This window comes from Dipodomys ordii, unplaced genomic scaffold (assembly GCF_000151885.1).
Source record: "Dipodomys ordii isolate 6190 unplaced genomic scaffold, Dord_2.0 Scaffold2, whole genome shotgun sequence".
In the NCBI taxonomy this organism is placed as follows: domain Eukaryota; kingdom Metazoa; phylum Chordata; class Mammalia; order Rodentia; family Heteromyidae; genus Dipodomys; species Dipodomys ordii.
In genome coordinates, this window is record NW_012267218.1 from 5,123,821 (window position 1) to 5,195,909 (window position 72,089).

A 72,089-nucleotide genomic window follows, 5' to 3' on the forward strand; every position below is an offset into this window, starting at 1 on the left:
TGAGGACGATGATGTATGTGTGTGGGGGGGGCAGTAAACGCTCATCTGTATTTTAAAATTTTAACTTTGACTGTGTTGTTAAATATTTATCATTAAATATTTATCATATGTATTCATATGTATATATCTTGGAAGTCTGGACAATGAAAGTGTGTGAAGATGAAGATGAGCACACCTGTGTGTGCGTGTGAGCATGCGCATGTGTATACGTGAGCATGTGCATTTATGTGTTTGACTGTGTCCGTGCATAATGAAGGCACACATGTTTTCCTAACTCATTCAGGGAACATAGCATTCACAATGACATGCTTAGTAGTGGGAAAAGGTCATTTTAGATACCAACTATTTATTTTCCTCCTTGGGTAAACTATGGGCTTGCTCTAAGCCCCTCTCTGAGCATAGCCAACTAGAAAAACAGCATCTTCTTCATGGAGTTTTTGGGGTGGCTTCTTCAACACTGAACTCACTTCCTGGTGCTTAGTATCATGTTTTGGAGAAGCCTGTTTTCCAGGAGCTTTAGAGAAAGAATGATCACCTGAAAATACTTGCAGCCCCTCCCATAGCTCCCTCTCAGGCCTCTCTTTTTCTCTCTAGCCTCTCCCTACTTCATCCTCATGTTGGGGCCATATCTGGAAAGTTCTTTAGGCTTTAGCCTTGAGACCCTGTTAATCTCAGAGCATGACTCAACCTCAGGCTCAGGTCCATGGCTGAGCTGTTGTGTTTAATACTGGACCATTGTCTCGTGGCCTTTGTGGTAAGCCTTCCTTCCACCTGTCCCTACATGCTGGGTCAACCAGTTGGCCACATTGGGGCTGTGATTTTAGGCTTGCCACCTACTGTGCATTGGTCTCCAGGTTCTTTGTCTTGATCCACTGAGGAAAGCTAGAGGACATCAGCTTTTCAGAAAGGGAGATAAAAAGCTCTCTCAACTACCCATTGCTTGGGTTGAAAATTTTCCTTTCAATGAAATCCAGTGAAGGAAAACACATTGAGGTAAGGAAGAAAAAAATACTTGTGCGACACAAGGAACAATGTGAATATTGAAGTTACATACTTATATTTAAATTCAGGCTCCATTTGGGTGTTGTGGCTCATGCCTGTGATCTTGCTACTTGGGAGATAGACATAGGGAGGGATTTGAAGTTAGCCCAAGAAAAAAGTTTATGGGATTCCCCCACCACCCACCCCTGCCCCTCGCATCTTAACCAGAAGCTGGGCATAGTGGCATGCTCCTGTCATATCCCCTACATGGGATTCTGCGATCAGGAGGATTTAGGTTCTAGGCTAGTCTAGGCCAAAATGCTCCCAAGATTCCATCTGAACAGGAAGAAGCTAGGTGTGTGATGTGTGCTTTAAATGAGAGGACTATGGTCCAATCACAGGCGCTGGCAATGAGGCAAGACCCTCCCTCTAAATAACTGGTACAAAGAGGGCTGGCAACATAGATTAGTGTTAGAGGGCGTGGAGTCCTGAATTTAAACTTCAGTCTCTCTGTCTGTCTGTCTGTCTCTGTCTCTGTTTCTGTCTCTGTCTGTCTCTGTCTCTCTCTCTCTCTCACACACACACACACATCAGGCTCCATTCTGTACAAGATGGGAGTACCTCTGAGCCGCTCGGGCTTCAGGCTGTCTCCTGCCACACTGGGCCTCAGCCCAGCTCTAAGGGGTCAGAGCCACTGGTGCGAGATGACATGGGAGGGACCCAGCAGATGGCGGCTTGCAGGATGCTCTCCTGACTCCCTTCCCCAGGTCCTCCCTGGTTAGCTTGCCAGACCTATGAAACATGCGTTAGATCCCAGCTAGCCATTTATTGACAATGGGAACCCAGGGCCAAGCAGAGGGACGACCAGCTCTGGGGCTCCACCCTGAGCTCACCTAGGGCCATCCTCACACCCCCATGGGGATGAGCATTCTCCTTCCTTGTACTTTTTAAAAACAAACTTAAGATGCTTTTAATTCTAAGTTGAGAAATAAATTACCAAGAAAGAAAGGAAAAAAATAAAGAAAGAAAGGGGAAGAAAAAAAATCCAGAAAGCAAATTTGACCCAGAGTGATTATTCAGTAAATGTTTGTAGGGTGAATGGAATTCTTCGAAACTAGAAACTGAGATATAAATCCACTTAAAAGTGTGATGCAGAGAAATGCGATTTCAAACATGTGTTGGTAATTACACAGTCCTGCCGCCTGCCCTCATGACTAAAGGTTGGAGTTGGATTATGGCAGTTTTGACAGCCAGGAGAATGAAGTCAAGCCAAGTCAAGCAGGTTGTATGGGAGCTGTGTCCTCTAGGTATCAGTTGATCATAATGAAGGCCAGATCTCCCTCTCTGTCAGCCTGGGACGTAGTCCTCAGTTCTGTCTCGTGCAATCGTTTTATTGTCAATGCAAACTAAAGAAATGATTTTGAAGGATGTGGGTCTTGGATTGAGGCATTTGAAATGGACTGACCAAACCTAGGAGTATGTAGTAAACGGGGGCACCATAATAGAGCTAACCGAGATGAAAATTAATTAAAAATGAAAAATAAATTGCTCTGTTTATTAAAAACAAACAGACCTGAACCTCCAAAACAAGAGCAGAAAAATTGTATGAGGGTGTTGTGGCTTAATAGGTGTAATGAGAAAAAGGCAGAAAGATTATTAGTTGACTGTAAGATTGATCATATTCAATATAGGGATATTTCTGAGAAAACAGAGATGAAATAAAACGTGATTTGAGATTGTTTTAGGAGAAATTTGTATTTAATGAAGGAAGAAACAGAATGATAACTTTCTGTTACTGTAATAAAATATGCTATGTGGGTATCATGAATCCTGAATATGGTATGTTGAGAAAGACATGCTATCTCTGTAACGGTATTTAAAAAAACCCATCATCCCCATTCAAACAGGAGACAAATGCCAGATGAACACAGGCTGGACATTCTCCAGGTTACCTGGCCTACATTCTTCAAGAATGTCAAGACAAGTAAAAATATGAAAACACTGACAAATGCTACTAGATCAGAAGACAGCTGGACACATCACATCTAAATCTAACCCCAGATCTGGGATTGCCAATGACACAAATGGAAATTTGTGAAATTTGGATGGGGTTTGTTTAATGCCTAACCACGAGTCAATGCTGCTTTCTTAGTTTTGACAAATATACTCTGGCTGTTCAAGAGATGAGCAGGAGGGCAAATTGAGTAAAGGGATCATTGTGATGATCATTGTCAACTTTCAATAAAGTTTAATCATTTCAAGATAAGAATTAACTTGAAAATGGCATTGAAGACACACTATCTGGCTCAACCTTAGGGGCATCCCCTGTAATTTATTATTGGAACTTCTTTGCTCTTCTGCAGCCCAGGTTGGGAAGTTCTCGCACTGATGACTGGAGGTGTTATATATCGCCTTTTTATTTTCTACATAGCTACCAACTGGCTACAGCTTTGATGGTACCTCAACCAGATGAGCTCTCAGAGTACCTCCTTCCTGTTTTCTATATTTCCTCCTTCCTTATACATTAAATAACCTATTTTCTCCTTTCACATTCTCCAATTTCACTTGCTAAGAGAAGTGAAGGCAAAGTATGAGAGACAAAGAGCAAGTGTATGTGTGTGAGAGAGGAGCAGACAGAGACAGAGAAAGGAAGAGATAGAGACAGTGAGAATAGAGAGACAGTGAGAATAGAGAGGAGAGAGAGAGAGAGAGAGAGAGAGAGAGAGAATTGAACTTGAATTGTATCAGCTTAATTCCAATCGGAAGTAAGCCTAACAAATCTAAGTGTCTCTCAATTCAATCATGTTGGCAAGGAAGATTAACCATCTCAGCCAGGTCTTTTTCATTAAAAAAATTGTTTGCTTGTAATCCACACAACTTACACTTTGTTCACACTTTCAGACCTTGACTCATTCATCAGCTTTGCATTGAACGGCTCTTTTCTCCCAGACATCGTACTAACAGCGATGAGAGGAGACAGAGGATAAATGGGAGTAAGTAGTGGCTGTCTTGCTTGTATCTGAAATACTTCTTCCTACGAAAGCTCTCAATACATGGCTCCAGTTTATCCAGAATTTCTAACAGCTCCTCTCAGTTTTAACATGTGCCTTCTGTTCTACCAGGAATTGTCTTCCATGTTCATGTTTTTTTTTGTCTCAAAGTTAATGGATACCCTTACGCTTTTCACCCAAGAAATGAACATGTTCATCTCAGAAGAATAAAGTTCCTCTTTTCAGATGTGAAGGACGGAGGACTGACTCCCGCCCTCCGGGGACCCACAAAGGAAGGTGGGCTGGGAGACCAGCAGCCTCCAGGAGGCTGTGGTGACTTTGATGGACCCAGATTCAGATTCTCCCCTTGCCAGCCTGGACTGGGGAAAAGATAGCAGGCAAGTCACGGGTGCATTTGAGGAGGCCCAGGAGTTGGACCATGTACAGAAACATGTCAGTTTTTCAATTCTTCTATCTCGGAACCCTTAGGAGGTCTTGGCTCTGCAAAACAGCATATTACCTCTGAATCTGAAGCTCTGAGTCCTGGCAGGGGGCCACGTCCAGCCGGCACTGTTGCCATATGTGTTTAGAATCCCGTGCACAATAATTAATTTCCATTCTGCAAAAATGAATAATGAATACCGTGTCCCACGTCCGTCGATCCAAACAGAAGTTGACACATATTAGGAGACGCATGCTGCTGAGCAAACTTTTTTAAACGGGAGTGTTTGATTAACAATGCAACTAAAAAAATATCTCCTATCTTCCAAACAATAAGAATTGAACACATTCCAACCAAGAGGGCAGGCTAGGCGGGGGGTACCCGGTTGTGATTTGGGGAAGAGAAGGGAAGGGGAAAATGGTGGCTGTTTGAAGTTCCTGGTGGGGGAGCTGGGTACCCAGGTGAAGGACATTCTGGGGAGAGAGGAGGAGAAAAGAAGATGACAGCCTTAGAGGAATTGAAGAACTAAATATTTTGCTTTGATTTCTAATTATGCAGCCCTGAGAGAAAAATAGGGCCCATAGTGGTAAAATTAGGGACATTAAAAAAAAAAAAGCAAACCAACAAACCTGCTTAACAAACTGCCTGCGACAGATGCTGGCTAGCAGAAATGATAGAGTGCCTTGATCATTGCCTCTGTTTTGTTTGGAAGTTCTCCTCATAAGTCTGCTGTCCAGCACCAAAATCATGAGGTACACAAAGCTGAGCTGCTAATGCATTTGGGTAGTAAGACGCAGAGCTGAAGTTACCGTTCAGTTGGAGACACATGAACTGTACCACAGTCCCATCATTGTTTTACGATGAGTAATGTGTGGTTATTGATAAGAACACCTCCTATGTGTTCGTGGGTTGTAGGTCAGCTGAAAAGGCAGCATCCTGGCTATCCTTCCTTTCTAGATCTGCAAACAGCTGGGTAAGGAGGTGCCATGGTGGGAACTCCCGCACGAATCTGGCTTTGTGGCCCCCAAAGCTGCTCTCCCATTTCCACTATGTGAGATGGTTGGAGGGAAGTTGGATACGGGGTGTAGGAAAGCAACGCTTCCAGTTGAAAAGGGCGAGCTAGCCCACTGAGAATTCCCCTTGGGACCCTGAGGGTCCTAGAGCTTCCAATGATTGGCTTTCTACAAAACCCCAGACTAGCAGAATGGACGCGAGGAAGGATAAAGCAGTTACTGGCTGCAGGAAACCAAGTACGACTCTTGGAAGGAGGAAGTGACCATCTGGGCGCTGGCGGCTTGGGTCAGGCCTCTCCTGAGTCTGTCTTTGGCACTGGTGCCCCATTTTTGGAGGACTCTAAGACCCCCAGAAGGGCAGTAAGATGAAGCTCACTAGGGTGGCGATGGCACTTGAAGCTGCTCCACAGGGACAGCTTACAGAGGGTTTCGGCTGACAGCAGTTGGATTGTGTCTCTATTTCCTGAAGGGACTTTAAACAGACAAAGGAGTCCTGAATGACTCACAGAAGGATCAGGGCTTCATCTCAAGGAGAAAGCCCATCACCAGAGGGATGTCCAAGGCATCCCCAGGAGCCAGGGCCTGGGGGTTGAGATTAGTGGGTAAGGGTGGGTAACAAATACCAAGTCCTAAGACTTGCTGAGGAGGACTCCTACACTTGGAGAGGATTAAGCAGAAAGAAGAAAGAGGGGGTGTGTGTATATGGGGGGGAACAGAAGAGAGAACAGGGGAAGAGAGGGAAGGGAAGAGCAGGGAAGGAAAAGGAAGGGAAAGACAGAAGAGGGGAGAAGAGAAAAAAAGAAAGGAAAGGAGAGGGGAGGAGAGGAAAGGAGGAGAGGGAAGGAGAGGAGAGGACAGGAGAGAAGAGGAGGGGAGAGAAGAGAAGAGGAGAGGAGAGGAGAGGAGAGGAGAATGAGAGATGACTGGTTCTAGCAAGGCACTGGACATGTGATGAAGAAGCTGTATGTCTTGAATGTCTTCTCCAGCTTAGGTCAGCCTTTGGTGACTTCTTCCCAGTGTCCTCTTTCTGCAAACAAGGAGGAGACACAGAACAAGGAAAGACAAAAGCAAATTGCTGTGCTGAGCCACGTCGTTTGCCATCCCAAATAGATGGGTAATTTGCAATAAGTAATGGGGAGAGACAGCACCATTGGGCTACCCTTCCTCCATGTGACCTATGTCTTCTCCAGCAGGAAGCTGGACTTATTTCCTGCAGCTTTCTCTGTGAAGGCCGAAGCCTGTAGTGTTGCTCTGGAGTGCCTTCAGGGCGAACTGTCGCCTGACCCTTCCACCGTGGTCAGGTGTGGGAACGGGCCTCCCCATCTTGGCGTTCCTGGGAGGGAGATGGCTGGGGCATTTTTGTGGTCCATGGATGCTACTTATGGGCTGAGCAGCTTAGATCCTGTCTGCAAAGGAACCTTGAGGTGGGAGAAGGATCTGATGGCTGCCTGTGGGGATCTCACAGTTTTAAACTAGAAATGACTTACAATTGTTCCCATGAAACTCTCAGACTTAAACATATAGAAACTGAGTATCCACGAGAGATCCCAGAGAGATTCTGAGGGCCAGCTACTCCTAAGGCTGCCATGGGAGAGGCTTAGACCCTGCAGTGGGCTGTACCAGTGCTGTACCGGGTGTGGCGGGAAGGGGGCTGGGCACCTCCCTGGTGCTCAGATCCCCGCATACACACCATGGCTTTGGACTCTGGGAACTAGGCACATGTTGCCCCATGCCCCAGCGGTGACGTCAAGACCTGGAAAAGAACCTGGGCCTGCTGATTCCTAACTCAACCTTCCTAATCCAATCGGTGCCACTCAGGGAGCCTCCCACGCAGATCAGCAGAGGGGGAGACCCTTCAGCAGGCATCTTTCAGGATAGGGCCTCTGTGATCACACTGCTGCCCTACTGGCTGCCCCTAAGCGCCTCTGAATGAAGGACCAAGGGTATCTTCTCCTCCAAAAACAGGACCATTCCATTCTACAGTTGAGCTGTGTGGAGTCTGAAAAATCACAACTATTGATTTCTTTTAAAGACAAAGTAAAAACTATAGCATAAAAGCTACACGATGGTGTTAGGGTGTGAAGACACAAACAGGATGCTGATTAAAAATGGAGAGAAAAATGTTACAATTAAAAAAAATGAATGATGCCTGCGAGACAATTACCATGGTTCAGTCAGTGGACGGAGGCTAAAGCCCTGCGTTCTGACCAGTGTGGCTTTGAAGTTGTGATGTTTTTCTAGAAGGCGGAGACAGTGTTCCTTCAGCTGGAGAGGGTTTCTCTCCAGCAGGATGAGGGAGACCTGGTGCCTTCCAGCTGTGAGCAACACTTGAGCAATGTGATACTTCAGACAGATATTGGACGTCTGACTGGCTTGGCCTGGGCCTCACTGGGCCTAATTCACAGGTTCAAGACCTTGTGAGCAGGGGCTGGTGTTGGACAGTGAAGCCATAGAGACAAAGAAAGTAAAGCTCCAGAGATGACCCTGGGAAATCTCACGATCTTTCACTGCTCTGCATATCTGAAGTAGGCAGCCCAAGTTCCTTTCAGTTGTGAGCAAAACTTGAGTCTGTGAGTGCAAAAGCACTGCTTTTGTGCTAGCAAGATGGACACACACACATGTACACATGCAGACATGTGCATGCATGGGCACACACAGGAACATGCATGTACACATATGTAGTACACGCACACACATGTTCACAAAGATATTGATGTACATGGAAACACTCATATGCATGTACGCATGAATGCACGCACACACGTATAGACATACACACACATATACACAGTTGCTAAACCAAATGATCTTTATAACAACTTGAAATGAGACCAGACTCCATCTGGCTGGGGGGAAAAAAAGCCCACCAAGTGATAACAAGCAAGTGTGTGCAATTGTGTTGTACATGTGTCCGCACAAATGCAGGTGGTAGTGGACCATGGCTCACCAAGGCGGGCCCAGGGGGCACATTGTGTACCCCGCTACCTAGGGCTGGGGTAGCTGTGCATTGAGGTAATCCACCAGGAATGAGACCTTTAGCCTTGGCTGCCTTTCAGTTCACTTGATTTTAGCCCAGATCTTCCTTCCCCCTCCCTAAATGACAGAAACCCAAGATCTTTCTAATAAAAGGCGGGGAGGAGTCCGACCCACTGCCCATCTTCCCTTCTTTGAGCGGGTGGGGCCGGGCAATGTGGAAGGCATTTGCCGTGCTGTATTAGTTTTCATCAAAGATTCTCAGCTCACACACAACAGCTTCTTTGCATTAAAATCTGTGACTGTAAACTTTCAGGGGGAAACATTGATCTTGCTTTTGCTCGTTAACCCTTCCCCTCTATGCTCTGAGAAAAATCTGAAGCACCGCATGCACCTCTGTCAGAGAGCTCATCATGGTCTTACACCAATTCACGTGGGCAAATCCAGTAGCCAGGGAGTGCCGCAAGAGTGGAAGGGGACCCGGGGCAGAGCGAGGGCCCTCAGGGGTAAAGCCACCGCCTGACCCCGATGTCCTGTGCACACGGATCTGTCTCTGGGCAGCCACGTCTGCACATGCTGTTTCTGATCACAGCATCATGCAAACACCGAAGCCAGTTCTTGGGACGGGTTCTCCGTAAATTTACTTAGTTTATTCTTCATTGACTTTAGCAAGCATCAATGTTTCCTCTATGTATGATTTTTCAGTACCTCATGTAAGTCCCTCCCTGGTTTTTAATTAGTCTAGTGTCCTTTTACTTAGTCTAATGTCTTCAACCTTTACTTTGGGTGGTGTTCAGGTTTCCTCCTTTTTTCAGGCTGAATAGTATTCCATCGTACAGCTGTAGCACCTTTGGTTTATCTGGTTGGAGCCTACATTTTAGCTGTCGTGACTATTGCTGAGACAAATGTGGGTGCAGAAATATGGACTCGCCCTCCTGCCAGTGTCTATGGTGTAGGCCAAGGGAGCTGCTGCGATCCGTGACCATTCCACCAGGCCCCTCAAGATCTACGGTAATGAGCTGGCTTTGGAGTAGTCGCTTGGTGCTTGCCAATAGCTGGCCCATAGTCGTGAGTTGGCCTCTAGGGGTCAGATGCCATGATGTCATTGACTCAGTGACTCGCTGGCACACACTTCCTCCTTCAGCATTTCATTTCTGTCCTGTCATTCTCTGGAGCTCTAAGTCCTGCGTGAGAGTCCCCACATAGAGATGACAACACAGGTCACTGCGAGGAGACGAGGCTGACAAAGCTACAGAGCCCTTCCCCCGATGTCCGGGCCCATGATCAGGTCCTCCCTTTCCAGGTGTGCCCTTGGGGGGGGGAAGGTAGCCCTGTGGGCCCTCAGGACCCACAGTGTGGAGCCATGACCAGAATGCCATTGTGCAGATGAACAAGGCCAAGTGACACACTTGCACATCTAGGTCCTGAACCAGCCACCACAAGGTTAGGATTTGGATCTGCATCTTCCAATTCCGCTGCAATTTCTGTAGACCCAGACTCGGTCTTCCCATCATGCAAATGAGATCCCAAAGTGTCTCCTCCCAGAGCAGCGGTGAGGAGCAATGGGGTGATCTGGGGCAGGTGCTTGCCAGTTCCTTGGCCCGAATGAGGGCTGCTGGGCTAGGGTCTCGGAGATCATCTCATGGGATTTGTCCCATCACGATCCTTTGAGATGGAGTCACATCCTGGGGTCTTGGGGAGACACCATCATTGGCTACACAGCTGTGGTGGTGCTGAGAACACCCAGATGTCCACAGGGACTCTTCACACTGGACTCTTCCTCTGCTTTGATTCCCAGGGCCCGGCCTCCAGCCCCCGCGGCTGGGGAGGTGGGCAGTGCCCTGGGGGGGAGGCGTGCGAGGCCGCCTGTGCGGTGCCCTCTCTTGGAGCCGACGCCACGACCAGAGCGCCACTGTCTCTGCCCGGTTTCCTGAGTCTGGATGGGTCTGAGGTTGCTGGTGGTTTCCTGTTTCTCTGCATCTCAGGACTGGCCTAATTGGAAAGACATGTCAGACTGGTGTGTCCAGCATGCTGGAGGGGGAGGAGGAAGGGGGAGGGGGGAGGGGGGAGGGGGAGGAATAAAGGGAAGGCTCTTGGAGGAGGGGTAGAAGGCAGAGGGGAAGAGGAGGAGGAAGATGAGGAGGAGAGGAAGACAAATGAAAAAAAAACCAAAGGAGGAAGAGGATGAGGCCGAGAGAAAGGATGAAGAGTAAAAATAAGGGAGGAGGGCAAATGGGAGAAGAAGACAAAGGGATGGAAAAGAATGAGGAGGAGGAAGATGGGGAGGAGGTGGAGGAGGGGGAGGAGGAGAAGGAGGAGGAGGAGGAGAAGGAGGAGGAAGAAGAGGAGGAGAAAGGGGAGGAGGAGGAGGAGGAAGAAAGGAGGAGGAGGAGAAGGAGGAGGAGGAGAAAGAGGAGGAGGAGAAGGGGGAGGAGGAGAAAGGGGAGGAGGAGAAGGGAGAGGAGGGGAGGAGGAGGGGGAGGAGGAAGAAGGTAAGGAGGAGCAGGAGGTCTAGTTTGCTCAGCTCACATGTGTAGGGGGATCTGGCAGGGGCCCAGGGTACACTGAAGACCACAGACCCCATGGGCTGAGGAGCAGGCGGGTGGCTCTCTAGGGTTTCTGAGGACCACGGAATCCAAATGGCTCCACATTGAGCTGTCAGAAGAGGCACTGGCTCTGCTCTTGGCCCTCCTCTGCTGGGCAGGGCAGTTTTCCCCCAGCTCTCTGTTTCCTTCCTCTCCTGAGGTAGGTGGGGGTGTCACTGGAAGGGGACCCAGGAAGGGCCGTGCACTTTGTAGATGCATGCGCCGTCTCTGGCTGTCTCTGAGAACCCGGGGGTGTGAGCATGGAGGTGGACAAACACATCTAACTTTTAGAACCCCCTGTGCATCTTCAAAGGAACAGGACAGCTTGGCGGTTCTTCCCAAGTGATCTGGGCTCAGCAGTACGCATTGGTGAGCCTGTGTCCCACAGAGGAAGATGGGCAGAGGGTGGCCGGTTCTTGCTCTGTTTGCAGATTATGCTTGAGCAGGTGAAGGAGTCTGGCTCCTGCGTTGAGCACTGAGGGTGGACACGAGTACTTTGCTCCATTTGCTTTGCCAAATGTCTAACCAGCTTCAGTGTTCCCTCCGTGACATGGCCAACCGGGCTGGAATGAGACGAGCAGGGAAAGGTGCTGGTTTAGGGTCTAGCACCGTCATAGCTCAGTAATCCGGTTATCTTCCCTCATAAACCCATCGTCCATGCCTCTGGAGTCCATTTCTCTTCACAAATCCCCAGAACTTCTATCCAGGACCTCCATTATCCCCCCTTTCCTGCTCTGTCACAGGGAGCTGGAGTAAAGACACACGTGGAAGCCTCCAGTCCATGCCTTCCACATGCCAGTGAAACCAGGGCCACCACAGCAGCATTCCACCCACGCTCCGCGGCGGCTGGCCCCGGGGACATGCGCTGGCTGCACGTGTGTTGGCACAGGGGTTGGTCTCCACTGGGCTCTGGGAGGAGGAATGTCCACCGCCTGCTGCCCAACAGGCTAGGCTTGTGCCAAACAAATCCTGCAGATGCAAAGTGTTCAGGCCGAGCAGCAGCAGCCTCCACTGCTTCCTGCAGCCGGAAGAGTTCAGCCTCAGCCAGCCTGTCTCCCAAGGTTGCTCACACCAGGGGTGGTAGAGGACTGACCGGGGGTCTCCAGCTGTGTCGAGCAAAATGGTAAAGCCGGCAGACTTTCCCAGCGAGCCGCGACAACCACCAGCTGCGTGGGCTTGGACCCAGCACCCCTCTTCTGCAGACTGAGCTGGTGTTGTTCATCCTTGGTGAAACCAGAGATGCTGTTGTTCTGCCGGTGTGTTTGTCTGTGAGTCTGTACTTGTATTTTTCTGTGTACATTGTGTGTGTGTGTGTCTGTGAGTATATGTGTGTATGTGTGTCTGTACATGTACATCTGTGTGTCTGAATGGGCGATAACAGAGAAGAAGGCAGAGCATCTGGCATGCAGTAGGTCTTACCTAGAGTTAAAACCCCTCTCCCTGCACTATGAGCTGCCTCCTCCTCCTTTCAGTAATCAGACGATCGAGGGCACGGTGTGGATGGTGTCACCCACAGTGACTCCATCACCACAGGGGAGGTGGGGGGGACAGAGTGTGAAAGGAGCCACCCCGTGTTCACTACTCATTACCGTGGGTTTGCCTCCAATGCACTGGGCCAGTAGCAGGCCCCCGATGCACTGGGCTGGGTGGTGCTTGGTCTGACCTCTCAAGGGCTCAGGGTCTAGTGGGGAAGATGGATGGGTGAACACATAGCTCCAGGGCTGTGGATTAAGATCCATTCACAGTATAGACACCACGTCAGAAAGATAGCACTCCATGATGGGTTCTACATCCACCTCCCTTCTGCACAGCATAACCTTGATAGTCACTCAGATCTGGGTTCAGATCTTTAGCTCTACTAATGATGGTCAACATCTTGGATTTCCCATTTGTCCAATATGAGGTGGGCAGATCTAATGAGGGGATTGAGATCTACCTCAGGTGGGGATTTTATCTGTGTTACCCCCTTGGCTCTGGAGACGGGTAGATAAGATCTATTTCACAGAGATTGGTAGAGATTGGTAGAGATTGAGGGGTTGACTTGCCCAGGATAGGCAGTGTGCATGGGGCAGGCCTCAAATCTAGACCTGTGGGACCGCAGCCGCCCTCCCCCACCCCCAGATTTGTGAGTGATGCAGTTCCCGTTGCACATGGCCTGCCTGGCGGGACTCAGTATTGCACAGGGTGCTGGCTGGAATCGACACCAAGGTCAAATGCAATGGATCACCACAGGATGCCCCTTGATGGTCACTCCATCAAGGACGGTCAGTTCAAGGGGATTAGTGTTTCGCCAGATGGCTTTCTGCATCATTTCTCCAAAAGAAGGTTCCAGAGTTGCCAGAGCCCAGGGAGGTTATTTCCTGACCATATTTGGAGGAAACCCATTGCTCTCTATTTATCTAATTGATCCCAGGGCTGGGCAGTGGCAAGCCAACACGAGGTATTTGCTGACTGTGTGCCATTCTATTTTTTGAGTTGAGATTCACAGGAAAGTAAAGCCACATTTTTTTTTCAGACAAAGGGGGAGTAGGGACAGGCATCTGAACAATGGGCTGTCTTTTTGGCCACCAGGCCGGGCACAGTCATATTTGGTTATGTGTGAAGCAGGAAATAATTATTTATCGGTACGTTTATTTTCAGGACTGCGGGCAGCAAGCAACTGACTCCAAATATGGTGTGAAGAAAGTTTGAGTTGCATTCTATACCATCTTCTTCTTCTGGCCCAGACTCTTCTGGCTGGGTCACCGGCCTTTAAATAAAGTGTTTTGCACCAGTTACCCACGTTGAACACAGACACACGTGCAGGCCTGCATGCACTTCTCTTTAATGCACTCCTCTCGGCCAGGATTGCTCCTGAGTGGCTGGGAACTCTAGATCCAGTCAGAGGTGACTTGGGGCACTGGCTCCATTCATTCCTGGATCTGGGGCTTAGGAAGTGACTTGATCTTTGTAAGCTCCAACGTTCACTGGGAATGGGAGGAAAGGATCCTGTCCAAGGAGGAGCAAGAGGGCGTCCTTTGCGGGCAGCGTGATGGGCTCTCTGTGTGTCAACCCTGGAGTCCAGAGTGGCCTCCACAAGCTTTTCTGCCCTTTCTGGAAACTCAAACCCTAATCCTGTTTGGGAGTGGGATTGTGGCAGATGTAATTCATCCGGGGTCCCACGGCAGTGGGGGGAGCCCTTAATCCCACAGGATGGTATCCTGACAGAAAGAGGATGCAGAACCTATAGCAAGGCAAAGGGCAGGTGCAGAAAAGGGGAAAAGATACAGCTGCAAGCCGAGGAGCACAGAGGGAGGCTGAAAGGTCACCATCTGAAACCAGGAGGCAGCAAAGACCTATCTGTCAGTGGCCCACTGATGCCTTGTTTTCCAGAGTCCTTGCCTCCAGAATTGTGCGAGAATCTGTCCGTTGTTGCAAACCACTCAGTGTGTGGCAACTTTGTTCTGGCCAAGCTAGAAAACCAATCTACCGCCCAATGAATATTTTAATGAAGCGCCCTGCTCAGCACCTGGCACAGAGGCCCAGCCAGTATTGTTTGCCCAGGCAGTGTCTGGACAAGCCTGGGCACTAGAGGGTACAACAATGGCTAAGGCAGGCAGTCTGACCTCAGATGGCCCTGCCCAGCAACGTGAGTGATCCTGTCTCCTTCCACTTCTGCAGACAGCTTAAAAAAAATCTCAGTCCTTCTGTGCATTCCATGATGTCCAAATCCAGGGCTCGTGTTCATTTCACCCACAGACCCCACACATAAACTGCTTACCCTCAGAGATCTTCTGTAAAGTCTTATGTCTCTTGCGAAGAGACTCTTTGAAGTTGGTGGAGATGATCGGAGGCGCCATACCCTTCCTGGAAGATGGGTGGCATCCCACAGCAGTGGATGGATGTAATTTATGTGGGTATCCATCATGCTTGTAAAGGCTCATACCATCTCTCCAGGCCCCTGTGAACACTTAGGTCTGACAGTGCCTAAATAAACGGGTTTATTTACTGCACTTGTTACCTGTTTAAGACTAGCTGTTACGTTAAGTAACACAGAGTGCCCGGGCTAATAAATTTACAGTGTGCCTGTTTGTTTTCCAGAAGAATTTACTGCAGTAGTAATATGTGTCAGAGGGTGAGGCTGGCAGGAGACTGGAGCTGTACAGAACACGGATTGTACCAGGGGCTTCCTCACAGCTCTGGGGGGAGCTCTGTAGTCACCTGCTTCAGCAGCAGAGCGGAGATGTTGTGTGTATGAAAAAGGAACCTGGGACCAGCTTCCTGGGGACTAATCACCTCTTCTGTCAGCCCTGGGTGGGTGGATCATTAGAGAGTGGCCTGGTATAAACCAGTGCCACGCAGGGCCTTCTATCCATAGTCCTGATTCATTCTGACCTTTGGTTCTGTCTGAGACCAGCCAGGGTCCTGGGGAACTGATGAAGACAGAGATTGAGCAGCTTCGAAGAATATCTGAAGCACGTTCTTTGGAGAGAAGCTGTAATCCTGGAGTAGGTATTTGGAGTGTATTTATATCCTCGAAGTCATGGTGGTCCCCTCTGGAGCCCTGGCACAGTTGTCTGTTGTCAGGTTGCTGGAAGGACTAGAGGGTATTGTTCAGGAGAACAGATATCTAGTATGCGTTTGATGTATGCCAGCTCTGTGGTTATTCCAGTGGACTATTCTTTATATTCTCAGTTAAAAGGGAAGTCAGGAAGCGGCCGCCTACCTCTGCCCTCCCCTGTGATGCAGACAGGAGAGCTGTCCAGAGAGGACCCGGATATGCTCAAGTTCACATTGAGAGATTCACTGGCAACATCTCTGTAAGAAACCAGGTCCTTCAAGTCCCAATCCTAACTCCGAGCCTGGAAATTCTAGAGGGAAAATTACATAACTAAACCACTCCTAAGTTTGAAATTGCAGTTCTTGTGAACAGTGTGATAAAATCTCCAAATCTCCATTCATCCCCTTCCATCACGTCTGGAGGTGAATGAGCCCTGTGTCCACTGCAGCTGCTCTCTGAACACCAAGTTTCTATCAGTCACTTAGGATACACCCTGGTTATCAGATGGGCTGTCACTGTGTCAAAGTGCTTGGGCCAGGTAGCTCCTGGAGAGTGACCTCTCTATGTCACAAAGCCTGTATCACCCACCTCATTTCACACATCATGGAGAGTGACCTCTCTATGTCACAAAGCCTGTATCACCCACCTCATTTCACACATTATGCCATCTTACACTGTAATAAGCAGGCGGAGTGTACACAAGCAGATGCCGGGAGAAGCCAGGTGTGGTGGCTCATGTCCGTCATCCTAGCTATTCAAGATGCTGAGATCTGGAGGATCATGATTTGAAGCCAGTGCTGGCAGAAAAGCCCTTGAGACTCCATCTCCAAACTATCCAGCAAAACCCAGGGCTGGAAAGAGGTACTCAGGGGGCATAGTGTCAGTGAAGTGAGTCAGCACACAAGATGAGTGAACACAGAGCCTGGAGTTCAAGTCAAATCCCTGTACTACCGAGGGCATCCACTGTGGTGTTGGAAGGGCTCCCAGGGATCACTATATCCAACTCAGGACAAGCCTGGAGCTTGTAGGAAGAGACAATGAGGCTGGAGGGGCTCAGGAGCAGTGCTGTTATGGGTGTGAGTGATGTGAGGTTCCTGAGGGACTCAGAAAGGACTGGATGGAGAGATGTGTAAAACATGGAGAAAGCTACACACTGAGAAGGAAGAGGAGCTCTGTCCAAGATGGCGCTCTGTTACCACTTGTCCCAGTGGCCAAAGGCCGTGGTGGAGCAGATGATTGTTGGTTGGTGGTGGCATGGCTCACAAAGAAAGATGTAAGGGACTATGTGTTTTATTTTGGGTGGAGGGAGTATTGTTTCTTTAGTTCAATGACTCGTGTTTGCTGGGCAAGTGTTCTACCACACTAGAGCCATGCCCCCAGCCCTTTCTTGCTTTGGTTATTTTTCTGGTAGGATTACTAGTTTTTGTCCAGGGCTTTCCTCAGACAGAGATCTTCCAGAAGTACACAATCGCATCAGGATTATTAACTGAGATGAGACCATGTTAATTTTGTAAAAAAAAAAAAAACAACGTATATTTTTAATCCACATCCTCCTGATTCCCACTCACTGAATACCTATTATTGTAGGCATAAGATATTTCCTGTACCCTAAGAGGATTATTTTTCACTGATGAGTGCAAGTACAGCACAAAGTGACCACTTACACACTACTCATGGAATCCAGGCTAACAGATCATGACAAGATAGAGACGCTGGTTTGTTGTCATGATAAACAGCTAAAATAAATTGTGGCCATGCATGCTGGCTCACACTTGTAATCTTAGCTCTTAAGGAGGCTGAGATGAGGAGGATCACTAAGGTCAGAATAGGGGAAAAAGTGATTAAGATCTCCTTTGAACACACTAGCTGGGAGTGGTGGTATCGGCCTAGAATCCCAGCTACACTGGAAGCTTAGACGGGAGGATTGTGGTCTGAGGATGCCCCAGGCAAAAATGTGAAAAATAACGGAAACAAATAGACTGAGGATGTGGCTCAAGTGGTAGAGTACCTACACAGTAGGTACTGAGTACCACCCAAAAATACTGCAAGTCATTGTGAAAAAAATAAGTGAAGAAAAAAATCATTTCAAATTACTCAGAAACTTTGTTGTCAAATTCTGATAGACCTTGTTCTGAGAACCTTTATGTCCATAATAGGAAACAAATTGACATAGTTATAAAAATGCATTTCTAGACAGAGCTATAATTGTAATTTCAAAATAAAAATTATGTGCATTTGTTTTACCTGACTACAACAAAAGCAACAAGAAACCGAAGAACAACTTGATCTTGAATCAAATGTTTCTTTATTTAAAAAACCCACAAAGCTTGAGGGTAGGGACGGGAGGAGGAGGAGGAGAAGAAGAAGAAGAAGAAAGAAAAGAAGAAGAAGAAGAAGAAGGAGAGAATGACGGCAGGAGAGACATTGATTAAGATGCATTGTTCTCATAACCTAACATGGAATCTAAACCTCTGTGTACAACTACACAACTATGTTCATCATACTTTTCATGGTATTTGAGCTCAGAGCTCTGTGCTTGCTCAGCTGGTGCTCCACCACTGGAGCCATGCTGCAGGACTAGCTTTTTGCTGGTTATTTTGGAGTTTCGTGGCGTTTCTTCCCCCTCCCCTAGGTTCTGATCTGTGATCTTCTGAATCTCAACTTCCTGAGAGCCTAGGGTTTCAGGTGTGAGCCTCTGCTGACCTTCTTTACCATAGTCTGAATCATCGCGCCACCGTATTTCTCTATGTGAGTGGAATAGTCCTGTCTCAATACGGCTGCTTAGCTCTGTGGACGGAGGCAGTACTGGTAGATGGATGAGCTGTGGCCACTCTTGCTCCTGGGGCTGCATCTTTGGTCATTTCTGCTGCTTTCAAGGTTGGAGGTCAAGTTGGCTCTGGATGGTCTCTGGGAGATGTACTTTCCCCTAGAGTATGTTTAGTGTCCTTTGCCATGTGACGGGCTCCTTTCAGTCATTCGGTGTCTGATTTCCATTCTGGATACTTTGCCTCCTGTTCTGTCGATGTCCCTCTAATTTTTTTCTTCCCCTTGGATGGCCAGTCACTTTACTCCATCTTATGTTTTTCTTTGGGATATAATGTGTGACCACCTCCACAGGGAATAGTCTTTATTTCAGGATGTTTTCTTCTACTGTGCCATTGGATACCCTCCCCCTTCTGCTGGTTTCTCAATATCATCATTTTTCATGGTCTTTTCATTTTCTGTGATTTCTTTATCTTTGTTCTGTATTTTCTGTGCTCAGTTGTGTTTCTCTGTGTTTCCTGCTTCTGAAATCCCTTTCATCTTGAATACCCTTTCTTTATTTTCTAGATAAGCAGCTCTTTTCATGTCTGATCATCTTTTCATTGACCACTGCATAATGTTCTTGGTATTGTTAAATTTTTCTTTTTTTTAATTGGCAGTCATGGATCTTGAACTCTGGGCCTGGGTGCTGTCCCTCAGCTCTTCAGCTCAAGGCTAGCACTCTACCACTTGATCCATAGCACCACTTCTAGCTTTTTCTGTCTATGTGGTGCTGAGGAATCGAACCCAGGGCCACATGCCTGCTAGGCAAGCATTCTGCTACTAAGCAACCTTCCCAGCCCATTATTAAATTTTTCATGGCTATTTCTTTGGGGTCTACTAGATAAATGGCATATAAAAGGGAACGAGTGAGGTGGGGCAGATATAAGCCTCAGATCTGGACGTGTACAATCTTTCATCTTCTTCTCAAGACCTCCCATTTCTTTTATCCTGTGAGATGTCTTGTCTTGGTTTATGACACTTGAGTTACTGATGGAAGCAAGGACAACCATCTGGACTCTTGTGCTCTCCTTCTTCCCTCTTGGAACCCTACTACTGCTTCCTGGCTGAAGGTTACCTGTGTTCTTGCATGGAATTTCCAGAAGGGCATCATGTGCCTCTCCTGTTTTGATGCAGAATCCCAGAACGCTCATCACAGAACCATTGTTTGTGCCATTCACGCAGTGGACATTTCCAGAACAATAATCCAAGGCGTCGACATCTCTGCTTTGTTTCCTTCTTAAAACTCGGTGCCATAGTTTGTGTTTGAAGAGGTCATATTTCTATCAGACCATCTTCTCACTTGACTTCATCTTGTTTGTATTTTGGTAGGGCTTAAGAGTTGTACAAAAGAAAAGGCATAGGACAAAAACACATTTCGTTATTTATTTATTATTGTGAAAATTCCATACAGAGGGGTTACAATTACATGAGCAAGGTAATGAGTAATTTCTTATCAAGCATTGTTGCTTCCTCCTTTGTTTCCCCTTTGCATCCCTTCCCATCTTCCCACACCCAAGGCTCCCCACCCCCCCAAAGTTGTAAAGTTAAAATTTCGACATAATGACTTGTACATCTCATTGTTGCAAATGGGTCCACCTGTATCCCTATTTAAACAATTTGTTTTTTCCCTTCCCCTTCACAAATTATACCAACATCAAATACAATGAAAGCAGGGGTTATACTGTGGGGAAGGGACATGCAAAGCAGCAAAGAAATCATCTTATAAATATGTTAGAAACAATCGCAAGAAAGAAAAAAAACATTTGAATACTTACCTTGGGGTTCATTTCATCTAACATCAACTTATCTGATCTGTTCTGCTTGTCTCAGACATATACTAGTTATTACAAATAAGGGAAACCATGGAACCTATGTTTATTTGGGCCTGGCTTACTTCACTTAATATAATTTTTTCCAAGTCTTTCCATTTCCTAACAAATGGGACAATGTCATTCTTTCTGATGGAGGCATAGAATTCCATTGTGTATATATACTACATTTTCTTGATCCATTCATCTCCTGAGGGGCATCTGGGTTGGTTCCAGATCTTTGCTATGGTAAATAATGCTGCAAGTTGTGCTGGTAGTTTTAGTATGGTCTTGTTTGTGATCATTTGGGTAAATGGCTAAAAGTGGGATTGCTGAGTATAGGGGACCTCCAACATTATTCTTCAAGGAAATAGAAGAGGCAAGCCAAAAATTCATATGGAACAATAAAAGACCCCGAATAGCAAAAATGATCCTTAACAGAAAGAACAGTGCTGGAGGAATATCAATACCAAATTTCAAACTCTCCTACAAAGCCATAGTAATCAAAACAGCTTGGTACTGGCACAAGAACAGACCTCAGGATCAGTGGAATAGAATTGAAAACCCAAAAATGAACCTACAGACATATAGCCATCTAATCTTTGATAAGGGAGCTAAAAAAATAGAATGGAAGAAAGACAGCCTCTTCAGTAAATGGTGCTGGCGAAATTGGTTAATCACTTGTAGAAAACTAAAGCTAGATCCTTATATATCACCCTGCACCAGAATCAACTCCAAATTGACCAAAGACCTCGGAGTCAAAGCAGACACTCTGAAAACATTACAGGATGGAATAGGAGAAACCCTAGGTCTCCTTGGCACAGGCTGGAATTTTCTTAATAGAAACCCAGAAACACAACAAATCAAAGAAAGGTTGGAGAAATGGGATTGCATGAAATTGCAGAGCTTCTGCCTGGCAAAAGACATAGCTAGCAAGATCAATGGAAAGCCCATGGATTGGGAGAAGATCTTCACTAGCCATACAACAGACAAGGGTCTCATATCTAAAATATACCTGGAACTCAACAAATTAAATCCCCCAACAACAAATTCTCTACATCTTTAAATGAGCAATTCCTGTGATTGTCAGACTGAGAAGCATGATAATTCAATACTTGTGTGCCCCCCATTGTACTTGATAACACAAACAACAATGTGATCCCTCTCTCCTGGGAACCACTGTGTACCAATAAATAAACAAAAGCACAAAGTAACACGATGGTAAAATGAACAACAAAGCAGATGACAATTTACTCATAATTTGAAGTGAATGATGGAAGAGGTGACATGATCAAGATGTGCCCATAAATGGGCATGTTGAATTGAAACACTTTCCTACAACTCTATGAAAATAATGATAATAAATAATAAGATGATGATGATTCTGGAATAAAGGTCAAGGGATTAGAGAACCACTATTTATTAGTAGCCCAAATAAGTTTTATCAAGAAGAATGTAACACTATATCATTGATTATGGCTGGTTGCATGTCCTCTGCTGTCCAGACACTTGGCCAGTGCTGAGCTTTAAGTTCTGGGCTATGTGCTGTGTTGTTTGTTAACTCCATGCACTAAAGAAGAAGGAGAAAACTGAGAGCCTACAATGTCAGGGGACTGGATGACAAATTGTTGAGCTTGCATTCAAAATCAGGTGGATGTGTCTAACTTCACAACTGTTTTATTCTTTATGCTATATGCTGGGTCTAAAACCCACAACTTTTGTGTTAGTATGAGTTTCAGCAAACTCTAGGAACTCTTTATTTTCTTCTATGTCCCTGGATAAGAAATGGAACTTTTTCAGGGCTATAAATTACAGCTCTTGTTAGCTAGCTTAAGAATTTGGTCGATCTCTAATCAAGGTGGTCCAGGACAGGCTGAAGAGAATGAACTTCCAAACTTTTATAAATTTATCTTAGCATGGTGGCACCCACCTCTCACCCTAGCTACTCAGGAGAGGGTGATTTTGAGGCTTTCCCAGGCAAAGTTTGAGAGATCCCATCTCAAGCACAAACTCTGGGGCCCAGGTAGTAAGACACACTTGCTCATCCTATCCCAAACCCCCATTTGACCATAGCATCCTCTAACTCACCTAGTTCCTGGGAAGGACACAACTGCCAAGTAGTTGCACACAAAACCCTGGGGGGGGGCTATCGTGAGGATCCATACATCGTCTTAGCCTTCTAATTCTCTTACTTCCTCTGAGTATGTCTCCTGGCCCTCTCGCTTTTCTTGCGGGGTCTAGCTTAGGCCGAGGGTGAGCGAGGAGAGGCAAATGAGGTCCTTCCCTTTTCCCTTCTGTGCATGATTTTCTGTCCTTCTGCACATCATAGGTAGTATGCCAACAGCTGTCTACACCTCACTCGCGACTACCACACTGGCATGAGAGAGAACCATTACACGGGCTGTGCTTACTTAAAGTTTTAATTAAAAATACAGAGGGGTTACAGTCACATGAGTAAGGTAATGAGTACATTTCCTACGACCATTGTTACACCCTCCTTTGTTTTTCCCCTATTATCCCTTCCTCCCCACCTCCCCAAGTCCTCCCTTCCCCTTCCCCCAAAACTGTAAAGTTCATTTTCAACATAGTGTCTTGTACATCTCATTGTTATAATGGGTCAACCTGTATCCTTATTTCAGCATTTTGTTATTTTTCTTCCCCTCCCCAAATTAGAAAAATGTATATACAAGATCTAGGACACCAGAATCAAATACACGATACTTGAGTGACTATTTGCTCTTGGCTATCAGAAAGGTTCTGGTGGGTGAAAGACGCTATTTAAAAAAATCAGCATGAGTTGTTCTCAAAAGCTCAGGTTTCCATATTCTTTCCCTGGCAATCTCTCTCCTATTTGGAAGTTGGGTTTATAATTTGCTGTCCCCAGAAGTCTTGGTCCCATCACATGGGAGTCAACTGTATGATTCTGTCCTGTAAAGGTTGTTTTTTCCTTTTGTTGCTGTGGCCATTTTGTCTTCCCTGGACATCTTCAGGGCTTGGCTCAGAAAATAGCAAGACTGACTTGCCTAGGGAATCTCTCCTGCAAAAAATATGAAAAAGCTGATGCTTGTACAACATTATATCATGAGCGATCTGATGTTTGTAGAATGCAGTGTGAATGATGTCCCCATGATTAAAGAGTGGTGGCAGAGAGACCCTACTCTCTCTGGGACCCTTGTCACTCACAGGGTCTGGCCATGGCTCCCAGACTTCCACCCAAGGAGCAGCTGTTTGGGCGGCCATGTTCAGGACAGTGGTGTCAGAACTCAAAGAGGCTGCGTTCTACATGGACACGTCAACCCGACTTCCCACCCAGCAAGCGGTCGCACGGCCTCTCTCCCATGACCGTAAAAAACTTGAGGCAACAAGATACAATCCATAAATGATTTGAAGCCATGATGATCTACGGAAAAGTGAGTTGAGTATGCATTTGTTCCCATATCCTGACACATACACTTCTTACCCTCCCCATTCTTTACATCTCACCCATGTCACACACACGTGCTAAATAAAAGAATTATGAAATTTATATAGAATCTTATTATGTGTGATTTCTAGGTGACACTTTGGTCTTTGTTTCAAAGAATATAAGAAGGGGCCTTAGTATGGGAGTTTGATAAAATTCTAAATCATCAGCCAAAGGATGCCCTGACTTCAGACTCTGCTTGTTAACCTTAGGAAGGAAGTACTGGTGCTCAAGAGCACCCATGCTTTTCTAGTGGGACTAAAATGGGGTCATGGTGGCGGGGGGGGGAGGGGACGTTGTCATACCACTCTAAGTATAAGGGAATGGGAAAAGTCAAATTCTTCTGCATGCCATATGGACTTAGAGCAGGAGAGTAAGCTTTCTCCAAACAAGGTTACCCAGCAACCAACCAACCAACCAACCTGTCCATCCACCACCCATAGATCCACCCACCCACCCACCCACCCATCCAAAAATAATAATCGAACACACACCACTGTGGTGTGTATTACAGAACAAGGAGCAATGGGGCTAAGTAGGTAAATCAACATGTTTTGGGGTGCTCCCTTGCTATCATTCACCCTAATTTGGAGTTCTGTCCCTGACCACCCTTGGCCTGGAGGCAGCCTTAAAACTTACTGATGTGCCTTTCCTAAAATGACCATTCTCAAAGACACCAACTGGTTCCTTGTTCTCCTTCTGATAGGGGTTTGCCACCTGCCTTCCGTTGAAGATGGGCTAATTTAGATCACCAGATGGTATGCCTGCACCTGCGAATAGAAACTCTGAATAATGGACAAGTGCCCTTATTGTGAGTATGAGCTCTGTCCTGTGGTGGAGTCTGAGCCTTCTCTCATTCCTTTCCTAAACATCAATTCTGGTGAGCATTAGATCATAGCTAGTGCTCCATAGCCAATTAAGGGCTCATCTGGGACTTGGGTCCAGTTCTCTACCATCTTATGCTCTCTTTCAAGGAGCCATGTGCATTAATAAAGGAAACAAAGGAATCAACACAAAGGCATTCTAAGTCTGAATAGGTCAGCCAGCCTAACAGCACAAGAGAAGAATAAATGAATGAATGAATGAATGAATAAATAAATAAATGTGGTGGAGACTGCTGTTAGATGTTTTTGTTATCAGTGGGCACTGACAGACTGCAGTTGTGGAAGCACATCTTCTCAATGCAGAGGAAGCACGGTCTTGTGTGGGAAAGAGGCAGGAGATGTCTTGCAAAGGTTCTAGTGTCCTTGGGGGGAAAAGATGGTGAGGGTGTGCTTCCGGTGAACTTGGATGTGTGGGAGTGATGGCCATGTTCATAGGAGATAGGGTGGTGCTTCTAGTTTGTCTGCAAGATCCTAATTACTGACCTGACACTCATTGCTTCAAACAGACCCTGGAAGCAGCTAGCTGGGGTATGGAGGCATTTGGTAATGCAATTACCCTGTCAGCTCTTTATCTACGTGTAGTCCTGTCATTAGACAATTTTTCTCCCCCTTGATGTTCTTCGGATGTAGAGTTCCAACCAGAGCAATTTAAAATGATATAGAGTTATTTTTGACTTCTCTGCTGTCGAGGGAGAACTTCATAAATGATGTCACAATAAACGCAATGTGAGAGAAATCTCAGAAATAAAATTTGTAAGGGCAAAGACTGCAAGAGGAAAAGAAAGATTATTGTCAGGGCTCTGGAGTTGCTAATGAATTAAAGGGGAGGCTGAGTTAATGAGTCTGAGGAGTGGTTGTTGTCAGAAGTTCTGAGGTAATAGGAGTTACGGAGGCAAGGGACAGAGCCGGAGTGTTATCCAAGTAGCCCCTACAATTCCAGAGAGGGGAGGTGGGAAATTAGGGAGGGGAGCTATGTCTCCAATCTAGGTAAAGACTCAAGATGACAAAGTATTGGACAATGATGGGGGTCCCCGACTCCTGGTGAGATGGTAAAGCTCATGACAGGGAGCCTTGGAAATCTAACAGGTCCTTACTTAGGAGAGGGAAGAGTCTTTGAAGACTGGTCTCAGAAAGGATAGGCTCGAAGATGCAGAGAGGGTGACTGGAGACGAGAGAAAAGCCAGGGCTGCCATGTTTGATTTGGGAGTACTAGAGGATTTTTTAGATGCGTTTTTGAGTGAATTTACTATTGTTTCTGAATTTGATAAAGACAGGATCTAAAATGCAGAGAGGCTTAATTATTTGTCTAAGGCTCATACAGCTCCAAGGTGGAATTAACTCTGCTGTTGTGCAAGGTTTCTGGAATTTGTTATGAAAATGAAGCTTCTGTCCCAGGCTCAAAGAGCCTGTGTCAGATTAGCCCTCAGCCTTCTCTTCCTCCAGGCTCCTGTTCCTCCTACCAGGTGCTGTGGATAGTAACTAAAACCGAGAATGGTAAATGGTTCAAAGGTCTTTGAGCCTGGAAAGGCCACTCACACTTACCTCATTTGGACATCAGTCATGGTGTATAATTGTTTTCTATCTTTGTGCCCTCAAATACATCATGGTCCTCATCTCCTCCATAGAGGTCTCCCTTTCAAAGTTGTCTTGTCCATGTAATGCCTCTGAGGGCATAGGGCTGGCAGCAGCCAAATCCCCGTCACTGAGGGATGGAAGCTCCCTCAGATAGCCTTCCTGCCCACTTACCACATTGCGTGGCCTGTCCACACTGTAGGGCTAGGGTGTTGGAGTCCCTAGTGAAGACCTAGCACCAATATGGCAGCCAGCGTAAAGAGAATTCGAGTGCTATTTGGTGATTGTACAAGTTGGCATCTGAGTGGCTGAGTGAGAGAATTCTCTTTCTCCAGATTCTCTATCTAAAATTCACCTACCTGAAAGCTGACTTCTTATAAATATTGGACAGTTATTACTCTGTGAGCCCTACAGATTTCAGGATTAGTTACATTTCTCTGTTGTCCTGAACCTACTTTCAGGGAAATAGAGAACCTCCTGTTTGGCATTTCTGGTTGCTTCTCCCTGTTCTTGAGGATAACATGGATGTTTCCCTCGGTTTAGGATTTTATGTAGCCATACCAATTCATCTTATTCAGTAAAAGACACTTATATACTTCTTTTTAGGTGATCTGTGTGACTTCCGCCTTACACAACCAGGTCATGGAGTAAAAACTTTCTACCTTAAATGGCCAGGCCACAGACTGTAGACTTGTGGTATGTCCCAAACGATAACCTTCTCACCCCGGTTCTTCTGAGGGACTCTTAGACAAAATACGGTACTGCGCATATACGCACTCAGATGAAAAATACTATCGTGGGTGATAACTTGGAATGATAGAATCTTAATAAACTTTTGGTGTTTGATTGGCTGGGATAACGAGAGATACATATCGTGTGTGATAGCTGTGTGACAGAAGATAAGCGGGTCATCATTTTTAGATAAAAATGCCCATCCACCCACAGATTGCAATCAGGAGCTGCCTTGGAGTTCTAGGTCTATTCCAGTTAATTAAATGCTAAAATGAAATTCAGAGCCCTGCCTCCTAGAGCTTCAGCAATCTGCCACTATGTGCTGCAGAGTCACCCAATGCAGCCTGGAATATCTGCTAAGGGGCTAGTAGGTGCTCAAGAAATAATAATTTTCATGTCAGTTCCTTTTCTTTCTTTCGTTTTCTTTCTTTCCTTGTTCTTTTTTTTTTTTTTTTTGCTTTAAAGAATCCTCTGAAGAATTAAGTAGGTAGTGTCTGAGCTCTGGTAGCTGAGAGTCCTCACTGTTTGTTACTGGGGTGGGGAGAATGGAGGCCTAAGGAGACTCTTTGGCCGCTCTAATTGCAATTGGACAGGCATTCCTGAGTGTCTGCTTTGTGCACTAAATCCCTGAGGCATGTTCAGACAGAAATGGCAGAAACAGATCTCTTGTATCAAGTATCCATGGCGGTGGGGTGGGGGGGGTGCGCTACTGTCTTGACCTGGCTTCCCCAGGAGCCTGAGTCAAGTGCCTTCCACTAGGTCTTTTCTTGCTCTGAATCTGTAACCACATCCAGGATGTTATTTCTTGGGCCATTACAGAGTGAGTACCAGCCACCATTACTAAGCACGTATTAATGCCCAGTGCTATGCTAGTGCTTCACAACCTACAGGGAAGTGTTTGTTGTTTTCTGTATGATCATGGATTCAAAGATACTAAACAATTTGCTTGCAGTGACACAGTTAGCAGGTGGTAGAACTAGAATTCAGATTGCATCTATGTAATTAATAGTATTTTTATATCTGGAATGATGATTAGCTGCCATTGTAGTGATTTATTCAACAAATACCTCACTGGGCACCAACTTTTGTCCGTGCTCTCAGCTAAGGATGGCATGATAGTACATAGCCTTTGGTCCATAACTCTGTCATATAATCTGTGAAGGAAAGATACCATGTCTTTCTTTGCCCTCCCCAAGGTCATCAGCCTTCTGTGTGTCCCACTCTAGTGTGTATCATGAGTGACAGTCTCTTATTGCCTTAGGTATGATAAAGAAAGCATTTTTCTCATGCATACTCTTGTTCAAAGCTAAGAGTGGACAGTGTCAATTGCTAGAGTCTGTTTCTTCCAGAAGTTCTGCAAAATACCAGTGATGGAGAGCCCTACGCGGGAGGAGGGCCTGTGAGGAGCACCTGCTCTTCTCCTTCCTTTTGCATTCATGCACACTGTTTAACAGAATATTGCTTATGGTTCTGGAGGCAGAAGTATTCTAAGATCAAGTCTCTAATGGTGTCAGTGTCTGCTGTGGGCTGCTTTCTGCCTCATAGATGGTGACTTCTGTGGAATTCTCTCATGATTGAAAGGAGTAATGGCTTCCTGGGGGCTACTTTATAAGGACACATCTCATTCATAAGGGGAAAGACCTCACAACCTAATCACCACTCAGTAGGTCCCACCTTTGATACCTGTGCACTGTGGACTAGGTTATATTATATAACTACATGTGGGGGGGGGTGGAGGGGAGTTTGGGTGTGGAGTACCAATTTTTGACCAGAGCAGGAGACCAGGGATGACAAAACAGTCCAAGTCTTGTTTGGTGATCTCTATCAAGCCCAGACTAAACTTTATTCTCTGTGCTTTAACACACAGACAGAATTAGACATCTGAATGAATCCAATATTTCTAGAGAAGATCAAGAAACAGGAAATCTAGCAGAGAAGATGCAGGGCCAGTCACTTCCAGTCTTGAAATGATATTGCATCACTCAAACAAGAAAACAATGCCACAGTACAGGGGAAAAAAGGAAAGAAAATTATTGAAAATCAGATGTTAAACTGATTTTGGGTAGTAGCTGGATGGAAATAGTGGAAGATCAGACAACTTCTAAAACAATACAAACTCTAAAAAAAGAAAAGCGTTGGAAACTAAATCCAGGATGCTTAATGTGTCAGGTTTTTTTAATTGCTTTTGCAACAAATCACACAAATTTAATGTTTAAAACAACAAAAACATATTGTTTTACAGTGTGGTGGATTAGAAATCCCCCTTGTGCTGCCCTGAGCTAGCTGAGCTTCCATCCTTCCTGGGAGCTCTAGTCGCAACCTATCTTCTTGCTTTCTCCCACTTTCACCAGGCTGCCCACAATCCCCGGCTTATGACCCCTTCTTCCATCTTCAAGCCAACAGCAGCTGGTGGAATCCTCATATTTCACAATCATAACACTTCTTCCACCTCTCTCTCTCTTGTGTTCTGAAAGATTCCTGTGATTACAATGGCTTCACCTAGATAAACAAGAATAACTCTCCTACATGAAAGAGGGTTGGTCAGTAATCCTAAGTCCATCTTCAGTCTTAGTTTCCCTTTCTCCAGGCAACCTAGCCCATTTATGGACTCTGGAAATCCATATGCAAACAGTTTTTGGAGGGGGAGGATTGCACAGTCTCTTTTTGTTGTTGTTGTTATTTTGAAATTTGAAGCTGGAATGTTTAAGGATCAGCTGGAGGATCAAGGGCATGAGATCAGTTGGCTCTGGTGAGGTTGCAAGTGCAGATGGCATCCCATTGGCTGGAACATAGGCCGAGGATGGTGTCTCATTGGTGGTAATGTAGGCAGATAGAGTCCCATTGGCTGGAACGTAGGCAGATGATGGTGTCTCATTGGGTGTAATGTAGGCAGATGGCATCCTATTGGCTAGAACGTAGGTGGGAAGAAGAGAACACACCTTGAAACTAGAAGCCAGAGAGTGATTCTGGGAGTCAGCTCACTTTTTTGACAAGTAACTCAAGTTCTCATAAGAGTTACTTTAATGCCAAAGGAGGCACTCTGAGATGCATTAGACCCACTCTTAAAGGTCTAGTGACATCCCAATATTGCCACAATTAAAGACTAAGCCTTCAATACTTGAATCCTAGGGCATCATAGTCAAACAGTATCCAAACTATGGCAAGGAATACTATTCTGTTTATCATGACCAATAAGCAATTTACCGAGAGGAAATAACAGCATAGGCGGTAAATTTCAACGAATTTCTCAGGGCTGAAAGGGTCCATGAGTAATTGGCAATGGCAGACAATGGACAGTAACTGGACATGCCACTGTAATACCAAGAAAAACACAGAGCAAAGTAAAAGCCCTTAAATGGAATGATAAAGAGGTGAGGGCAGCAGAGAGAGAAAGAGAAAGAGAGAGAGGCAAAGATTCAAATAAAGGGATGAGATCTAGGAAAAGGCAAAGTGTGGTGAGAGGAGGGAAGGGGGCCGGGGGTGTAAGGGTGGGATCCAGTGAGCGGGAACATGGGCCCTGGATGACAGAAGGACAGAGGTTTATTCATCTCCACATCTTAGCCACTATACAGCCTGGCAATCGGTAGAAGTCAGCTTTCCTACTTTGTTAAGTAAACAGCCTTGGGTTTTTTTTTTTAGTTAGCTCCTCTTAACACATTTAACTCTGTTACCCCAGGATTGATCTAATGTGCTATCAAGCCACAGTAAATAAGCTGACCAAATTCAGTTACTGAGAGCCAGGGTCAGCAAATCACCAGGTGTTTTTGGAGTTTTAAATTTTCTTTTATCCATAAAGTCAGCCTGGAATTATAGCTTGCAAAGAAGCCCTGTTTCATGGGGCTTTCTGATATCAGCCCCTGTGGGAGGAGTACTAAGGTATTAGAATATTCCAGAATAGAACCCTATCGGTTGGCACCATTTGGATAAAGATGGCAGCAAGGAAAAGACAAAGAGAGCTTCAGTTCAAAGACTATCATATTTTAAAATATTAAAAAAAATTTTTTTGTTGGTTGTGGGGCCTGAATTCTGGGCCTGGGCGCTGTCCTCCAGCTCTTCAGCTGTAGACCAGCGCTCTACCACCTGAGTCTCAGCCCCACTTTCCGCTTTTTCTGCTTATATGGTACTGAGGAATCGAACCCAGGGCCTCATGCATGCAAGGCAAGCACTCTACCACTGAGCCACCTTTCCAGCCCCTTTAAAATATTTTAAAACCTAGACACTCAAAGAAGAGGCAGAGCTATTCGGCTGGATCTCTGAGCTGACTAGTCTTTTGGTTTTATGTTCTAGATTTATTGGTATTCCCTTTGCATTTTCCTAGTGGACAGACATTAAAGGGTTATCTGCATGGGCTAGTGAGTGCGGTGGGCTTTCCCAGATGGTTCCGATATGATTTCTTCCTGTCCGTGGTCAACACAAGCTGCTTCTTCCTGAGGGTGACCGACTCAGCCTCCTCTTCAACTCTGGCTGAGCTCTCCTCTCCCCAGAAAGCTTTCCTGCCCTTGGACCCCAACCCAGACATGCTCAGTAGCTCCTCTGGCCTCCTGAAATTCACCTCCACTGGGGAAGCTCTTTTAAGAGTTCCTGCCAGAGCAGAAGGCCAGAGGCAGGGTTACCTATTCCTGGAGCCTGGGAGGCTTCTCCACCCTGATAACAAGAATGATGGCTAGCTAGGGTTCTCCTCCACCTGCTGGCTGCTGGAAAGGAGGAAAAGATCCAGAAAACAGAGGGATTTCTATCGTTTTCCTATTTTGCTTTCCTAATAGGCCTTCCACGTTCTCCTTCAAGGTATAGAGCCAGGCAAATAGTCTAGATCAGTCTATATCTAGAAGACAAGACCATTGGAGGTGATGGGCTGTGGGTATATGTGCCTCTCTAGGCTGAATTTCCCGTGAAAACTACAACAGCAAGTAACTCATTGTGCATAGGAGTTTCACAGATTATGAAATAGTTGTGTGGCTATCAATCCCGTGCTCTTACTTAAAATTCACAAAACCATTTAAGAGCCCTTTAATAAGTCACACATGCACTTTGATTTGTTCTTCAAGGTGAAAGGAAGTGGCTAGACTAAAACACTGCCATTTTCCCAAACACACAGTGGGCCTAATGGTTCTTCACTTGAGTGGGCACGGACACTCTCTGGTCCCAGAGTGGCTGTGCTGGTCTGGTCCTCCTAGTCTCTGTAAGCCTTCTGCAGTTTGGTATTATACACCTGGATTGATGTGCTCAGTAGTATCTCATGGTCTGATCAAGCAAGGAAACAAAACAAAACACAACCCATGCATTTGCATCTACCCATCCTCTTCTTGTTCCACAGCTTCGTGTGTTTGTGCAGGTTGAGTACTCAGTGAGAGTACATGGACCGTGTTGGATAGAACTGCATTGCTGTCTAGTTGAGTGTGTCTACCTGTGGGCTTTCTTGTTGCTCAGATCTCTACTGTCCACCCACAGGAAAAGGGAGTTGAGAATTGCCTACATTTGACAGAAATATATCTGAAATTTTAGAATATAAAATTAGGATGACACAGAAGGTAGCCCAAGGTCAAGAAAGCTTCGGCTCACAAGGCGCTTTCTCTTTGTGACATTCTCTGAACCGATTCATCATAGTCTAATTATAGACAACTCCGGGAGCAGAGTCTGCTTGCTTCTCCCTGAGAGAGTCTGGAGAATCTTCATACCCAAGGCTGGTTGGAATATATACCACTTTCCTTTAAAAGGTGACCTGGATTTTCCTCCATTTACACTTAACATATATTAATTAAATATCTAGTAAATGTAAAGTCTAGCTAGGCACATTGAAATACAGAGCCAGAAGAGATGTTGGCCCTGTTAGTCTCACTGGGATTGGTACAATGAATGCAAAAAAAAAAAAAACTCACATCCTTTAAAACACAGAACAAATTGTACATGGAATCTGCATGAGTAAGGGCCCTTTGGATAATGAGGAGGCCAGCGAGGGGGCCTGGGAGCCCTGAAGGGAAGTAGAGACGTTGTAATAAGGTAATAGACAAAATGGGGCCAGGTCAAGGTTGGCCTTGAGGAGCTCCAGAAGCTGGCTGACCAGCCCTGGGTGACTGCCACAGGTAGGGAGGGATGTGAGGTAGAGTGTGGAGGACCAGGGGGGACTGTCTGATAAAGAATGATCCAATGGAGGTCTCAAATGGAGCTCAAGATTTTCAGGTCAAGGGGTGGGGAGATGGCGGTACTGGGCATGATATTGGGTAGACAGGATAGAGGAAGTGACAGGCGCTCATTGTATATTTCAGCTCTTATAGTGGGTGTGTTACATATCTAAGCTCGGGTAATGCTACGGAAAATATGGGGAGGCCAGAGGTGGCTTCTTTTCCATTAGAAAACAAAGGAAACTGAGGCATGGCGAGACAAAGCCATCCATCAAAGTCCACTGGAGAGCTAGAGTTTCCACCCTAAGTTCTGACATGAACGTCCACACCAATAATGCTGCCTTGCAGGCAAACCAGACATAACTATGAACAAATGAAACCCAGAAGGAGTTCATGCCAGACAAGGCTTCTGTCCTTCACATGAAGGGATAAATGAACACCAAGAGGAGTACAGGCTAGACCAAGTCTTCTCTCCTTCACAAACTACTGTAGTAAACTCACCAGTGAGCATGTGTGCGCATACACACAATACATATCCACACAGCTATTGAGGAGGTAATCTTGCATATAAAAGAATGTCTTCAGTGGTGCTGTGGCTCAAGTGGTAGAGCGCTAGCCTTGAGCTGAAGAGCTGAGGGACAGCGCCCAGGCCCAAAGTTCAGGCCCCACGACCGGACCCCCACAAAAAAGAAAAATAAATAAATTAACACTTTGAGCCGGGCACCGGTAGCTCATGCCTGAAATCCTAGCTACTCAGGAGGCTGAGATCTGAGGATCACAGTTCAAAGCCAGCCCGGGCAGGAAAGTCTGTGAGACTCTTATCTCCAATAAACTACTAGAAAACCAAAAGTGGCGCTGTGGCTCAAGTGGTAGAACGCTAGCCTTGAGCTGAAGAGCTGAGGGACAGCGCCCAGGCCCAGAGTTCAGGCCCCATGACCGGACCAAAAAAAAAAAAAAAAGAATGTCTTCAAGTAATGGTTCCCATTGTGTTGCTGGGAATGACAGTATCTTCCCATCCCAAATCAGTGCCTCTGAAGGCAGGTACCCAGAAACATTATGAGGGGCACCTTAGATGAAATCTAAGAGATAACATTACTTTGATGTTATCATTTCTGCCTTGCTGTACAATTAAGTGGATCTTGACCCATGAGTTAATCTGAAAGTTTCATATGTGCCATTTCCTCTTGACCATTCATGGGAATCTTCCATGGGCCAAGACTGAGATTAAAAGCCTTTCTATGCACTGGTAGCACTTCATCTTCAAGTGGACAATGGAGAGGTATTGTCAGCCCCGCTTTGTAGCTGAGGACCCTGGCCTGGGAAGGTTATATGGTTGGATTAGGGCTAGTGACTGAGTTCCATTCCATCCTTGTTGCTCACCTTTCAACACACTGTCACACTGTTTGGCCCTGACCTCATCTCTGTCCCAGATCCCTGCTGGTACATTACCCCTAGCATAGTCTACTCTTAGCAACTAAATCTCAGCGATCTTGGATTAGCAGCATTCCCTGGCTTCAGCGTAGGGGATGCTGGCCCTGAACATGCTTTTAGGACCCATGGGGCCAGACAAGACCTCCTTGGGTAATAATACTGCTTACTTTCATGTACAATAGTGCTGACATATTCTGGCCAGTTGAATCTCTGATACTTCAGCATCTTTAGTGCTTCAGAAGGGTTCTTAATAAACCAACCCCTAATAAACTTTTATACAGGGAAAAGGTACCAAGAATAGCCAAGGTGATTTGCTACTTCTACATTGGATTTTATATATATATATAATATCAAAAGAAAACTCCAACTCTCAACTTAGATATTTATATGAAAAAAATTGGCTGATTGCAACTTGTTAGATCTGCTGCTTCTCCAGTTCCATTTAGGAAAAAATAATGTGGCTTTATATTCCCACCTACTGATTTCCAACTCAAACAGAACTTAGTTGCCTGCTGATCCCGCTGGCTTTTTAAATGAAAAACTTATTCCTTTTAAACTACTGGAAAATTATATTTAAAAACCATTGTGATTCCTTCTTCGCCTATTCTTTCTGGAGTCCTTAGCTAAGCAGGGCTGGTTGGGAAAGTTGGTAGATGCCCTGACATTGATGGGTAGCAGACATGGTGACCAACCAGTGGTGTGCATCGTGCTAAGCTGTGGAGCCAACCTCCCAGGGTTTGTATTAATATGGTCTGAATTTTTTCCCAGCTTGGTTACCACTTCTGAAGGAAAGACTGGTAGATTTTAGATATAATAATCTGGCGATATTATTTTAATTCAATGATATCATACTTGTTCTATATAAATTCCATAGGTATATTCCCAATTTTTCACACACAGACCCATGAGTGATTGTAACAGTAAATGGCTTTACTCCATTAAGGGTTGGGGTTGTTTGTTACATGGCAGCACAAAACTAAGGTGGAGTAGGTTCTGCCAGAGTTGCTTCCTTCACCACATTTCCCCTTCTTAATCCATTAACTCAGCTAGAAATAAGCCATGACCCATCACTTCTAACCACTTACCTATCTTAGCCTTAACTTAGGGAGCCTGCCAATGCTTGGATGGACTCTCCTTCTCCATACCTCCTTGCCTGTCAGAGAGGAATGGTTTAGCTTCCGCTTGTAGCTTGAAGGTCCGTCGGTGGGCGGACTCCTCAGGACAGCCTGCATCATGGTATGAGGACTCCAGTGGCTGCATTAGTTCAGTTAGACGATTCGATGGCGTGTGAGCAGGTAAGAGATGAACAAATCATATAGCCAAGTTTGGAATGAGAGAGACAAAGCCCATCACAGGGTGGGTGCTGAGATCTGGCATGAGGAGGGGTCAACAATAAGGTGAGATGTACGATCAGAATTCCAGCACATAGGAAGGAGCAATGGGGGACAGGAGAGTAGGCAAGAGGATGTCTTTGGGCTGGACATGAGAACTTTCTGTGGGTTCATGAAGGCCATATCATCAGGGATGACGACTGGACTGTATCACGTTAGACCCTCTGGCCTGCAGAATGTGCTGGTAAATGTATGAATGAAAAAAAAAGATGGTAATGATGACAGCCAGTGTCTTGATCCTTGGGTTGCCTGGGCTTCATACTGTACTGCTCTTTTTTATTCTCTCTGAGGTTGGTATTTGAAATTTTCTCATTTTGCAGAAGTAAAATGAGGAGGAGAAGAGGTGAAAGGTCCTTTCCCCAAACTTACATTGGATCATAAGTGAGAGCTTGAGTTCAAACTCAGAGTGCCTGAACTCCAAAGACCACTATCAGACTGGACTGCTTTGTCTCCTGGGGAGGCTGAGACGCGGTGTAGGACACTGGTCTCATGCAGAGTTGCTCCTTCCATCGCACCTTATTGCCTTATCTGCAATTCTGCTACTATAAAGTCAATGGAACGTGTGTCTTCTGAAATGCAGTGGCTTCCAGGAGATTAACGGGAGGGAGATAGAGAGTCTGCCACACAACATGTGGACTTTGCTCCTCCCATTTGTGGGAAACACACGCTTGGTGTTATTTGTACTCAAGGAGAGGTAATTCTCTGCCTGGCACAGCACCCAGAAGTAGACTGTGTGATTCCAGCCCAAGGAGCTCTCAGACTAATGGGCAGGTTGACCTGTGAACAAGGGAGGAGAAACAGCCTCTTGCTCAGTGACCTGTACTGAATCTGGTGATGGGAAAGTGCACAGAGAAGATGTCTTTAAGGCAAACGGGTAAACTGGGAAGACTATGAGGGTGTCATAGCAAGAAGGGCTGGCATCCTGGGGTGATGAGGCCCAGTAATGGGCTTCGCTAGGAAACTATCTAAAAAGTACCAGCATTTCAATAATGTAGAAACTCCACTGGCTCCGGTAGGGATAGAGAGAGGTCAAAGAGAAAAGATCATCCTTACTCCAAGTTATGCTGTCAACGGCTCGAGTTCCAGGGATGGATGGGGGTGTCCATGAACACTGGGGAATGAGGCAGGGCTTGGTGATATTTGAATAGCATTGGGTTTGTACAATTCCATGTTCCTTGTTATCTCATGAAAAAACAAACAATTGCACAGTCAGCTCAGAAAAGACAGGTAATAATATACAAGTCTCTGACTGTCCTCAGTAACCTTTTCTATTTCCTCCCTTGTCCTTAAAAAGACAGATAGAGCTACAGATGATTATCAGGCAAGGAGAGGAAAAGATAAGCAAACACAAAGTAATAATACAGCGCTCTGCCATCCTTGGTTGTTTCCCTGCTGAGGATGTACGCTCCAAGACGCCATTACTTAATGTCTTACTCTGCTTCTTAATAAAAAATCTCATGAAGGCAGGTGTTTTCTCATTCTCACCCTTTGCCTCCCTCCGTGAATAGACTCTGGAAAGCAGACTATTTCCCTGCCTTTCCTCCTGCTGTTCCTCATCTCTCTCCACCCCCAAGGTCTTCCAAGTGAGCGTGTGGGAGCTCAGCACTCAACCGCCATCACAAGGCTACAGCTCTTCTCCGCACCCTTGCTTTCCTTCTATGGACTACAACATGGACAGTTCCTTCTAGTGTCAATGTTTAAGGAGGGGGGATTGCTCCTCCCAACATTATCGATGGGTGTTTGGGTAGGGGTTGAGCGGTGAGGGAGAAAGCAAGCAGGTTTGAGCATCCTGGATGTGTCTACTGTTTGTCCCTCTGGGCCTCCAATAGGACCTGACGCTGCCTTTTAAACTGGCAGGATCCGTCTAAAAGTCTCTGCAGAAAGGGCTGCGCTATTAATGGGTCTCAGGTAGAGGAACTTCTGCCCCTCCTACCCACACGAGATGCACAGGCCTCTGTGGGCTCAGAGGGAGAAAACACCTCCCAGAACTAAAAAAGGGAATTAGGTCCTTGGTCTGACTTTGATGTCTAAGGACACTGGAAAGGATGGGCTGTCTGCCGCCACCCTCTCCCCATGTTTGAGTCTTGCTTGTGACATACAAGTCCCTCAGGAATTCAGAGATGGGACAGGAATCATTCCCTCTGTAGAGGGTTCTTTTCCTCCTGGGCCACACAGCCAGGTCCTGCTTGTTTTCTAATGCCTCAGTTAGGTGTGACCAGCCGACCTTCCCTTAGGTCTTGGGTTGATCAAATTGCAGACAGAAGACAGAGCAACTTGTTGAGTTTGCATTTCAGATGGACAACTTGTCCTTCTTTAGTGCAAGTATACCCCAAATAGGGTAGGCGATACACTTACGCTTAACAGTGGCTGTTGATCTGAAATTTGTAATTAAACCAGTGGCCTCTTCTGTTTTGATTTGTGAAATCTGACCCCCGCCCCCAGCGAGGCATCCTCCACCCCTGTGCAGTCCACTGACAGAGCATGGCCACAGCTGACCTTCCTCACAGCTGGCAAGCCACCTGTCCCCCTCCCCCACCACTGCCCTTTCCCTCCCTTCCCCCGCCCCACAGAATGGCCTTGGCTTGTGGCTGCAACTTCCTGCTGCTGTCCTTTCCCTCCTTATCACCTTGGGTCTGTGTTTTTCACAGAGAGATTTCTTGAAAATCAGACGAGGTTACAGCTTAGTTCACAGATCTCAGAATAGAATCAAGATCCTTCTAGCAGGCTGAGACCCTCCTGCCTGGTCCTGCGGGCATCTGCCTTCATCCCACTGCCTTTACCTTTTCCCATCTGCAGCTAGGCCAAACATGTTGACTCCCATTTGCATTTCCCATCCTCCTACCTGAAGGCATGGGCATCCTCTGGGCCTTCCCTCAATGCCCACACAGCAGGACCACCTCGCACTCCACTCTCCTCCATGGCTCTGTTTTTCCAGCCTGCTTTCTGTTCATAATATTTACTTATTACCACTTGACATGCTATAGGTGCTTGGATTTTTGGTTTGTGGACTGTCTTCCCCATATATCAGCCCCACAGAGGCAGGATTTCCTGCTGGTCTGTGCCCCACCATCTCTCCGGCATCAGTGCTGGCATGAGCAGGTACTTAAAATGCCATTCAACAAATGAAGGAATCAGCAGAGAGCTCTACGCGCCTTCTTTTCCAGAAGATGGGAAGCAGAAGATGTGGGCATGCAAGGTCCTCCTTTTAATCTCTGCCCCCAATTCTAGCACAAGCCTGGGTTCATTGTTCCCTCACAAATCCTCTGTGCAGTTGGGACCATGGTGCGTGTGGTTTAGATCTAACTGTTGAACATGGCTGAATGTTATCCATGTAACAAAATGTCTGGATTCACCTGCTCCTGGAAACCCATCCAAATGCTATTGGTTTAAAAAATAAAACTGCTATGGGAGAAAAAAAAATTCAACTAACGAAAATAAAATCAGTCTCTGGAAACTTTCCTTTGAACGCTACACACACACATCCTTAATGAATTCTGACTTGAAGCTTTTTCTCCAGGGTATAGAAAGTTCAGAACTGCTAAGCAGTCAAATACATTTGTTGAAGGAAAAAAACCCATATGGACAAAGAACACAATAAATATACCTAATTAGGAGTATAATAGTCACATAAAGGACTGCGGCTCTTGTGTTGACATATTTAGCTGTGCTTGGGAAGTAAGCATGTCTGCCTTCTTCCCTCAGTGAGTCAGGGAGAGTTTTACTTCTATGAATGCCTTCTAGCTTGCAATAAGACAGTTTGCCACTAGGAAGAAAATACATGCAAATACATGAATAGCGAATATTTGTTAGAGGTATTGCTATGCTAATCACTGGAGGTGACCAATTTTACCTTGCCTCAAACAAAAGATAATTTAATTATGTGATAAGAGTCTTGCCCTGAGAGTAGCTATCTATATCTTGAGTCAGCATTGTTCAAGAGAACTTTTTGCTATGGAGTGTTTCTGTATCTATAACCTTTAGAATGGTAGCCTTGAGTCCTATGTGGCTATTGAGAAGAAAACTGGCCAGGCACTGGTGGCTTGTGTCTATCATCTTAGCTACTCAGGAGGCTGAGATCTGAGGATCATGGTTCTAAGCTAGCTTGGGCAGAAACATCCATGAGACTCTTATCACCTGAAGATGGTCAGCTGTTTATGAATATGACCAAAAGCAGAAGTGAAGGAATGATTAAGTGGTAAAGTGCCAAGACTTGAGCAACATAGCCAAGCAAGAACTTGAGGCCCTGCCTTCAAAGCCCCAGTACTGGCAAAAAATAAAAGCAAAAAAAAAAAAAAAAACAACCCACGGAAAATTGGTTAAGAGACCGAGGAACTGGATTTTTAAATGAAATTAATGGTCATTAATTTTCATGTACATATTACATTTGCCTGATTACTGGCTAGAACAGTCCTAAAGAAAACAGAATCTGATAAAACTAAGGGTATGACTCAAACAGTAGAGAACCAACTTGGAAACTGTGAAGCCCTGAATTCAAACCCCAGTACCACCAAAAACAAACAAAAAAAATGAAAAAGAAAAGAGCACCTAGAAGAAAACAAGAAGATGAGGGCCAAGTGAGCTCTCTCCCAAAGACTGGAGAGAAGAAATCAGAACTGAAGGTTACCTATAATCTACTTCCTCCAGGAGAGGTGGTCAATATCTCTCGGCCTCTGAATACTTGTGTGTAATGAGAGGTAGTGTAGCTCCTGCCGTGTGCCAATGTTCAAGTAATCCAGTGAACTAACGTGGGTCAGACGTGGACTATTCTTGGAGCACAGTAAGCTCTGTGTAATTGTTGGACTGTTATTTGTGGAGATGAGATACTTGTAGTAGGAATGCTGGAATAAACAGCACTCTATGTGTTTAACAGTCCCATTTCCCTATGCGATTAAATCTAGTTCTCAATCCAGTGCGTTTGCCGATGGCCTATGATAGTATCAAGTGTCAGGAGTATGCCGTACACACATGCCGCTCGTATCCTAAAGGTGCTAGAAGTCCAGCGGCAGTGACCAGACCTAAACAAAGCATGACAGCACTCTTTGTTTCTTCATTAGAATTTTCTGAGGTTCTACCAGATGCCAGCCCTGTCCTCATCTGGGAATTGATTGGTGAATAAGACAAGCCAGAAAAGCTGCTCTGATTGCACTTACATTTTACTGGCAATCAATCAATCACACAGTCAATCACTCAGTCCATCCATTGATTGAATGGTAACGACAGACTATCAATCATGAAGAGTTCAGGGCTACATAGACAACATTAAGGAAGGGAGCTGTGTTGTAGGTGGCGTTGTCCGTGAAGAAGCAGTCCTCATCAAAGCAATGAGGACCCTAACACAGAGAAGTGACAAGAGAAGTTTCTAGGCAAAGCACGTTACCCTGATGCAGGCAATCCAGGATGGGACAGGTGGGCAGATGGCAGGGGCTGCGGTGGCCATGATGGAGGTGACAAGTGAGTGAATCCCTCCTAGATCTCTGAGTCAGCAGTCCTTGCTTATGGATTCCATGGGAATCGTGAGGGACAGGGAGGTGTGATTATCATTATGCCCATGATCCTGGGTGGAGCCCTGAGGATGGTGCTGTTGAGGAACAAGAGGAAGGCTAGGAAGAACAGCGCTGGAAGGGGCAGGCTGGGGGTCTCCTTGGGCCCTTTGGCTGTGTTCTCTGTGCATAGCAGGTGTCTCAATGGAAGCAGAGGTGCGGTTGTAGAGATCGTGATGTTTCAAGGGCTTTCAGGGGTCTCTGGAGGAACAAAACCAATAGAACATGTACACATGCAAATGAATATGCAGATATAATACATGATTTATGTACACATCTGTATTTATATGTGTAAAGGGGAGGACACGGGATTGGCTTACATGGTTGGAAGCTGCGATTTCCACTGATGGCTGCTCAGTCCTACCAGCAGGAAGCCTCAGAACAAAAGGGGCCACGGTAGTCTGCTGCTGAGACTGGAGGCCCGGCAGCCCCTCTGGTAAGCCTCCCGAGTGGGGCCCTCGGAAGGGCAGAATAGCTGGTGTCGGAGGCCCACAGGTGATGACAGCTTCGGTAGATGTACTTGCTCAGGAACACTGGGTTTGGAATGCAATGGCCATCTTTCTGTTCTTCCACTTTTCTTCCATATGGGCCCCCAGCATATTGGATGCTGCTGCTTGCCCTCAGGGTGGGTCCTATATGACAATCTTCTCTGCACACGCCCTCACAGACACACCTGGAAGTGGGATTTACTAGGTGGCTGCCAATTAATTGATTCAGAGCAGAGTCACTAACCCTAAGCATCCCTGGCACTTGGGAGGCTGAGGCAGGAGGATCGTAGGTTGAAGGCCAGCATGGGCTACTGAGCAAAACTCTGTTTCAAAATGGAAACACTCCCAAACAACAATAACATCAACATTTAACCACCATAGAGGGTAATACAGGTTTTACTGAGTTGAATCACTGGAAAATAGGAGACAGAGCAACGTAGGCCACCTGTCTTCTTGTTTGTGGGAAGGGTTGGAAAAATACTTCATAACTGAGAGGTATACAGATAATCTCTGATGTCCAGGGATTATGGGGAATTCAATCAAAAGGGAAAGCTGTGTGCTCCACAACTTATCCTGGCTCATTCTCAGGTTCTGCACATGAGAATTCCAGATGAATAACATATAGGCAAATAGTTTTCAAAGATTTATTGCATGCTTTGATACTGGCCAGGCATCTGAACACCCTCCTCTCAGTCCCTTTCTAGAGCTATTCCTCTATGTCTGAAGCTGGGTGCTTTGTAAAGGAAAGAGGTTCTTTTAGCTCCCACTGCGGTAGGAGGTCTGGGTGCATGATGCTTATCCTGCTCAGCTGTGGAGGTACCATGGATTGTATTATTTTGGGGTGGATGGTGTTATGACAAAAACACATGTAGAAGGAAGGATCACATGGTGAACAGAAAGTAAGGGGATAGAGAGAGTTAAGCCATAGTCTTTATATATTTATTTATTTATTTTTATTTTTTTGGTCAGCTGTGGGGCTTGAACTCAAGGCCTGGGTGCTGTCTCTGAGCTCTTTCACTCAAGGCTAGCACTGTACCACTTTGAGCCACAGTGCCACTTCCAATTTTCTGGTGATTAATTGGAGATTAGAGTCTTACAGTCTGTCTTTGAACCAAGATCCTCAGATCTCAGCCTCCTGAGTAGCTAGGATTACAGGTGTGAGCCACTGGTGTCCAACAAGCCAAAATCTTTAGTAACTGTTCATTGGAAGTAACCATGAGTTCACAAGAACCACCGAGGGCAGCACCCAATGATCTACCCACCTCTCCCCACACCCCAAGTTGCCACCACCTCCCAACAAGCACCTTGAAAAGTGTACAGAAGCCCTGGGAGAAAAAATCATCAAAAATGTAGCAGTATCTATGAACAAATGGGTTTTATGAGATATTCTTTGTGTAGAAAGAATATGAGCTTTCCTATAAGGGCCTCTGCGTGCCTATAAAAAGCCAAACCCAAACAAAACAGAAATCAGCAGATTCTTTCTTGTGCATGAAGTCAAATGAGGGACTTGATGTCTTTCCCGCCTCATAATTGACCTGTTATTTGCTGCTTTGTCAACAACCACTTCTCGCCCCGAGGGATGACTGTGTCTAAACAATGCCAAAGCATGGAATGTGTTCTTCATTTTAAATGCGTCCACTTCATGCTGTAGCAAGAGCATTTCTGTGCATGGCTGCCTTTGGTTGAGATGTACCATGTCTTTGTGTTTCCTGCGAACTGAAGTTCCTGGTTTCCTATATTTACACGAAAGGGTACTTATCTGGAAATTACCCCTCCACTCACATTAACGTTTCTATTTTAGTTTATTTTTGCCTGATTATAGAACCATTATCTAATCTTGGTAGGAAACGTAGAATGCAAAGTACAAAGAGAGCAAAATATCACCCATAATCCCTCAATGTAGTATGTCATTACCTTTTACTCTTTTTCTTTTTTTGGTCCGTCATGCAGTTTTATAGTGCTTTAAAAATTATTTTGGAAAAGTCATTGTATAAACAGGTTTAAAACCTTCAGACAGTGCATGGAGTAAAACGCGGGAGAAATAGGGCTTTCTGCCCCTGTCCCGTTAGCCGTGGGTACGTGTGCAGCGACTTCTAGAAATGCTCACAAGGGTCCGCACTTAAGCATGCAACTCACACTCTCCATAAGTATATCCCTCTTTTCCGCATGAGTTTGGGTAAACTTTATACATGTTCGCTATCTTGCTTTCTCTCCCCTTCTGTATTTAAGATCTTTCTGAATTAAGGCATTCCAATGCATGTAACTCTTGAGTAGCTATTTTATTTCCATTCATAGAAAATATCACAATGTGCCCAGACCTCTTTAAAGAAATATCTGTGATGGACCAATTGCTGAGATATTCTGAGCCTATGGACAAGTTCCTTGTACTGGAGGGCCCTTTGTTTTGCTCTGTGTTGCTATGAGCTTTATCTTTGTCATGACATACTGCTCCTCATGGCTTTGTCCACAGTATTCTATTTCTTCGTGATTCATACACACGAAGACTTCCATGTATATAGCTCTGAAGTCTGTGCACACATGCCAACCTGGGACTCCCATATTTGCTGATGGTTGGAGGATATTTACCTCTTGTCTTCTTAAATGTTTCTTATTCTCTCTCTCCTCTTGTTCATTACGCGTATGTTGGAGCTTCTCAACTTTCATTTTTATATTAAATTTCTCTTCCACACGTTTCATCTCTTCCTTACTCACTACTACATTCTGTTTATTTTTACTCATAAATTCAATCTTTGGATCATACATGTGTACATATCCATCTATATCTATGTGACACATTGGATTTTTCATTGAATTTTATATCTTACAATTTGGGGTTCCTAATTGCTTGCTATCTTTCTATTCATAATTGACATTCACCTGTGTTTTTAAAGGGTCTCCTTTCTTGCTTTATGTTATTTTTTTTATCACGTTGAGAGCTCCATTCGCATATTAAGAGCTTTCTTTCCAATTACATAATTATTTCCATGTCCTTAGAAAAATACATTCTCCCTGGGTTGTCCTTTGACCACTTTTCAGTGTTTCCATGTGCCTTGAAGTACACTTGTGTTGAGTGGAGACTTCAACTGTCACTGTTTCTGTGCGTCACTGTTTCTGGATGGCCCGTGCACTTTTCTGGGACTTGTGTAACATGAACCAGCCTGCCACTTGACTTTTTTGGAGTGTCTCAAGTCTGGATCTGATGATGAGAAAGGCTACGGGTGAGTGGTGCAGCCGGACTCTGGGCTGAATTTGTTGTCCTGGGGCTGCTCCCAGGGCTGTGGCTGAAAGCAAAGCAAGTGAAATCAGTGTTTGCTACTAGAAAGGCCAAAGATGCCGAGACTAAGCTGCTCACTCCCCACTGTCTGCCTTTGGGCACCCAGGGGCAACAGGCCACCGCACCCTTTGGTGAAGTAGTGGCTGGGGGCCTGCAGATGTGGAGGTTGCTCCTACATGCAAGGTTGGCTAGTAAAACTCACTGGCACCCTCCTTCTCTTCCCTTTTCCGCTCACTGGGCATTGACTTCTCATGTCAACTTGGGAGTCACGTGCTGAAGATGGCTGAGTCACCAGAAAGCTCCTCAGTCCCTGCAGGTCTAAGAGCCAAGTCATCCCCATTCATCAGGTAGCACTTTGTGTGGCTGAGACGCTGACTTCCTTTGTGTTGCGTCACCGTGACTTGGAGACTTTACTGTGAAGCAATAAAACAAATGCCTGCGTGTGGCTTTTGTCCCCATGGCTCAGGCCTTTAAACATGCCTGCCATTGGACTGATGTTTCAGGAAGGGCCGTGTTTCCACCATCTTGCTCAAATAGCAAGTGTCCCATTTGCTTTCCCTCGCTGTTCTCGCTGCAATTCCTAGAGCTCCCCCTCATTTCACTTTTGAATGCATGAATTTATTTGTTTGTTTAAAAAGTAGCTTTACTATCATTTCCCTGGGTTGGGAGCAGGGAGGGGAGGATGCATTTGCGCTTAGATTGCCATTCGCAGACCTGTTTAATGTGCTGCCAGATTCTATTTGCTAATATTTTATTTAGGATTTTTCATCAATATTCATATGTGAGATTGGTGTGTTGTTCTATTATATTCTCTTGGTCAGGTCTTAAAACAATGTTCAGCTGCTTTGTGAGAGCAATTCAGAAGCCTGTCTGTTCTCAGGTTTCCAAAGAGGCAAAGAACCTGGAAAGAACTCATTCCATCGAGACCAGGGAGGCTGTCTGCTCCAGGAAGAACATCTCAAGTGTCCCTAGCTCACTTAGCATGTGTCCACTTGAGATCAACTAATCCATGATTAGGAAATTATCCACATTATTAAGAATTTCATGTTGACTTGTACAATATTTAGTAAACTATGTTTTTAAACTTTGTGTTGCTTTTCTTTTGGATGCTAACATTTTTCTTAAGCATTTTTTTTCTTTCAATGATGTCTTTCTCTAGTTAGGTTATCCAAGGTTTTTTTTAAAAATCTTCTTCTCTTCCTTTTTGTTCTATTTCTTACTTTTTATGGCTTACATTCCTTCTATCTGCTCATGTCTCTCCCAGGTTTCTCATGTGGCTCTTACCCTTTCTTCTTCCTATGTTTGTATTCATTTATCCTGGTAATAAAAATATTTTAAAATTACATTGACACAACTTTGTTCTGAGAGTGGTTTCTCCATGGTAGTGGATGTGTTAGGTAGGTAGTGTTTGTCTAGTTGTAACTTTACATCATGAATAGCAGATGTGTTAGGTAGGTAGTGTTTGTCTAGTTGTACGTTTACATCATGAAGTTATTCCACACTGGGCCTCTGGCCCAGACTCCATCAGATTCACCCCTGCTGTGTTTCCAATTCCCTTTGAAAGTGAGAATTCTTCAGATTAGGGACATAGGATGCAGAGAGAGGTAAGGATGCATAAGCGAGCCCTGCTGGGACTTCAGCCAGGACATAGGAGATGGCAGTGTTTCTGGGAACAGCAGGGGATTTGTTGTTTGTGGGGTGTGAAGTGACAGGGAAGGAAGCCCCCTCATTCTAGTTTTGAGGATCTTTCTGGTGTGCATGTCAGCTTGCAGGGCTCCCGTACCTGCCTTACAAGGCAGACCGCCACTCTTAAGGTTTTCAAGCCTGGCCATTCCATAATTGCACAAATTGGTTCTGTGTGACTTTATTGCAAGCACTAAATTTCCACAAATTAGTATCTGATGTTATTTAGGTTGTCTGTATTGTGACCTTTTTTTAGTGTGTCAAGATTTTTATTTATATTTATTTATTTATTTTTGTTGGTCATGGGGCCTGAACTATGGGCCTGGGCACTGTCTCTCAGCTCTTCAGCTTAAGGCTAGCGCTCTACCACTTGAGCCATAGCACCACTTCCGGCCTTTTTCTGCTTATGTGGTGCTGAGGAATTGAACCCAGGGCCTCATGCATGCAAGATAAGCACTCTACCACTGAGCCACCTTCCAAACCCCAAGATTTTTATTTTTGAGATAATTTTAGATTCACATTTTCACTTTATTTTATATTTATTTTGTGTAAATCTTACTCTTATGGGTAGCATGAATGCACTAAAATCTTCTAACACTTGATTTTAATATTTTTTGTTTCTTCCTACAGTTACACTGCTTTGGGGTATGTGTGTATGTGTCTCGGTGTGTATGTTTATATGCTAGTGTGTGAGCATGTGGGTTTCTGCCCATATCTGAGTGCACTATGTATGTGTCTATATGTTAGTGCATGTGTAAGTTTCTGTGTATGTATGCATTTGTGTGAGCATGTCTGTTAGCCTGTGTGCCTCTGTTAGTGTATGTGTGTATGTATATGATTCCATTTTCTTCCAATTGTTTGTAAAGGCTACTTTGTCTTTCCATTTGGTCTAGTCACTATAAAATATAGAGTACATATATCCTTTGAGTCTACATCCCCACTGGATTGTGAAAGGCAAATTGAAATTGATGGGCATGGATAAAACTGTGTGGAAAATAAAAAATAGTTTTAAAATAATGTTAAAAATGGAAACATGCTTTCCTGATTTGTCAGTGTTTAAAAATAACTGTTGCTTTTTACAGAGGGACATTTTGGCTGGGTATAAAATTACTGCCTGTTGTGTTCCCTGAGGACTCTGGGATGCCAGGCTAAGAGTTTTTTCTTTTTTTTGTCTTTTAACCAGAGGATATCTCACAGAGCAGTTTAAAGGCAAGTTGCTTCTCTTCTTGTAGATGAGTTTGCTTTTTCTCCCCTAGCAAGAGATTCTTTTTTCTTCTCTGTTGAGGGGGCTGTGTTAATTTTCCATTGGAACTATTGGCCCTATCAGGACATAGGTTTGTGTCTTTCTTAAAAACATGCTTTTTAAATGCTTTGAAAAAATTTGATATTCTTGTTTATTTAAACTTATTTCAACCACCAATTTTGCATAGGTTGTGTTTCCTTTGTCATTTTTTTCATGGTCATCATTTTCTCTTATATGCATTTATATTCTTTGTCTTTCGTACTTTATTTTCCCTGGTTTTCTCCAGCCTGTCTTTCATTATTGAACCAAGTCTGTTTAAAAATGATCTTTGCTTATGGGATAATTTTGTGTTTTGGTTCTGCTTTAATTTAATCATTGCCAATTCCTAAACTTGTATTCTGCTGACTTTCCCACATATTTGGGTCTTTATGTTCCTGCTTTGAGACTTGATTCTGCAGGAGCCATATTCTTTTTACTGAGGCTAAGTTGGAGACAGGCTTGTCTTGGTGACCATCAATGCTTTCCCTAGTGTCTTTGTTGCCAATCTTTGCTTCTCCACATTTCTACCTCTTCCAGACCAGGATTTTGGAGCAGTCCAGTGGGGTCTCTATCTTGGCTTTGCCCCGTATTTGAATTGGTGAGCTAAGTACTACTGAGGATGAGTGAAGGTAAAGTCAGGACAGTAGTTGGTATCGAGCAGCGCAGGGTGTATGTGTGTGTGGGGGGGGGTAGGGGAAGATGTGTGAATGTTGGTCTGCTACTCTCTTCCATCACCTCCTCATTTGTTTGTACTTTGTTTCTTCAGAACATGTAGTCTCCTGACACCCACGTGTATGCTAGCTCAACTTCTCTTCCAAACATCTTTCTAGGTTTTATGATAGGCAAGAAGATTCTTTCTCAGCCTCTGATTTAGGATTTTTTCCCAGAAATATTAGAAACTAGAAGCTCATTGCCTACATTGTTCATTATGCTTCATGTTTTGTACTTTCTGTTACCCAGTGTTGAATTGTAGGGTATAAAGTTTGACCTAACTATGTGTTTATTTCTTTTGAGGCATGCCTTTATAAATACAATAACTGGGTAAAGGTATGGATATTTTATGGCTCTTTAGATGCAAGTATTGCAATTTATAATGTTTTTCTATATATTCTTTAGAAAAAATTTCCTGCCCTCATTTCCTCAACTCTCAATATGACAATTGTATTTAAGAAAAAGCCCTTAAAAAAGAACAAGCCCACAAAATTTACAAGCAAAAATATCAGAGTTAATTTCTATTATTTATTCACTTACCTCTGGGTTTGATTGTTTAAAATAAATGTTTCCTCCTTTGTGTTTGAAGTATTTGTGTATATTCTTCATCCAGAAGAATCATGCTTGTTAGACAACTATTTTGGCACTTGAGCTACATGAGCCCTTTCCTGCTTTAGTTATTTATTTTTCAGGTAGTATCTAACATTTCTTGTTTAGGGCAACCCCAATCCTCCTATCTATGGCTTTCTGTGTAGGTTGGATCAAAGATGTGAACCATACACTAACTTGTTGATTGGGATGAAAGTCCTGTTAATGTTTTACTTGGGCTGGCCTCAAACTGTGATCTTCCTCATCTTTGCCTCCCAAGTAGTTAGGATTACAGGCATACCCTCTTTTTAATTTTAGTAATCTTTTCCCTATTCAGAGATTATGTAAACATTCAATAATTTCTTTTAACTTCTTGTTTAGTTTAATCAAACTAATTTTATTCTGTATTTCACATGGACTTTTATTGTCTAACCATGTACACTAGGTTCCTTTAACCCAATATTGCACTTGTAACCTTCTTATTAAAGACATTGTCATGTGATTCATTTTTCTACACAATAAACTGTTGGGGGAAATGTCATAATTTGTTTAACCATATTGTTGGATAACTATATTGCTTCTGAACTTAAAAAAAATTTTAAATTGTGTACTCTGTCTGCAAAAAGTATTTGCTATAGTTTGCATTCTTTAATTTCCATGAAAAGTATGATCAATAGAATCAAAGGTATAAACCCATTCAAATCTTATTTTTTCATTTTTAGAGTCCAGCATTCATAGGGAATAGGTTCCAATAGCTCAGGCTCCTTTCAGTTGGTTCTCACAAAATGTGCTTCTCTGGGTGGAGCAGGCTGGTGCTTCAGTTAAACCCAGGTTCCTTTCTCTCTGGCTTCCTTCTTTTTCTGGTCATTTTCCTTTACTCGTTTCAGGAAGCTATCTTGGCTCTTAGAGTGTTTAATATGTTCAATACGCACATTAATCCTCTTGGCAAGGATCTTGCCTTTAACTTGCTAGTTCACAACAATGCCAAGAGCATGCTGGGTAACACTGTAGACTCTTCTAGTTTTGCCATGCTAACATTGGTGGGGCATTCCTTTTTGAGCAGTACCTATTCCCTTGATGTCTACAGTATTACCCTTCTTGTAGATTCTCATGTATGTATCCAAAGGAACAACTCCATGTTTCCTGAAGGTCCTAGAGAACATGTATCGAGTACCTCTCCTCTTTCCCTTTGTTTTCCTCATTTTGGCAAATTACTTTACCCAGTAACTTGGTCTCATCCCCCAACCCACATCATACTTGCCCACTGATGGAGACCTGACAGACCATGGCCCAATCACAAACAGTAGCTAACAGGCTCTGGATAGGACAGTTTCTCTATGAGGCAACCACGTGCCTCAGCAGCCACAAAGCTTACAAATAGAGCCCGTAGAACACCAGGTGCTGGGAGCCATGCACAGGCCCTAGCTAGAAGATCACCCATTCAAATATTTTGACACAGATGATGTTCTAATTAGATTTTCCTATTTTCTAATCTGATCAAGGAAGTAGTTTGAAGAAACTCAATTTCACTGAGGTGAGCAACCGTTTAGTTTGCTTGTTAACTTGCAATCTCAATCTACCATGATACTGGAATGGAACAATTTTTAGCAATCCAAAGTCATACTCTTGCTTCCTTATCATCTGTAGAGGAAAATGTGGAATCAAGAGATGCTCAACACTTCTTCCCAGGTTGACAGAGTGGGTAAGCTGAATCAAAACCCAGGCTTCCTAATTAACTACATATCTGTCTTACTGTCTAGTAACAGTGAACCCAGCTCATCTTCCAACATGGGAGAGGATTTTAAAGCTATGAATATCCAAATGCCTGTCCACAGTCAATAACAAAAGCAGCCACCACCCCTCCATGCAGCATCAGAAGTACTGGAAAATATCTGAGAAGGAAACCACCTTTTGCATTCCCCCAGAAGAACAGATGATATTCAAGAAATCTTTGAGCAGTCACTTCTGAAATTTTGTAAGGCAAAAACTCAAGAATTTGGCCTGGCTTTAATCAAATATTTATGATGCCCTCATTAGTCTCCCTCGTCCAAGGGTAATACGGGCTCTCATTTGAATTTCCGAGCAGTGCAGGAAAGTTTGAAAGGCAATGCCACATTATATGCACTGTTTATACAGATCAAATATGCAGGTGTTGGTTTTGCAGACTGGTGTCAGAGCTGCTGTTATTTACTGGGACAGTGATAATGAGGTGCAGCAGGCATCCCGCTGAGGATCTTGGGAACATCTGGGCTGCAGTGGGCCTGGGGAGGCCACTTCATGGTACTCCCGGCTTCCATGGGGCCATAGGGAAGTGAGGAGGTGTTCTTGTCACTGCATTGCCTGGCAAGTTTGACTGGTGCGTGATAATGAGGTGACAGGCACACCCAGCCAGGCGGTGAGGAGGGGGGAGATGATTCCAGGCAGAGAAAGCCAATTCCATAACCGGCTGGAGGCCACAGAGAGCCAAGTAAGTTGTATTAATTGCAGGTTCAGCGTAGCTGGAGCATGCGTGCTGGGACAGATGGAACTGAGAGGGAAGGAAGGCAGGGTTGTGATCACCATGGCCTCCCAGGCTCTGTGCAGGAGTTTAGACACCATCCAGGGACAACAAGGAAGGTGTTTGTAGGTTTTAAGGGAGCAGGTTACATCCTCTGGCTTATGTTTTTAAAAGATTACTCTGGCTGTTGTGTAGAGATGGATTGGCAGGAAGGTGAGGCTGAGATGAATCAGGAGGCAGTTTCAGAAATCTTGGGATAAATGTCAGAAACCGAAGGAAGAATGGTGGCTATGGGGGGACAGGAGTGGGTGTCCACAGTGGGGTTCTAGGGTCAGCATTATCTGGTGGCCGTGGGAGAGCCTCTCCTAGGTCACCTTGTTTCAGTAGAGGTCACTGATGGGTGGAACCTATAGAAAAGGAGTGAAGATGACCCAGAGCTGGCTGTGATTAACCAGTCTGTATGCAGGGCCCGCACCAGCCTTGTAGAGATCCCTCATTGATTGTGGGCTGCCCTGACTTTGGACTTAGGAGAAAAGGATGTGCCCATGTGTGTGCAGACTCAGGAGCACAGCACTGAAGGTCTTCGATTTCCTCTGAGATGAATAAGCTGTCGACCTGGTCATCTTAGAAGGTGCATGTGTATAGCCAGGTACCAGTGGCTCCTGCTTGTAATTCTAGCTACTCAGGAGGCTGAGATCTGAGGATCACAGTTCAAAGCCAGCCAGGGCAGGAAAATCCATGAGACTTTTATAAAACTTCAGAAAACCAGAAATGGAGCTATGGCTCAAGTGGTAGAGTGCTAGCCTTGAGATGAAGAGCTGAGAGATAGTGCCTGGACTCAGAGTTCAAGCTCCATGACTTACCAAAAGAAAAAAAAAAGAAGGTGCATGTGAAGGCTCACCACAGAGGGCCCAGATCTGAGAAATATCAAGCTTTTGCCTTCCATGATGTGGTGGTTTCGTTGGAGCCACAAGAATAGGCAGATGACTGTGCCCACGGCTGAAGGTGCAATGACAGGGATAGGTGGGAAAGGGGGAAGGAATGTGACACAAATCACAATAAAGCTACACAAAGATATCCGCAAGGAGAAGAAGGATTTAGCAGGGGCAGTGGACATGAGATCCACCCAGAGCAGATAGGAGGCACTGGGATCCAAAATGGGGGTCTAATTATTTTGAAAATGTCACCACAGCAACTGCCTCAATACCAAAATTTCAATATTTACAAACACAAAGGAAAGAGAAAGAGGGAGGGCGATAGGATGATACACTAAGCTGAATGAGAGCAAGGAGGAGGCCAGGCCACTGCAAGGTCAGCACAGTTGGGCAAGGAGACTCAGCCTCACCTGAGTTCTGGGGAGTTTGCTGAATAGCTGTCTCTGGGCAGGCCACAGTTGGTTACCTGTGCAGGTACTTGCTAATAGGCTGAGCCTTCAGAAACAACTCCATGGAGGAGCTCAGTGCTTACATTTGTTGACCCGTATTTCCAAATCTTTGTTTAATGCTGGCTCAGGGCTCATTGGAGGTCTGAGGAGACTGTCACCAGGAAAAGGCTGCAGGGTTACAGGTGTGTGTGGTGGGTAGGACTCCCCCAAGCAGTCCTGCTGTCTCCACACCCTGACTTTCTCAGCCCCACCTACCACTCTCTTGGGGAGCGCCCTGACACAAGAAATCCAACAGAAATGGGGAAACATGCAGGAGTAGGGCTGGGCCTCACCCACTGCTGAGGTTATCGCTCATGCATGCTGGCTCTCTGGGGATGGTAGTGTGTGTGGAGTGGTCGTAAGAGGGAGGGGTATGTGTCTTATAAAGAGTCTTTCTTGCCTTGCCTCTCCTCACTCCATGCCTCATTGTAATCACATCCACAACATCCACAGGGCTGTGTGGAGCTGGGCTGCCTTTCCTTGGGAACCTGTCACACTACTGAGAAAACACAGGTTTGCAAATGGGCAGCCCTGGTTTTTGGCCCTGGTTCTGTTTCTTCTACCCAGTGAGTGGTGTCAGGTAGATTATATCAGCAATTGTGGCCTTCTAAAAAATATATGAAATAGTTTCCCTTTGGTTTTGAGTAAAAGGGTAAAAGTTCAGTCACAGCACTGTGGCCATACCACTGAGCATTCTTGGACATTTCATACATATTCATCTAGTCCTGCCCTATCTTGGGAAGCACTTTTATATTCCCCAGAATGTTCTAGAAGGATAACCCAGGAGACAGGCTGTCAGAAAGGAAGCAGGTAAGAGAACTGGGTGCATCTTTGAATCCTGGTCCCATGTGTGGGAGGAGAGTCAGAATGAAGAAGGAATTCAAGGTTGCGCAGGTTGACAGGTGAGTTCGGGGCCAGACTTCTGGGGGTCTGAGCATTAGGCAGAAGAGCCATCCATAGAAGACGGAAGATCCTCAGAAAGCTCCTAACAACACCCGATGGTGAGCTGAACAGGGTTCCATGTGAGGTCTGAGCTACACAAAGGAAGACAGGCAGATGGCTCAGGAGCCAGGCAATAAGGGCTGCTTTACAACTGCTGTAACAGTGCAGCACCTGGCTGGGTGCCCATGGCTCACACCTGTAATCCTAGCTACTTAGGGGGATGAGATCTGAGGATCATGGTTCAAAGCCAGCCAGGGCAGGAAAGTCGATGAGACTCTTATCTCCAATAAACCACCAGAAAACCACAAGTGGCACTGTGGCTCAAGTGGTAGAGCACTAGCCTTGAGCTGAAGAGCTGAGGGACAGCAACCAGGCCCAGAGTTCAAGGCACATGACTGACAAAAAAGAAAAAAGAAGGCAGTGCCTGGCCCAAGTGATGGGCAGAAGGACAGATTTATATCCACACGAGAAGACAGGGCTACCTCAGATCTGCTGCCGAATCACCCTGCTGTCACTTTCCTCATTGACTCCCATCAATCCACCAGATCCCAGGCCTCGTCAGGCTTCTCCCTGCGGCCACAGTACAGGATGAAGGTGACAGGGGCATGTCTAGCACCTGAACCACGGCTTTCCCACTGCAGTTGAGCAACAGTGCTAAAATCTCCTGCCCAAATCTTTGTTAAACAAAAGGTAACGTGGTGGAATGTTGAGTGTATGGGAAGCTGGGAATCTGTTACTAGACCAGAGACCCTGAGTTAGATCCTTGGGGAAAGAAGGCAGGATACCTCTCAGGGGAGTGTAGGCAACATGCAAGATGGAAACCTGCTTTCTAGCTCTGTGGAATGCTTGGATGTGTGTACAACTTCTTTCTTTCTCCTACTGCTAGGATATGCTTCAGTTGTCTTTGGATATTTCTTCCCCCTAAGTTGAATCACTTAGTTCAATCATATTTCGGATAGAAGCCCGCTGGCCCTTCGCAAATCCAGTTGTTCATTGTGTGTTCTACACTCCCAACTTCATCCACATGATCACTCTCACCTTGATATATCTGACATTTTTCTTTTTCTTTTTCTCTCTTTCTCTTTTTCTCTTTCTTTCTCTCTCTCTCTCTCCTTCCTACCTTCCTTCCTTCTTTCTTTCTTTCTTTTGTGGAGCTTGATCTCTGGGCCTGGGCGCTGCCCCTCAACTCTTCAGCTCAAGGCTAATGCCCTACCACTTGAGCCACAGCGCCACTTCTGGCTTTTTCTGTTTATGTGGTGCTGAGGAATCAAACCCAGGGCCTGCTGCATGCAAGGCAAGCACTCTACCACTGAGCCACCTTCCCAGCCCCTGACATTTTTCTTTATTGTTCATCTTGACTCTAATTACTTTTAATTATTTGTCTTTTGGACTGAATCCTGAAGTGTCCAATCATGCTGGTGGCCTACAAGTCACCCTCCTCATATTCTCAGGGTTTGTTGGGCACTGCCCCCATGGAAATCACACAGCTTTGAGACTCATTCATACTGTCTACCCTGGCCACACTCCTTCCTTTCTTTCTCTCTTTTTTTTAGTTGTTGCTCATCCTTGGCTTTGTCACTATTTACTTTTGACTGGCTACCTCCTGCAGAAGGTAGCTGATCATGCCAATTTTCTCCTTTTTAACTAACATTCCTATCTAGCCACTCTCTGCGTGTCACTTTCCCTGATCACCCAGATTCATGCTCCCCTTTCCCTGATGTGATGGTGGGCTCTGGTCAACCCTTCCTTGTTGGCTTTCCCTGAGAGGTGAGTGCTCTCCACCTTGTAGTTACCACAGAGCAGATATGAGCTCTCCTGTGTGTTCTCTCTTTGACTTTCCATTCAGAGTGAGCAACTCACTTCCATGTATTTCCCCCACACACTATCAGTGTGTGTAGCCATTGTAACCATTCTGGCCCTCACATCAGTGTCACCTCATTTCATTCCTTCATTGCTTCATTCATCAGAATGAAGTGAGCAACTACCACGTACCATATCTTGTGCTAGTAGTTGCTGGGGACGTAGACCAAGTAGGTCCTTTTTTTTGCTGATCTGAGATTGGCAAATAGCCATCTCTGTGCTAATATGTTTTAATGTGTATGTGAACATCTTAATCTCCCTCCAGACTTCCTTGCCAGTAGAGAATTTTCTAGATGAAGACTGCTGGGAATGTATATACTTGAGTAGGTCGACCAGTTAGCTGAGACCATAGCATTTGGCCTTCTACCTTGCCATGTTGTATGAGATGGTCCCACAAGGCTATCAAGAGAAAGAGAGAGAGAGAGAGAGAGAGAGAGAGAGAGAGAGAGAGAGAGAGAGAGAGGGGCTGTGTATCCAGTCACTCCCCTTCCAAGTCTGCCTGAGCATCCAGACTCCACAGATGACCCTTCACCTAGAAGGTTCCGCCACCAGAGCTCCCCAGGCACTGTCTTCACTCAATATGCTATACCACAGAGACCACATCTGTTTGGGCTTATCACATGACCACCATCTTTCAGTGTGTGTGTTGAGCATTACATTCTCTTAAAAACTAGCAAACCATAATACATACAATACAAGATGGGCACCGCTGAGCTCTTTTGGGTTGTGTGCTGTGTGAAGCATTTGATCTCTACCCCACTAAGAATGCTCATCAGAGCCCTGAGAGGAAGGTGCTGGTGCTCCCAGTCAACAGCTACAAACACCTGCCCTCCTGACACCTCCTATTCCTCCCCATACAGGGACCACTGATGGAGGAGGGGAGTCCAGGAAGCAGCAAAGAGTTGCTGATATTCCAAGGGTACTACCTCCCTTTCTGCTTTGGGTAGATCTGTCTGTTGCTGTCTAGCTGGTGAGCAGGTCGGTGCTGGGTCTTTCTCCTTAACTCTGAAGTTGCTGGGCTCCCTGTCACCATGGGAGAGAGGGGCAGGCCATACACAGCCATCTTCAGCTACGTCTATCCCTAAGTTACGCAGCCAGGTTCCCTCCAGCCATACTTATCTCTGAGGCTGAACAAGAATCCTAGTTATAAGAATTGGTTTGGTGAGCTTCTTTGTTCATCCCAAGCTGCAAATGTGCAGACTCAACAGCATGCGTTGTCCTTGCTGTGTTCAGAACACTTGCAGTCAGAAGCTGAATTCCACATGAGAGTGTTAGTTTTATAACCCTTAAAAATCTAAAAGCATTGCAGCTTGATTTAATACGTATGTAGATATATGTTCAGTGTACACCGACTCTGGATCAGAGCTAGTCTCTGGGAAAAATGAAGCGATGGAAGGACCTTGGCTATAGCTCCCAGATGCTACTCCCTAGCTTTCCATGTAGATGGTCCCTGCCACCATGCTTTGCTTTATACTCCTCATTTTTTAAAAAGTCATATTAGTGTTTGAGCTTAGGGTTTATGCTTACTAGGTGGAGATGCTCTATGGCTTGAGCCATGCCTCTAGCCCTTGTTGTTCTAGTTATTTTTGGGATTTTTACTTTTTGCTTAGACTATTTTGAACAGTGATCCTCCTATTTTATGCTCCCCACTATAGCTGACAGTACAGTGATATACGGCGATGCTCAGCTATTGATAGAGATGAGATTAGGCAAACTCTTTTATTGCCTAGGCCGGCCTTATACTGTGGTCCTCTTGATCTCTGCCTCCTACATAGCTAAGGTTACAGGTGCAAACCACCAGTATCTGGGGTTTACTTATTTGCTGTGGAGTATGCCTTCAGCAAGCTTGACATTTCAAACTTCAGCATTGTAACCATTCTGACCCTCACATCAATGCCATCTCATTTCATTCCTTCATTCATCAGAATGAGTTGAGCAACTACCACATACCATATCTTGTGCTAGTAGTTAGTTGCTGGCACATAGATCAAGTAGGTGCAGGTCCCACTGTCTTGATCTGCACCGTCTGACAGCCATTACACCATGGGTGGGAGGATGGCACTCTGCACAGTGTCTTCAAGTCACAGGCCTCTGCATCCCTCTGCAAAGCAAATAGAAGCAGAATCCCAACGTGTTCCTGTCTCTGAGCCACAGTCCTCTGAGTGCGGCTCACTGGACTCTCAGTGCTGGCCTCATTGCCTTCGCTGAGATAAGGACTATCTCCAAAGCAACGTTCCTCTGGATGGCTCTGGGGTTTTCTTCCATACAGCCCTCATTCACCCGTGCTTTCAGTGGCTGTCTATAGAAAAGATAACTCTGGCATGACAAGCTCTGTGAGAGGGTAGATATTTTTTAAAGATTGTCAGGATTCTGCCAGCAGTTATGGAGCACTTCGAGGCTTTCGACAGGAACAAAGTTGGGTGCAAATACTTTTCCGACATGCGGTCTGCCCTGACAGAGACCACACTATTATTACTCCAGGAGGTTAACATCCCACTGGGTTTTCAAGTTGATTCATTACTTTTTCCATGACTTGTATTTATTTTTCAGCACCTGTGAAAAAACACATTGATATTTCAATGCTGGCTCTCATCGGCTGCCTGGTGTGTGAGAGCACTTCTGCTCCTTGAAGGCAATATTTCTTTTTTATTTTTTTTAAATTGAAAGTTGTTTAAAAGTTTAAAATCAAAAGGGAGTTTATATTAGTCTTGCTAGCATCTGACTTAAGCAATTTATTATGTAAAAAAAAGAATCCCTTCATCTCAATGGAGAATTTGGGTTTAAGTAGATCAAACGTACTGTTTTGAATTGAAATTTGAAAAACAGAGGCCTGGATTTTTATAGATTTGAAAGAAATTTACCCCCAAATAGATCTGGCCTCCTAGGTCTCAGATTTGTTTTCTAAGCCTCTGCTGGATATTTTACCTTGAAGTTCCACTGGCCATGCAAACTCAGCATGCAAAACAAAAAAGTAATTCTCTTTCCCCCATCCTGACTCTCCTTCTGCATCCCTGTGGCATTCCTATGGGTTGAACATTGCTCATATGAAAAATCCAAAATAAAAAAAATGCTCCAAAGCTGGACACTTGCAAGTGCCAACACGACATCCAAGTGAGAGATTCCTCACCTGACTTCATGTGGTATGTTGGTCAAAACACACGCATACTAACCCAATTGCACACCATTACCTAGGGGCTATGTACAAATGTAGTTCATGTTTCGACTTGGGGCTTCTCTCCTAAGAGATTGTTATTATGTGAATGCAAATATCCCCAAATAGGAAGCATTCTGGACGTGGGGTGCTCAACCTCTATCCCCAACCTTTTCTGTCTGGTTTGTAAGGTCAGGTAGCTTTTACACAATCCCCCCCACATTCTTTCATCCCAAAGACTTATCCCTCACCTGTGCTATCTGGTGTCATTTCTGAAAGATCTGTGCTCAGCCTTTGCAACAGCAGGCAAAGTAATAAGAATGATTCAAAGAGAGGCATTGCCCTGCCCTGTGACTGTGGCCGACCAGGGTACACCATGGGCCATTCTCCAAGGCTGGTGCCATGTATAACATTACAAATGCATCTGTAATAAAACTTCCACAAGCCCTCTGACGATGCTCCACTATATCGTAAAGTCTTCTGTTTTCTCCCTAAGTTGCATTTTCACCTCCCAGCATCGAGTGACAATGTTTACTCGAGATGCAACTTAGCATATCATAGCTATAACAACCTTACTCAAGATGGCTGCCGCTGATTCTGGCTTTTAATATTCTTCTAAAAATTGTGTTAGGATTATTGAGAAACTAGATTACTAAGCAATAGACTTTGCACATTGATTTTTTCTGTTTTTTTTCCTTTATGTTTTTGAAGCTTAAAGAACTTTAGGCCAATGTTTAAAAAGTAATCTTAAAATTGAGAGAATATTACCATAGAGATGATTGTCTTAGAAAAAATATGTATTTTTTAATCTTCAAATTGTTGTGCAGGGAGTTACATATTTACTTATGTGCACAGTACAACTTAAACAGAGTGGTTCCTTCCCTGATTCTCCTGTCTTACCTACTCCTTTCCACTAGTCACATCAATTTTCCCACTTTCTTTCTCACATATGTTCATTGAGTATGGTGACAGTGTCCATCCATGGTTTCCTTCTGCATTTATCTGCCTCCCTCCCACTAAATCCCTTCATGCAAAATATGTTTCGGCTTCCTCATAGTCATTTTGTTGAAATTAGTTAATTGTTCAAAAGGGTTCATTCCTGTTTATCCTTCAGTTCAGCTTGGATACATGCATTCATACATACACATGCATATACTTCTGTGTGTGTTTACATGAGAAGCTGTGTTTTGAGTCCTAGATCCACATATGAGAGAAAATATGCACCCATTGTCTTCCTGGGCCTCGCTTATGCTTACTTCACTTAGTAGGATTTTCCCCAGATCTACCCATTCCCCCGCAAATGATAACATTTCACTTTTCTTGATGGCTGAATAGAACTCTGTTGTAGAGGTATACCACATTTTCTTGATCCATGTGTTCATTGTAGGGCATTTGGGGCTGTTTCCATAACTTGGTTATTGTGAATAGAGCTGCAATGAGCATGAGTGTGTGAAAGTACCTTTGTTGTATTCTGTACTGTATGCCCAGGAATAGTGTTATCTCTGGAACAGAGTAGTTCTATTTTTATTGTTTTTTTTTTTTGAGGAATCTCTATATTGACTTCCATTGTGGTTGCTGTAGTTCAGATCCTGCCCAATAGCAAATTAGGGTCTCTTCTCACCCATATCTTTGCCAGCATTTGTCATTGTTTATATTCTTTTTTTAAATTTTTATTTATTTTTATTGTGAAAATACTGTACAGAGGGGTTACAATTACATGGGCAAGATAATGAGTACATTTCTTATCAAGCATTGTAGCTTCCTCCTTTGTTTCCCCTTCCTATCCCTTCCCATCCTCCCCCTAGTTCCCCTCCTAATCCTCCCTGCCCCCCCCACCAAAGTTGTAAAGTTAGTTTTCGACATAACAACTTGTACTTCTCATAGTTGCAACAGGTCCACCTGTATCCTTATTTAAACAACTTGTTTTTCCCCTTCCCCTCCACAAATTATACCAACATCAAATACAGTGAAATCAGGGGTTATACTGTGGGGGAGGGACATACAAAGCAGCAAAGAAATAATCTTATAAATATGTTAGAAACAATTGCATAAAAGAAAAAAACATTTGGCTATATACCTTAGGGTTTCTTTCAGAAATGGAATCATGATGTTGTTTTGCAGTGCCTTTATAGCTAAGAGTGTTGAGCATTTCTTCATGAGTTTATTGGACATTTGAGCTTCTTTTTCTGAGAAGTGTCTGTTTAGTTCCTTTGCCCATTTATTGGTTGGGTTATTGATTCTTTAGGTGTTTAGATTTTAAGCTCCTTATATATTCTAATTGTTATTCTTTACAGATATGGCAGGCAAATATCTTTCATTCCTATGGAGGTCTTTTTTCCCCCTGAGTGACAATGGCCTGCCCTGGGCAGAAGATTTTTACCTCAGTGCATTCTCATGTGTCAATTTTTCCTTCTCTTTGCTGAGCCCCTGGAATTTTACTCAAGAAGCTCCTCTCTATACTAATAAACTCTGGTATTTTCCCCAGTCCTTCCTGAGCAGTTTCAAGTTTTATATTAGATATTTGGTCTATTTTATCTCGCCATTTACTTATCATCTGCTGTTTTTTAAGTTTTAACTACCTTACACAGTGTTGCAGTGGATATCCTTGGGTATGGCTTGTTGTAAATAGGTGGAGAGAATTTCTGTAGGTTAGGGTTAACAGATTTTCAGGGGTTCCAGAGGAAACACTGATAACGTGAATCACTATTTTGACCCACCTTTGCGTGAAACCAACTTCTCATGGGGTGAGCAGTGCTCCAGCTTTGAAAGCAATGGAATCCATTGCAAATCACATTACAGTTGTTGAAGGTGTCTCAAAATATCATTTACGAGCATCAGCACTTCCAAATTGTAGTAATTATGAGGAACGTCGCTAGATTTCTATTTTAATGTGTTGGGAAAGAACCACATCTTTTGCAATGGCAGAGATTTGTTTTTTAAACATTTAGAGCTGTTTGCAATATAAATAGGCTTGCTTTGCAATGCTGTATATCACCTTATTTATATTTATATTTATGTTTATATTTATGTACACACACACACCCATACACATCCATACATTTACACATCCATATATTTATGAGCCTCTCAGGCTGTCATGACAAAAATGGAATAAACCCTTCTCAGAGGTGTACTACAGCATGTGTGCTCAGTTTCAGCATTGGTGGAAATCGACATTTGTTCTAATAAAAGATGCTGTCATCCATTGAACACACCCACCCAGCATTTGGGAACTCCCATCTCTCCGCTGGGGCCAGTGTGTGGTGTTTGAAGGCTTATTCATACTTCCCAATCTGATGCCTGCCAAAGACTGTCTCATCATTTTATTTTATGTTCCCCTTGCTCCTAATCAGGGTGAGCCCCATTTCCAGTGCTTACTGGTCATTTCAGTTTCTCTTGTACCAATTGGGTGACATCTTCATAATCCATTACACTCTAGGGAGAATTAAGAAAGTATAGAATTGTGGAAGATATTTGAAATGTCTTCAGAGCTGTGAAATCACACCTCCCAAATTACCTTGAAACCCATATTTTCTACCTGTGATCTTCAAAGTGCAGTGATTGCTCATAGGGGCACCCACAATAATATACACTGAAGTGGGAAGTGTATTAGAACTTCTATTTCTATTTGTTTTTGTCTCAGAATACAAGAAACACAAACTTTATTAAAGCTTAGAAACCATAGTGGTAAATATTATATATATATATATATATATAATTTATAATATAGCATATGTCCATATAAGCATGGAAAAACCTGCTTATTATTTCCTCCCAAATAATTAATAAATATTTCTTCTTTTTGTTTCATTTCTCCTTCCTTCTTTTCTTTCTTTCTTTTCTTCCTTTTTCTTTCTTGTTCTTTGGATTGAACTCAAGGTCTTGCATTTGTTAGATAACTACTTTACATTTGTTAGATAACTACCTCTTGAACCACGCACTCAATTCTTTTGTTTCCTTTTTTAGATAGCATCCAATACTAATTTTGTTAGGGCTGTATCAGACTTAGATCCTCCTATCTCTATCTTCCAAGCAGCTATGTGTATGCTATCATGTCAGAATTCCCAGAATATTTTCATATTATTGTTTATCATAATGCATTGGGGATAAAAATATTTATATCCATTGATCACCTGCAATGTGACAGTTGCTTTACAAGTACTAATCAATTCAATTCTCACGATAAGCCTATAGAGTAAGTACAGCCATTTCTAATTTATCAAAAACCTAGGAATGAAGGATAGTACATAATTTGGTCTAATGTTGCTTTTAGTAAATTGCTGCATGGAGGAATTGCATTTACACTTATTTATTTATATCAAGTCTATAGCTTGCTCTCCTTTTACCTCTCTCTCCCTCCCTCCCTCCCTCCCTCCCTCCCTCCCTCCCTCCCTCTCTCTCTCTCTCTCTCTCTCTCTCTCTCTCTCTCCTTTATTCCCTTCTCAGCACTCTAGTCTAAATCCTTACACAATGTAAGACATTGGAAAAGAGTTTTTTTGTTTAATGAATAACTAAATGAAAGAGAAAAGGGGAGGAAGGAGACTAGGTGAGAGAGAAAGAGCGAGGGGGGAATCTACCTACTGGTATGGGTGGAGAGGAACAGGACATGTGGTACACAGAACTCTGGGCACACCCACCGTGGTTAAGATAGGACAGGGAGCTCAGGCAATGACCCTGGCAGGACTGGCAGTGAGGATGGACTCTCCCGGGGGAAGGCTAGCACTTCCATCCTGTTGTAAATCTGACAGTTAGGGATTCCCATAGCATAGGAAGTGATGCAGTTTAGCAGCTAAGAGTGGGGTTTGACTGCAGCTAGAGGTCTCAGGCTTGGCCCTTCCACAGGGGAGCTCGGGGCTTCTCAAGAGCAAGAATGTGTGTGATGATATCAAGGGTGTAAATGATGATGTCAAGGGTGTACGTGATGTTACCTTTTCTGCCACTTCTGTCTCTTCATCTCTACAGACAGGGTCCTCCATGACACTTCTGGGTGAAAGGAGGACATGAAAGACAGATCCTCTTCTGCCCCCACCTCCATCAGAACTTTGGAATACGTGGGTTTATGAAGTGGGGGCATTTAGGGTGCTGTGCAGACGGCTGGAGTGTTGTGGCTGGACCACAGGTGATGGAGGTCAGGTTCAGGTTCCCAGAGAGATGTGGAAGGGGTTGGAGGTGAAGAGGGAGGGGTGTGCTCTCTCACAGGCTTCAGGCTGCAATCACCTGTACAAGGAGCATCCGAGACATCTCTTCCCACCTAGAAGCAAGCCAAGCTGCGTGGGTGCAGCACAGGTATGAGTGCAGACAGAGTGACCTGGGGACTGGCCTGGGGCAACCATGGGTTCTGAGTTCACCTGGTTCATCCACTAACAACCCCATGGGTGTTCTAGGCATTCTTGGACCTAGACTGAAAATGGCCACAGCAAGCCTCAGCATTGTCCTGATTTCAGGTGGAGGAAGTTGGCCATGCTTAGGTCAACTGTACCATTGCCATTCATGGGACCAGGGATGTGGAATCTTGGACTGTGTCCCTTTGACTTTGAATGTTGTTCCTCTCTCAAGGAGGAATTGCCTGATACATCTGAGTAGAAAATCCCTCAGTCCCATTTTGACAAAATGACACTCCCAGATGGACAGGAAACTACATTCCCAACAAGAACCTCGGGAGGATCAGAACTCACTCCTGTGATGAGGTTCTTGACTTTGTGTCATCTGCCAGCAGTCATGGGAACTCTTCCTTCCTTCCTTCCTTCCTTCCTTCCTTCCTTCCTTCCTTCCTTCCTTCCTTCCTTCCTTCCTTCCTTCCCTCATTCCCCTCCCTTTCCCTTCCCTTCTCACCTTTCCTCCCTCCTCTTCCTTCCTTCCTTTCTTTCTTTTTTCTTTCTTTCTTTCTCTCTCTTTCTTTCCTTTCTTTTTTTCCTCCTTCCCTCCCTCCTTCCCTCACTCCTTTCCTTCCTTCCTTCCTTCCCCTTCCTTCCTTCCTTCCTTCCTTCCTCGCTCCCTCCCTCCCTCCCTTCCTTCTTCCCTCCCTTCTTCCCTCCCTCCTCCCTCTCTCTCCTGTCAGTAGTAGGACTTGAACTCTGGGCCTGGGCGCTGACCCTCAGCTCTTCAGCTCAAGGCTAGCACTCTGTCACTTGAGCCACAGTGCCACTTTCGGTTTTCTGGTGGTTAATTGGAGATAAGTGTCTCATGGACTTTCCTGCCCAGACTGGCTTTGAACTATGATCCTCAGAGCTCAGAATCCTGAGTAGCTGGGGTTGCAGGCGAGTGTCACTGGCACCCAGTTGGGAGTTGTTTCTTATTGCCACAGGTGAGGATATTTTCCTTCATCCTATTGCAAGTGAGGACTAGGAACAGGGCCCTTCTTGTGTTTCTGCTTCAGCTGGCAGAAGGCAAAAGGAGATAGGACTGTTTCATGATGAAATTTGCCAAAAGAAATTGGACTTGTGCTCATTAGAAGAGATTTGAAAGTGGAGCTGTTCTCTATGGGACTACTGTGGTTAAGTAACCTGTGCCAGCATCATTGTGTGGCATGCACGCAGTCTGTGGCTTGTCTCCCTCCCCTCCTGTTCTCCCCATTTGGTACTAATTGTATTTGAAAAAAATTTTATGACCTGTTTTCCTGTACACTTGGCCTAAAAGACACTTGAGGAGCTTCAGAGAGAAAAGGAAAACAAGAGCCAGTCTGATTTTTTTTAATGTTCATAAAACTAAAAGTAAAACAATGCAGTTGTGACCTAGAGACAGATTTAAAGTAGGACTTTCTTTGGATGACTAGGGGTCCCTTGCTCTTTCTGCTTTTAATTTTTTTCTTTCTCCCTTTCCTTTAAAAACATGTACCTGAAAATGATTAGAACAGCTGCTGCTGGCTATTTTGAGAAAATGCTAGCATTCTCCAGAAACATCATTTAACTTTTTTTTTCCTTTAAAAAGTATCCACTTAGCTTTAAAAGTGTGGTTTACTTGAAAAGATAACATTTGTTTCTGTTTTCGTGGCAGTCAGTATGAGCAAGACAGCACCTGGGAGAAGCGAAGATGTGTTTCCAGTCTGGGTGTTGGTTGTTGCATCTTATGACATTGTGTTCAGAGAGGAACCTACCTCTGGGGTCCCCAGGCCTTCAGAGACCCAGTGGTCTCCAGTCTCTGCCCTCTCTGGCTGGCCCTAGCTGATTGAGATCATACCCACAGTATAGATGCCAGGGGAGAAGGAAGGTCCTGCAAGACTCTGTGCTCCAGCATGGGGCGGGCAGGAGCAAACAACTGAACAAAGAGCAGGAACCTGACTTTGTTGTTGTTGAACTCAGGACTTTGTGCTTGCTAGGTACACAGTCCACCACTTGAGCCATGACCCAGTTCATTAGCTTTTCATTTGCTTTTCAGCTATGGTCTTACCTTAACTTTGCCTGCGTGATCTCAGAAGGTGATGCTCCTGTAGCTCAGAGTAACTGGGATTATGGTCAACCTCACCATGCTCTGCCCAGCCCTGGCTGCCTAACAGCATATCCCCCAGAACTTTGATAAGTGTTTGGTGACCAGTAGATGACTGAGTGAGTGATTGACTTGCCCACACCCCACCTTGGGTAAACCACCACTTCTGAGTTCCCATAGCACCCCCTTCTCACCTGGACCTGGAGGGTCTAACAAGTGTGTTTGGCTGGCTGTTTCCATAACAGTTTCCCGTGGAACTTAAAGATGAAGGAACTGTGCTTGTTTCTCAGTCTTCATTATCCATCCCAGGTCCAGGCAGCCCTCCAGCTGCCTCTCACAGCCTGTGAGGTGAAGAGCTTGTGAAAACAGACCTGTGCCTCTTTCTCCTTTTTTCTCTTTCTCCTCTTCTTGCTCCCCTTCTTGTTGCTCCTTGTTTCCTGCTATGCTTCCTCCTCATTCTCCCACTCTTCCTCCTCCTCCTCTTCATCTTTCTCCTCCTCCCCCTCATTCGTCTCCCCCACCCCATTCTTCTCCTTCCATTCCTCCATTTTCTCTTCTTCTTCTTCCTTGTTTTCTTCTTCTCATTTTGTTCTCTTCTTCCTTCTATTCCTCTTCATTCTCCTCCTCCACTTTTTCCTCCTCCTTTTTCTTCCTCTTATTCCTCTTTTGCCTCCTCTTCCTCCTCCTCTTCCTCTTTTTTCTGCTCTGGCAGACAGTTAATCCTGATTCAACAACAAAAAATTAATTCCTCTTCCACTGCTTTGCAAACAATTTTCTGCTCCTAAGTATAACTGTGGTTAGAAACTACAGACATTTGAGTGCAACTGTGGACAGGATTTTGGGGGAAGTCAAGTTCATACATATTTGTCTATTAAAACAGTACCCTGAAATCTCCAAGCTGGAGGTGCGGGGTGGGGGGAGCTAAATCTTTAAAAGCACATGTACAAACTTTCCTGTATGGCTGAGATTTTCTGTGGCTCTGTTTTTTATTTATGGATTTCTGCAGTTTACTTTGACGGGGGGATTATTTTTCTCTCTGCCAGCTTTAGTTGATTGATTCAATGCGCCTGCTCACTTTCAGATATGGCTGGAGAAAGTGCAGCCCCACATTTGTGTCTGTATTTAAAATTGGGAATGCAAACTGGGTTTAAACTTGACTATTTCATCGAGACATTGCATTTTACAGGCAATTTATTTTGGAAATACAGAATTCTGCCTGGGCAGTGTAGATTTTGAGTTACTTGATGCTCTGACTTACTTCTGAATATGAATATCATTGAGGTTGTGTGTACATTGGGATTTTATCCAACCTTGTTACTGCTAGATACTTAAATAGCCATGAAAGGGATAAAGTGAATGCTTTCCTTAACATTTGTATCTGGATATTGGCTTTGCATATGATGACATTGACTAATATAATCTAGACCAGATAAACAAGAACATTTACAATGGAAACTGGTGTAGTCAATCAAAAAGACTGGATGGGAGACAACACCATTTTGGACTGTGGAAATTGAACTTACAGAGTAAATGTAGAGATTCATTTTGACACCAGCTCACAAATAATTAAATATTTCCCAGAACTTTTTTTATTTTTTGAAGAGGGATACTTTGGAAGTCAGATTTTTTAACAAGGATTTAGCTTTGGCCAATTCCACTTCTCCTGACTTGGGAATGAAGCCTCAGTAACTTCTGAGAAGAACAATTTGAGGACTGCAGGTTTGGAGGGTAGGAATGGGTTCAGATTGGGGTCCTGGCTTTGTGGAATCCCTTCCTTCCCTGGGGATCAGTTTCCCCTTATATCATCCTTAGATGACTTTATAATTGTCTAGATGAGCAATGATGTTTCCTTTAAATTAGAGAGATTGAACTGTCATGATGGTGTAGAAGACAAAGGATACTGTATGGGTTGAAATGTGCTCCCCAATCTCTCTCTCTCTCTCCCTCAACACCTGAAATCTATGATTTTGACCTAATCTGGAGACTCCAATCTTATCTAGGATTAACATCTTTGCAAATGTAATCAAGAGGAAGTCATTCCAAACTAATGTGGCTCCTTACCCAATATGATAGGAATCTTTATAAAGAGAGACAAAGATACAGACCCTGGGAGGAGTTGGTCATACATGGCTGGAGGCAGACATTAGGGTAATGCTACCCTAAGCCAAGGAGTGGTAGGACCACCAGAAGCTGGAAGGGGTGAGGAGGCATCTTCCTCCTCCAGAAGCTTTGGAGGTGGGTGTAGGTCCTTGTGACATCTTGATTTCTCCATGACCGAGAGAAGGCAATAAATCTCTGCTGCTATAGAGGCCTGAGAAAACAGAGGTAAGCAACCAACAGCATGATGGTTGTACTCTGGAAGTAAAGCAATCAAGCATCAAATTCTTGGAACCTCATTAGTTTTACGATTGGGCAGGTTAATTGATTACTCTTAGCCATTGTAAAGTGAGAATGGAGATGCTTACTTCTTATAATAGTGACCAGGTTACACACAAGATCTGTGTAAAGTGTGAAGCCCAGGTTAGACACAGTGTGTGTGTGTGTGTGTGTGTGTGTGTGTGTGTGTGTGTGTGTGTGTGTGTGTGCATGAGAACTGTATCAATACACACTGCCTATTTTGTTTGCCAGTGTTAAGAGCTATGGCTCCGAGGTTCACATGATGGAAAGTTCAAGTCTTGATTTCAAGCTCCATTTCTCCAGCCTTCATACCTGGTCTGACCCAGAGAAAAAAGTTGCCTGATGCCTCTGAGCCTCCTCATCCTCTGTCAAATGGCATGAATAATTACAACCTGAACAGCCTGTGGCACAAATGGAAGAAAGACTGAAGGTGAGCGGCTTATTAAATTTGAGTTTCCCAGAAGTTATTGGATACTAGTGTTATTAGAACTTAACACACTGCCCAGTAATGTTGATTCAATTGAACTGAAGAACCAGAGAATCCCCCTTTATGGGTTATGATGGTTTTTAGCTGTATGAGTTTCTTGACCACAACCCCTATCTATTCTGGTGAGAACATATTCACCTTCGTGGGCCTATGATACAGGCTGCACCTAGGCACAAGGTAAAATGTGAATGTAAACAAGAACAGAGTTCCTTGAGTGCCTGAAATGCCTGCAGACAGAGGTGAGATTTCTAAGTCTTTTCAAGGCATCACGTTTGGGATTAGCCCGGAAGGGAACATGGCGGCACGGTGGCTGGGATGGGGAGTGGTGGAGTCAATCCTCCAAAGCTCCTGTGAGCTGGGCAGGCTGCCTGCCAGAACTTTCTCAGAGTGGAAAGCATTTCCTGTCCTTCCCTTGGCTTCTCCCTGAGCGTGAGCTCTACTGAGCTGTCCCTGGAAGGCTGTTTAGTCTTTGTAAACATGAGTTTCATCACTGCAGCCTGCTAGAGATTAGGCTTTTTTGAGTAAAGTAAGTGAAGCAGAAATTTTTTTAAAAAGCACTTTAATTATAATGGGCTTGTACAATTCTTTTTGTTCAAGACCAGATCCTCAAGGCAGGGAATCTCTGTGGAGATTGTGAGGGTGTAGGCAGGTGAGTGATCCTTCTTTTGTGGGTTCCTCTCTTCTCCAAGTCTACACTGGCCAAAGCAGGCCCAGTGTACGCCCCTCGATGACCAGGGCAGGCTGCTGCCCTGTCTGGCTAGGCCCTGGGAATCCTGCAGGTGAGAACTGAAGGTCGAGAAAATAGCCAGGATTCTGACACCAGTGAGGTTTCAAAACCAGAATCCTGCCTTTACCCTGGAAGAAGGAATCTCCCATGGGGCATTGACCTCAACTGCAGCCATGAGATTACTGTCAGGAAAGCCATCATTTATTCGCTGATGCAAACAATAAATTTGGAACTGAACAAAGTTCTAGGGAAGGTTCTTATTTATTTTCATCTAGCAAATTCCCCAACAAGAACCTACCTTGGCTGCTACTGACTGCACATTCCTCTCTCACAAAACAGAACAGATCTCTTCCGAGAGCTCCAGTAGACTCAACTTTCTCCTCTTCTATCATTCTTTTTAAGCTTTTTGGCAACAATTTCCTCCTATGGGCATCTAATGGAATCAGCAGCTGCTTGTAGGTTTAGAAGTTCCTGGTTTAGAAGTAGGTAGAAGGACATCTTGGGAAATCACGCTCCTAGGAGGCTCTTGGATAGGACTTTGTACCATTTCATGGAATGGTTGCCAATTCTTTTTTTTTTTCTTTTTGTCAGTCGTGGGGCCTGAACTCTGGGCCTAGGCACTGTCCCTCAGCTCTTCAGCTCAAGGCTAGCGCTCTACTACTTGAGCCACAGCGCCACTTCTGGCTTTTTCTGCTTATGTGGGCCTCATGCATGCAAGGCAAGCACTCTACCACTGAGCCACCTTCCCAGCCCTGGTTGCCAATTCTTGATTCCAGAATCTGCACTGGCAAACAGCAACAGCCTGCCCCTGACCCATTTCTGACAGGTGGCCTTCTACCATCCTCCTATTTTACTCTCCTTGTCTGACTGGGGACTATAGATCTCCACACCCTGGAGATGGATTTCATGAGTTCTCTCTCTCTCTCTCTCTCTCTCTCTGTGTGTGTGTGTGTGTGTGTGTGTTACTAGGGCTTGAACTCAGGGTCTCATGCTTTCACTTATCTTTTTTGTTCAATGCTGGTGCTCAGTCACTTCAGCATGTCTCCACTTCTAGTTCTGTACTGGGTAATTGGTGATGAGTCTCTCAGATTTGTTTGCCAAGGCTATCTTTGAACCTCAGTCCTCAGATCTCGGCTTTCAGAGTAGCTAGGATTCAGCTAGGAGTCAGCTACCAGTCCCTGTCTGAGTCTCGATGCATAAAATGGGGTTAATCTCCTCTCCTCTAATACCTTTGTATTTCTGGAGAAGAGGTGGTTCACATTGAGTACAGTGACCTCCAACACAGCCATCTTCCATTTCAGGGCCACCTCTCAGGACTTCTCTTCCCTCAGGCCTGTAAACAACTCCCCCTTAATTGGCTTCCATTCCCAGGATCCAAAATCACAATGCCTTGTCTCCTTCATGTGCGTCATGGCTTCCCATAACTGTAAGCTACTTGAAGTTGATTTGATTGATTGATATTAATTGGTTTATGTTCTTCCTTACGGCTCAAATCCATCACTGAATGGCATCACTAAGAAGACAAAGCTCCAACTGCCCAGCCATCCTGAGAAGCCTGGCCACAGCCTGAAACAGCATTCAATAAGCACCTGTGACACATGACAGAACAAGGGCATGGTTGTGATGACTCAGAGGCTCTTGGGAATGTTCCTACTGCATGGTACTTACAGTGTTGAGATTCTAAGTTGCCACAGAGAGCAAAGATTGCACCAGGGCACCGTCAGTTTGAGGCCTCCAGTGCTGTGGCTGAGGCGCCTTCAATAGCGCTTGCCTCTACTTTTATCTCCAGTGGCGGATCATCCTGTGTTTCTTTGGTAAAACATGGGAGGCAGAACTAGATCTGGGTTTCAGGTCCAGGTTGCATAAGCAGTGCTTCTCTTTAAACACC

General features: G+C 44.7%; 1 pseudogene; it reads right to left on the minus strand.

The window, feature by feature from the left end:
* Positions 1-49,999: 49,999 nt before the first annotated feature.
* Positions 50,000-50,500, minus strand: LOC105983320 (annotated as a pseudogene).
* Positions 50,501-72,089: the final 21,589 nt, after the last annotated feature.